The sequence below is a fragment of the Atractosteus spatula genome, chromosome 2, assembly GCF_055471065.1.
Source record: "Atractosteus spatula isolate fAtrSpa1 chromosome 2, fAtrSpa1.hap1, whole genome shotgun sequence".
Classification (NCBI taxonomy): Eukaryota; Metazoa; Chordata; class Actinopteri; order Semionotiformes; family Lepisosteidae; genus Atractosteus; species Atractosteus spatula.
Genome location: NC_142707.1, coordinates 1496461 through 1568383, shown reverse-complemented (window position 1 = coordinate 1568383; position 71923 = coordinate 1496461). Strand labels below are relative to the sequence as shown.

Below are 71923 nucleotides of genomic sequence, written 5' to 3'. Positions count from 1 at the left end.
ACTGAGATCAGAGATGTTCTAGATCAATATCATGGAGATTGATAATGCAGTAAGTGATGAGGACTGGATTTGTTACTAGGATTGTGAGTTCATGGATTGATGCTCCTAAAGTTAACTTTAATACAGCAACAGATTCCTGGGAAACAGTTGCTTTTCCATTCTGCTGTTAAACATGACAATTCTGGTTAGGTTGCCTGAACCTCTTGGGGTTCCTGCTACTGACTGAAACAATTCACTTTTTTAATAAAACAGTACTGAAAGTGCAAGGGTTTAGGTCATAAAAATCTATAGATATAGACCATTTATAACATCTCCTCAGTACGTAAACCTGTGGCACGCGGGCCTTTACAGCAGTAAAAGCTTTTATTAAAGGAGAGGACACTCATTTCGTTGAACACGCTGCGGTTTACTGTATGTCGTGAAGTTCCCCAGCTTCAGGTATGAACTCTGAAGGTAGATGGTACAGGTTTGTCGGCCTGTTTTCCAAACTGAGTTCTGGAAAAGGCCGTTCTGCACGTGTGTCTTCTGTGCCTTCATCAGGCGCGGGTTCCGCTGACTGAAAAGGCAAATCGAACTGAATTCAAAAATAACCGGACGCAGACGGGCCAAGAAACCACTCGAGGTCTTGTGCCTCAACAAGACCGGGCAGTTTATCCCAGCAGCTGCTGTCAGATATCGATTCTGTGGAAGTGCTAAAAATCACGTTGCCACTACAGGAAAATAAAAAAGAAATATACTGTGCTCTCGCGCATTGCACACTGAAATACTTCAAATATGTCTTGAGAAAACTGATTTTTTTCATGGGTTCATTTTAGGCCTTAACGTGCCAGTTTCCATGGATTAATATATTTTATCACCCTTCCAAATATGTAAGGTAATGAGTTATAATCCTATTATCACCTCCCCACACACACACATACACACAAACCAAATGACCGTGCTCTGGATGATGGCCGGATGTTCGGAGGATCCCTGCACATGTTTTACAGCAGCTTGTAAACTTTCTTTTTGAAAGGAAGTGAATTTAAATTACCCCTAGTCCCACGAAGCTCCCCTATAGTGTGAATTACTAAACAAGGTACAGCCTTTTCATCCTGTATCAAATTGTCCCAACGTTACACCCGCAAAGCGATGTTACTCACAGTTTAAGACACATAAGAGCTCACAGGGAGTGACGTAGTGGCGGGTGGCTCAGTGGTCAGCACTGCTGCTTCGCAGGGCTGGACTCCTGGGATCAATTTCAGACCTGGGGTGCTGTCTGTGTGGAGTTTGGATGTTCCCCTCACATGTGTGTGGGTTTCCTCCAGGTGCCTCGGTTTCCTCCCATAGTCCAAAAACAGGCTGGTGGGTAAACTGGGCTTCTGGGAGAACTGGCCCTGGTGTGAGTGTGTGTGTGTGTGTGTGTGCCTGCTGCTTGGTGCGGTAGGCTCTGACTCCCCTGCAGCCCTGAACTGGGTTAAAGGGATAGAAACTGGATGGAATAGCTTACAGGTGTCTGAAGTTGTATTTCAGGATGTTCCAAGGGAAACAAGGGATTATAGCTGATTGTAAGGGTCCTGTCCAGGGGAGGAGAGCTCCTAGGACCCCAGTGTTACTGCAGATAGACTGGTTTTGTTGATATAAAAAATACAGGGATTTTAGTCAAACATCTAACAATATAATAAGATTAAAGGGTTCCTATTAGAACGGTATTCGAATGAATGGAAAAGCATACAGAGGCTGCTTATCACAGTTTGCTTCCTTCATGGATGGAAAAGCAGTTATTGTGGAGACGCTGGCACATGCGGCTCCTGTGCCTCACACCGGGGTATTGTTATATCCACTGCCACTGCGGTGCCTTTCCCCCAAAAAATCAAGCACAGCAATCCGATAACATTATGCATCTTGATGCTGCATTACCTAAGTTTCCCATATTCCGCATCATGAAAGTCAAACCCGATCAGTGCAAAAAAGCCTGGAGGGAGGGGTAAAATAATTTTACCTCGTTATCGCCTCTCTCTCAATGCGCTGTGACTGTTACACTTATTAGATTAACAACAGGCAATCTGTGATCTCGCACTGAAGCGTCCATGTTTTTCAGATCAGAGCCTGGAAAGTGTTCGTAGCCTGCTCTCTCTTTCTGCAATGTGGATTAGTTCAACTCTGCATGCAAACCCCAGGGTGATTACACACTTAATAGCTTCAGATCACTAGGAAATTAGACCACCATGCATCACATAAGACTACAAGTCCTTGGAGCTAGAAGCAAAGATCCTTTTTATGGCACATTCAGCACAATGGTTTTGATTCAAAATCTGCACAGCAGTTACTCTAATTGCCACAGAGTGGCGCTGCACACTTTACATCAAATCTTCAGTATTACACTAAACTGAACCAAATCTGGTCAACATAACGTCAATATTTTTCAACATTCTTTTTTATACTGGGCACTAACCTTGATTCTGTCTCCTTCTCCCAAGTGTTTAAATTGCGGCTGCCTGAATGTCTGCGAGATCCCTGCAAGCTCACAGATCGTGGCAAGTTCTCAGCCTCTCCCCCGCCAGGGGGTGACGTCAGGCCCCAGAACCCCAGCAGCGTGAGTCAATTGTGCGGCTGCGCGCCAGTGAAAATCCTGGTCACGGATGGTAAATGAGGTAGACCAGACTAGATCCACTAACCTCAGTACTGCAGGCCCCCAACTCATCCACCTGAGAGCGTAGGGTTTAGCTGCTCTATAAACAGTTTTAAAGTTGTACCAAAGAGCACTGGGTTTTACAACCCCGTTTATAATAGACTCCGTACCGCTCCCCTCCCCCAAACCGAGCTCTCTTACTCTATTTAGATGTGAATTTCCCTGTTTATCATTAGCTTTGCAGCTTTGCGATGCCTGCGCTTAATACAAGGCTGAATATAACATTAGGCCAAGCAATGAAATCTCGTAAACAGTTTAAAATAATTATGCAAATTAATTGGATTGAAATGTACAGCAGGGTTTTTCAGCCACTATAAACACGAGGAGGTAACGTGTTGGGTTTTGTTGCTGTGTTTTTGAGAATCGTGATGATTCCCAGTGCTGGCTTTCTCAATCAGCCCTTCAGACGGAGGGGTGCGCCGCAACGCGAGTTAAGGAGGGTGATGTTAGGATCCGGCTGGTAGCTGTGCCCCTTCTCAGGAAACAGGCCTGTGTGATCAGTGATGTTTCGGGAAAGCATAGCGGCTGATCACGCCATCAATTGTTTTTCTAAATCAATTCAAAAGTCTATTTTTTTAAAAGTAAATGGGCATTTCTCTTTTACAGGACTCAGGAGCCCAAACATGAACTTACCTTCAAACATCCTGTGACCTACTGTACAAGTCAGAACTGAGAGGAACCGTGTTTCTCCATGACTCCTTGGAAGTCTGGAACCAACTGGTCAGCTTGTCCAGCAAAGAGGATCTCTGGTCCCGTCTGTAAGTGGCTGAAGGAGATCGCAGGGCTGGTAAGCCACCGATATCCAAAATGATAACTGACCTCAATGCACTGTTCCTCAGTGATAGGGAAAGTTACTATTAAAGTAGTAAACTGTTACAGTGACAACTACTTGTGCAAGGGATCATTTGTTTTCAAATGAATAAGAAGTTGGAGCAAATTCCTTTAAAAAGGTAATGTGTTACCTTATACAGTAATTGTGCCACACAGAACTCTGTAACTGCAGAGTTTCTTGACCGCACAGGGCGAAGTTCTGTCTCTGCTGGAGGTTTCAGCAGGACTTTTCTACCCTGAAAACAATAAACTGTTCCCACTCACAAAGAGTCAAACAGGAAGCCAATAAAAACCAGGACACAAGAAATTAGCACAATTATATCTCTTTTATTAGATATCCCATCAAAGTTTTGTTACTTAACCATCCCTCATCTTAGTCTCAAGGATTTCATATCACTTTATGGAATTATTCATCAAATTTCAGATGTCCTTTTTTTCCCCACATTCAATCTACACCTGTTATGGAAGAGCTATCTTGCAAACCCGAGACATGCCTGATCAAAAGGAAGCAAGGTTAGCGAAAAAGAAATAAAAGAAGTACGAGCATTTTCAAAAAATTCCCTCTCCCCTTCAATCATCAAAAGTCACCCCATCACACACCCGCCTCGTGCCTGCCCCTCTCTGACACGGTCAATCTGAATTGCGACACCATGGGGCTCTCACAGCAAAGCAACTGCATGGATAGTTTTCATCTGGAATCTCAGGAAGGTGATTAAAAAAGCACTGGAGCTAATTCTAATTTCTTTCCACAAGGTGTAAGCAAAGCCCTCTGTCCCACCCCACAGCCCACAGTGCCTCCTGTCTCTGTGTTATCGTCTCCCCTCTGCTATGTCATGAGAAAGCCCCACCGCTAGGGGCTGAGGCGCGCCGTGAACTGCAAGAACTTCCATTTAGGAGCCCTAGGCAGTCCTGGATGTTGGAAGTCTGTAACAGTAGGAGTGAGTTTTCCCTTTTGTTTTTAAAAACTAAGCTCAGCGGTTATGAAGGGAGCTTGCACATGTAAATGTGTGCATCTAACCCACCTGCCCACATTCGCCCCAGTCTCTCCAATACTCCTCCACTGCCAATAAAGCCTTTCTACAGCTCTCTAGACACCACGGAAAATCCCCTCACTACTACCGCTGCCCTGTTGCAGTGGGGAAAAAACTCCTCATGCAAACGTTGTGCTTTCAGAAAGATCAATCATGTGTCGACCTGTCCGCCCTGTACGCAGTCAGTCTCTCGGGTACCAACAGGTGCAGCTCATCCCCACGGCCAGTGGCCTCCAGATTTCCAGGACTAGACAGAGTTCAAAACTGTATTTAAAAAATATTTTCTGCTGCTGTATGAAAGACTGATAGAGGCTCATTCCAGAAAAGAGGTAGTAATTGCGTCATGTGTGCTGATGCCTCAGACATACTGGACAAACCTTCCTGTCCCACAGAAGGCCTGGGTTTGGACACACACAGGTGAGGGCTGAAGGATGACCTTTCCCCTACACCTGGGCCGATCAGGGCTGAGCAGAGCGACTTGAAACCCGTTCGATCAAAACGCACAGCACTAGGATTCTGAGATCACACACACACACACACACACACACACACACACACACACAAGCCATGACTGTCACATGGGAGCTGCAGAGAAACAGAAGGTGAAAAGGGGGGTGAAGAGAAGCGATGAGCCAGCGATCTCCACTGAACTGGCGAAGATGAGCCGTTTTCCCTTCATGGTCACCCGACTCTCTCTCAGGGGGTAATGGCTGTGCAGAGCCCCCTAAACAGGCAGGGGTGACCACAGTGAGTGCACAGGATCTTCTCCCATTAAAGACCTGGTCAGGGTGGGAGGAAGGCCCCCGTGTGCTGGCGCTCTGAGCAGAGTGCCGCAGGGACCACACCAAACAGCGAAAGACATGAGAAAGAGGAAATGTCCCACCCCCGAGAGACAAACCTGAGCTACAGTAAGCAGCACTAAGGTGAAGTTCATCTCCTTTCTGGACACCAGTTGAAAGAAACGACTGGATACAGAGCAAATACCACAAGACACCACACAAGAGGAAGCCTCCTTGCATGCAGATGAAGAGAACGTACTTCACTAAAGATTTATGCTACAGTGTTTTTACTGTGCATTTTGCATTGTTTTCAAAGTGCAGCAGGATGGTTTCCCCTGTTCAGTATTGCACCCCAAATACTGTAATTACTGTAGATACAGGGTCTCAGAGCAGTACAGACTCTGCTCCCCTTTACACTCCAGCTGGGAGATGAAGCACCTGTCCTGAGCTCAGATGCCCAATGTGGACAAAAAAACCTTCAGCTAGTGTCCTCTCAGCCCCCAGACAAAAACAGCAAAGACTATTCATCTTTAAACAGTGTCAAAAGCAGGGACTTTTTGCACTTCTGCCTGTAGCATCTTTGAAGAGCTGCACATTGGCAGGAACTCAAGTACATTCTCATTGTTTTTGTGGTAGGACTATGTCAGAAATATGCTACTCATCTCACAATACATTCCTCTAATGCCCCGATAACATCCCTTCATCAAGTTTCAGTACTTCAGAGCCATACTGTCTGCTCTCAGGCTGCTATGCAAAGAAGGTTATTCACTGCAATCTGCTCTCAGGATTTGGCCTGCAATTCAGAAATCATCGAGGACAGGAAACCCCTGTGGTTCGGGGATATTCCACGCCAGAAGGAACTCTGGGAATTATAAGGATGCCTCCGCTGGCCAGTACAACAAACACACAAGGGAAAACCCTGGAAAACTGAGCCGGTGGGAGTGGAAGACAAGCTCACCAGGCTCTGAAACGAGGAGTCGCCCTGTAATCACGAGGCAAAAGAAGACAAACAACATATGAAGGGGACCAACCGTATTTCACATACCGAGACTTGATGTGTTTTCTAAAACTGTTTAGGTTAACCAATGTCTCCAAATTGTTATATATGTACAGTATACTGTTGTGAATGTGCACGTGTGCGAGTATTTGTGTGTGCGTGTATACATGTATGTGATGGGCTGGTATCCCATCCCGGCTGTTTCCTGCCTTGTGTCCATCCTCTGCCAGCTAACCGTGACCCTGTACTGGACTGAACAGTTATTGAAAATGTACAGGACGACGGTTCCCTGTCAGTTTAAGCGATGCCACGGGGTCAGAAGGAAACCCTCCGACACTTCGTGGGTATTAAACGTCAACCTCTTGAGACAGCATCATCAAAACCGATTGAGCCTTAAACGGAGGACGCAGGTCTGCCACAGCCACGCTGTCGTGCGATTCTTCCTCATTAGCTGCCAGGGAGAGCAGGCCTGACATCACCGTGAGGCTGGGGGAGCTCCCCTGCACGGCTGAACGAGTAGGCGTGACAAGGTGCTGGAAGCGCCAAGCATCGCCGTCAGCTGCCTTATTAGCGGGCGAACTTGAAGCTTTTTACTCTTCCCGATTTAGATCTTCAACAGCTGTGCAATTCGGGGGGGGGTTGCTTCTTTGCTCCTTTGCTCTTTCTTCACAGAAGCTCTTCCTGCCAATTACTAACCCTCCTGCGCGACTCCCAGGATGCCTTGGACGAAGGCGTTAAACTGCCAGCGCAGCTCGTGACAGCGACTGGGATCTTGAGTCTCAGGCTGAGAGGAGAAGAAAGGTTGGTTCTCTGATGGCATCCTACCAGCACAACCCACAGGCACATTCCGATATTTATAGAAAGTGTGAAACACAGGAGACATTCTGGCAGTACAGAAGAGTATTTTGCCCTACACAAGGTGAAGTTCTTTAAGATCCAAGAAGCCTACTGGAATATACATATATGGAGGCAATATGCAGTAGTGTTCCCCTTCGAGGGGTTACATCCCAAAGTGTGAAGCAACACTACGTACTCCTATTTCTCGCATCCAGCTGTGTGAAAGGGTACGGTCTGCATTCGCTAGGGGACTATGGGAGAGTTTGGTTTTCTCAGCTTGCTGAACTAACCCATCGCATGCTTTCTCTTTAACTGGGACTACTGAACAGAACTCCCCTGCTGTTTCCCTGTTGCGCCAACAACGCCCATCTAAGCCTATAACCTTCTATGAAAGAGAAGTGCTGTTGCCAAGGGAGTTTTTTCCAGGAACCTGAAATAAAAATACTGATACTGTATGAGGTGTAGAGGATCTACAGCATAATAATTTAGACAGAGAGACAGAGGGGTAGAGAGAGACAGAAGGGCTGCAGCTCAGGAGATCAACGCTCACAACCGCTGTACAGTGGAAGAGCTAGCTGTGAGAAGCCTGTGCTCAGGGGAAAGTAATTTTTCAGCTAATTGGTTTACATGTTGTGTTTATTTGTCCTTGATCATGTGCAATACATCTTTGTAAACTAATCACGTGTACTTTGTGGCCTAGCTGGAGTCGCCCAACGATTAACTCACAAGAAAAACAACCCAGTGCATAATTTCTACCGCATTCAGAAAATATTCAAACGCATGCAGCTCCAATAACTGGCCAGATCCACGAACAGCATGGGTAGTCAAAAGTACACGTCTTCAGTTAGATTTTACCATTTTAAATAAGTGCATAAATTGGAGCCTAAAATTGTGCTGGCGATAAATAACACCATGGCAGGAACCCACTAGTTGTTTGATATGATCAAACGCAATCATTCGACTGACCATCAGTTATGCACGATAGTTGAGAGCTGTGTCAGCAGGCGTAGGCTGCAAAGGAACAAGTAAAGGTTTATTCCATGTCGAAAAGCGAAGAAAAGACACACGTTTCTGTGTCATACCCGAAGAAGGCCCCACAGCCGAAACATTTGTTTTCCCTTCTCTTTTCAGCTTGGAACAAACCTTTACTTCTTCCTTTGCACTTATGCACGATGCTGTATACCACATGTGGATGCATCCCAGAATGCCATATGCGCTTGGTGGCTCAGTCAGTACAGCCAAGCACATTCTTTCACAGGGACACAGGCCCTGCTCTTCATTCCCCACCTCACAGATTACCTTTATCATTAATCAGGGTCCCGCTGAGCAGAGGCAATAGGCGTTACTTAGGCTGAGATTTTGGCTTTGATAGCCAGCAATGAATGTTCATGAATCATTCTACATGTGCGTTTATCTAACAAATGGCCTATCTGGGATGGCTTCTTCTAATTAATGCCAAGCTGCTCTTGCAGTCGGTGCAGAACCATCGCAGGAACTAACAGCAATGCAGAAAAGACGGAGCAGCCAGTGCAGAAAGGACGACCCTCCCCTTTTTGGCATTACAAAGTCAATTAGCCTCTTCACCTTTCAGGCACTGGGGCATACATCACCACTGACACTTCCGTAACACACCGCAGAAGCACATTTAACACTGAAAAGGCACCAATGTCAGCTGCCTCTGTGTTGTTTTCATGGCAACAGGACACTAAGATGTAGGCAATTAGAAACTGGGATTTCAATCCTCAGCAGTGACAAGGGAAAGAGAAGACACAGAAATCAAATATGGACTGTTTTCATTAGACCACGCACTTATCCAGAGGGGCTATAGTACGTGTGGGTGTGGATTTGAGAAGCACAGGCAGGAAAGTCTGCGCTGATGATTACAGTAAAACTGATCTCTCCGATGATACCTTGGTTTTCATCCCTTCCTCTACTGCCTTTGCCATCGAAGGAAACACTGTAAGCGACCCGATACTATAGATGCTGCACACAGTGCAGATCTCCACTGGATCAGTCCTGCCATGCCGAAAAGGTACCTTGAGCTTACAGACATGGGACGAACTATCTTTGTAGCAGAGTTAAATTTCGTTTACCAATAACAGCTCTACGGAGGCACGAAAAGACCACCATTTACAGTGGCGTAACACGGCTTTCAAGTGATTCGAAGAGCCGTTCTTTAGATGCGCCCCTTGGCTTTTATTTCACAGAGCACCTGTTCAGTAAAGCAAGCATCAACTAAGCCACAAAAGGACAACGCTGGGACCTGCCGAGCACATCTTCGATGTCCAGGAGCGGCAGAACTGCATGCCTTCGGCCAGCACGCAACACTTCAGGGCAGTTTATAAACTCCAAACGGGGAGTGACTATGTTCGGATTTTCAGACCCGTCCACCAGCTGCATTGAGGCTGACCGAGTCTGCAGGGGGCTTCCGAGTTCCTCCTGCTTCCAACGCCGGAAAGTTTCTTCCTCCCCCCTCTCCTCTCCAGTGTGTCTGGCTCACCGGCCTACGGAATATGACGCTTCCCTTTGCTCACATCCGGTCGCAACGAATTTCCAATGAGTCCTTCCACCTGAAATTAAAATTCCGCGATCGCCGTAATCACAGCTTCACGGGCCCGCCTCCCTCTCTACATTAATGCCCGCAACTCCTGCAGCCTCACGTACATAAAGTTTAAGCCCTTTATTAGAAAACAGAAATATTTGTTCAGCCTTAATGTATCCCAAGCAGACAGTCAGCCTCAATGCGTACACTTACAACAGGAAGTACAAAATCATTTTCCTCAAAAAGAAAGGCTGGGGAGCCATAATAATTAACTCGGACAATTACGCTTCGAGCTGCTGTCTCGTTGTGGGGCCCGTAGTGAAAATCCAACTCATTTTGAAAGGTGGGGAACTCCATCAGTCTTCCAAGTCTGCTCAATGTCTTTCTGTGCTGCTAGGGGAAGGAGGGGGCATTCTGGCTTGCATTCAAAACAGAAGCTTGTTTTTTCTGTTGTTTTTCCAAAGCAGGGCCTGAAACGGCGCACTCATAAAACGAAACTATTACAAAACATCTAATCTGACAAACCGGGCTCGACAAGGAGGATTAGGTTAGTCGATCTGATCTACCCGGGGTGGGTGGGTGAGTGAGTGAGGGGGGGGGACAGCACTTGCCTCGGCCTTGTGTTCCTGTTGCAGCAGCGCAGGACGGGAGCCGGTCGCTGGGACAGCGTTGCTGGAAGCATCCACAGCGCTAATCCGACCGAGCAGCGCTGCCAGGCAGGACTAATCTAATCAACCAGCTCCGAAACTCCAAGGCCTCTCAAAGGCAGCCGCAGGTGGGAACACACAGACAGTAGTAATCCACTTGGCCATGGAAAGGAGAAGAGGGATTTTCTCCCAGGCTGTTGAACGACAGAGGAATGCAGAAGCAGGAGAGGCTCTGCTTCCAGAGCAGTTAATCCCCTGGCATTCCAACAAGGACCTCATTAGAGTGATTAGTCATTTAGCTGCTCCCACTACTTCCAAAGTCTAACAGGCACTGGCGACCTACTTTGCTAGCTCAGAGACATGGTGGTTAAGACTGCCGCCCCACAGCAGAGGTGTCTGTCTGTGGGGAGTCTGCATGGTCTCCTCAAGTTTGCACAGGTTTTTGCCAAGTGCTCCACTTTTTCATCCCTCCTCCTAAAAACACAGCCTATGACCGATTATTCACAATAGTCTCTTTCTAGAGGGGTTTCAGGGGGATTTCATCCTAGGGGCACAGCAGGGGCTGGCCATGTGACTCCAGTGAAGTAAAGCCAACAGGATCTCCATGTGCCAAAGGCCTTTTTCTCATCTGTGGCCTTTCTGATGTTCAGCAGGACTGGAGGAGCACAATGGACAGCCAGAGGGGCCTCATTTCAGCCTAGAGAGCAGCAGGGTCTTCAAAACACAAGAAAGGTTACCAAAGAAAGGACTTTTGGCCAATCTAGTTTGTAGTTAATTGATACCCAAACCACAGTGGTTTCTTGAAAGAAGCCAGACCATGGGCTTCAACAACATGACTGTGTAGCTTGTTCCACACCCCCACAACCATTTGTATAAAGAACTGCCTCCTGTTTCCAGTTTTAAAATCTCTTCCACTTAGTTTCCACTTATGTCCTCTGGTTTGTGTTTCACTGTTCATTTTTAAGACGTCCACTGGGTAACTTAACTGAGGAATTTGAGTCTGGATGGGCCGGCTACCACCTCTCTCTGTCCTTCTAGCGCCACTGCGAATGACATCCTGGGCACTTCCGTTCTTCGGACCACATTCAACTCATGTCAACCAAAACAAAACTCATATTTTAGTAAAACAGTAAGTCTCTACATACCCATAAACCACAATCCGCAGCCATTAAATTAAAAGTGCCCTTTGTCCTGGTCTCTCGCAGTGATCTATAAGGTCCAGCATGTCCCATAATCCCTTTCTTCAGAACAGCGACTACAGGACGTTGTCCTCAAACTGACCAGAACAGTGATTCTCATGCCCGTTTCAGCCTCCAGCCCAATAAAACCAGCCAGACTTACGCCACCCGTGTGGTCCACAATGCTAAGACGAATTAAGAGACTCTCCGATCTTCATCTTCCTTCCTTTTCACTCTATGAGAAGCATGGATATATCTCCAAGGCAGCCAGTAACAAACCAGAAACACAAAAAAACGTTCCTCGTGAAAGCGAATTAAAATCTCCACAATTACGCAATCATCCAAAAGTATCAAAGCAAGACTTGTGTCACTGAGCTGACCTGTCAGAGCTCGGCTTACAAGAGCCACAAAATTGCTACTCCACAACCATTTGAAAAACTCACTGCTGCTGCAAAACCAATTTAACACACTCACATGAGCACACCACAGGAACGAGCCAAAAGTAATAACACCCATAAATCCAGTGGTAATAAAAGAAGGAATAATTCCACTATGCTTGCTTTTCTGTGGAAAAAAAATGTGTTTAAAGGCAGGAATCCCCAGTGGGTAGCACAAGTTATTGAATTTATTTAGGTATTAGAATAGAAACAGGATCTTGAATCAAAACACACCGAGTTCTGAAGCCCTGTGTCTTTCCACATGTGTGTGACCTGGAAAAAAGCCAAAAACCAGAGACCTGCCAGCAGCCCCTCCACCTGCACCATGTCCTTGCTTGCTGGAGAAGCATCACAGCGTCTGCATCAGGCCCTGTGTGATGAACAAGAACTAGCCTCCGAGCTGTGTCTGCTTTGTTTTCTGCCTGGTACTGCGGCTGACACGCTGTCTTATAGTCAAGGCTTTTAATACAAAATGAGGATGTTAAGTCACTTCATCCCCTGGTTTAAGAGTGATCTTTCCAGGACTGCGTTCGTTTAATTCTTCACGGGATTTTAAAATTCAGTATCACCTAAACCATGTCATAAAAAGTTTCCCAAAAACGAGAGTAAACCCTGCTTCAGAGGGCATTGTGGCTCACTTGGTATTGCTAATACAGTGTCTTAGGTCACTGCGACTTATGCAGGCCAACTGCAGAGAGAGGAAATCTGTGTGTATATGAAGTAATGAACATGAATTAAATGAATCTGGTCATTTTCTCAATGCTCATTAACCATGCCTCATCAATAACATTGTCCAAAGTACTACCCTTCCTGACCGCTGCTGTGCTATTTTCTGGTGTGCATGAGAAACTGGTCTAACCACACATTTGGTGACAAATATTCAATTAATTCCTTGCAGTTTAACGCCACAAATATTCATCAGAATCCCAACTACAACTTAGCAGCAGCTCTAGAAAAGTGGTTTAAAATAGAAGTAGTGCCGCTATCTGCACACAGCTGACTACCGGAGGCCAACATGCTTGAAAGAGGAAGGAGTGAAACACTTGTAGTCAGATACTGGTTCAACACGCGCAGAAACCGAAATCAACTTGTTGAGCTGGTCCATGCAAGACACAGGAACAGACTGCATCAGTGTACTGTATTTTCTGGAACCAAAGATAAGGTAGATAAGATAAGATCACTTTATTGGCCATCTACAATTTCTTGTATTAGGAATTTGTCTTTTCACAGACCCCAGCTTGCTCTCCGTGAGACACACAGACAGGGAGAGAGAGAAGCTTGGGGTCAGAGCTCAGGGTCAGCCATTTATATGGCATCCCTGGAGCAGTTGGGGTTAAGGGCCTTGCTCAGGGGCCCAACGGAGTAGGATTCCTCTGCCGGCCACAGGATTTGAACCGGCAACCGGAGGACACTGCTTTGGTATCCTGCTTGCTGACCCTCTGTGGTACGTGTGAAGTGTCTTCTCATCTGTTCCTTTCAGACCCCAGACCCCAGACCCCTATCTCTTGCAAACTTTATATGGGATCTGTACATCTATATAATTTTATATAGGATGTATAAGATCTCCTTTAATCGGTGCTGATCCATTCTTCCTGTGTCCAGCCCATTGCCATTTCCAATAACGTCACAAATCCCCCATTGTGCTGTTCATTCCTCTTATGTGCCCTTCCTGTTTCTCCCAGCATGCACTGTGGCACTGCCCGTATGCAGCATGCACTGGCTCTGACTCTACAGTATGTTTCTGGTAACCTGGCCAAGAGCAGACTGCAAAGAAAAACAAACTTCCTTTACACTGATGGACCGGCCAGCACAAAGATACATCAGAAGCTCCCTTTTAAATAAGCACAAATTGATTTTTAAGTGGCAGGCCAATGTCTTCAGGCAGTAATCACCGCCAGCAGCACTGTGTGCAGTTTTGCTTCCAAGAGGCTCTTGTAATCCACCCGGCCTGTACAGACTCATCCCCTGCTGCTGGCCTGGTGACCCCCTGAGACCCCCAGGCACGTCTCACCCTAGCCACCTACATCCATCCATCCTACAGCCATCCACTCTGTCCCTCATTAATCTATTACCCAATATCCAATCGCACATACTGGCCATAGAGACAGAGGGAATGGAGGCAAAGTAAGGAAAAAACACACGAGATGCTCCTGAGACAGCGGCTGGGTTTGTGTCAAGCAGAGAAGCACGCAGGAGGTATTTCTAACAATTCCTACATCCTGAAAACAGCCACCCCAATGGGTGACTGTGGACTGAGGCAGTGTGCTGTGTACCTACGTGGGGAAGGAGAGCTACAGTTCTGAGGAAAAATTGGCAATACTTTACAGTAGCATGTCATAAACCAAGATTCACATTCTGTAAATCAAACACCAGAACCTGAGGCGGTATTGCGCATATATTAGTAAAATGCTAACTACTACAAATGTTCTGATCATGTCAGACAGGTGACGCGGTGCCTGATTAAAACCCTCATTTACAATTTTCACAGACCATTACAGACAAGCCCTCCTGCGTAATTATTAGCCGTCGTCCTTCTGTTCCGAGTACGTTTTTCCAATTGATCCGCGATGCCTCATTTACGTGTTTGGTTCCGTTTACTCAAAGCACGCCACGGCGTGCAAGCGCATCAGCCATCATCCGCAGGGCTGCGTCGGCACATCGTCACAGTTACCCCCAGGTGCTGTGTGGAAGCAGATCCTGGCCTGATCTCCCGAGATACGAGCGAGCAGGACAGCAGTTCTGATGCAGGCTCCAGCCGCTGCTCCTGCAGGACTGATCCAGCCAGCTCACCCTACATTAAGCTTCTAATAATTTCTACCCACTACAACACCGCAGGGCTCTGTACTTCCAGCAAACCACGGGTTTTCCCCCTGATGTGCCGACAGCTCCTGGACGTGACAAGGCTCCCCTTGCTAAACCCCATTAAACCCCCCCGCCGGCACCAGGAGAGACTGGAGGAGTTTCCCTGCCCTTCGCCGCCACTTCCAAGTTTGGCAGCAGCATCCGAGTGGCAGGTGGGCTTCCCAGTGTGGGAATGACTCTGCTGTGGGCTGCTGAGCGCTGGAAATGTCACTGAAGCCTGGGGGCACTTCCCTTGCTTTCAGCCTCATTGCCACAGGGGCAGCTCATCTGGCTGGAGCAGGGGTTCCCAATCCTGGCGCTGGGGACCCCCCCACACCTGCTGGAGGATCCCCTAGCAGAGCTCTCTCTTACACAGACTAAGCCCCTAACTGGCTGAATAACAGGATTCACTTGAACTGTTTTGGAGGTTGTTTTTTAAGCTACTGCTTTTCATAGCTAACATAAACAGTACAACTTTTTGGCAGAAAAAAAACTGGCAGATGTTCCACTTAATAATGAATAAAAAACAATTCCTTGCATTTATATAGCACTTTACTGGACGCTCCACTGAAAGAGATTTGCAGGCAATGGGAGCTCCCTTCCACCACCACCCATGCGGCGCCCTGGAATAAAAACCAGCAGGCGTGAGAGCCTCCAGCAGCAGAACTGGGAACACCCAAACGAGGAGTTTCATTTTCCTGAAACCGCAAACAAGACCAGCCCTCAGAACCTTGGAACGACTCCACCGCTTACCAGACCTGGTCAGTCCTGCTCATCTTCCATTCATCCAAAGAGGCTTTCTAACTGGACAGGGTTAGCCAGGGGGAGCTGGAGCCTACCCCAGCAAGCAACAGGCAGAAGGCAGGGTACACCCTGGATGGGACGCCAAACCATTGCAGGGCACACGCATACTCACTCCCAGTGCCAATTTACCCAGAAGCCAATTAACCTCTAGTATGTCTTTGGACTGTAGGAGGAAACCAGAGGAAACCCATGGGAACACTGGGAGAACATGCAGACTACACACAGACAGTACCCCAGTTCTGCACCTGAACCCAGGGCCCCAGCCCTGTGACACAGCAATGCTGACCACCGCACCACTGTGCTGATTCTCTGCTGAGCTTAATGCATCAAATTAGAGCCTCGCAGAAGGGACTCCCACCACAGAAGAGGCTGACTCCTTTTCTAGGTTCTATGAGTTGGAGGCTACTGAACAAAACACACTAATCAAGCATGTAAATAAAGTTAATTTTCTCCCCATCACACCTGTCTGTGGACCATTACAACAAGCTGACAAGGTGAGGATGGCACCAGGTGCTGGATTATTCACATACTGTACGGGATGCAAATTAAACTGTTTTGAAATGGGAGGCTGATCCATTTCCCTGCTGCATAGCTGATTCTTGGACCTTCATTCGTGCTCAAAAACACCATGTGCAAGTGATCCAATAACATATTTGCATCAAGTTAGCAGATTGTTTTGTTACAGCTCTTAATACTGTCAGACACCTTCAAGCAGTAATTGCAGCACTCAGACAAAATCATGTTAAAAAGACACGCAGGTGCAGGATATTTCAAAACCAATTAGGATCAACAAAACACTGAACAGCCAATCAGAGAGAGCATCAGTAGGCTGAGGTGGTCCTACACCAAGCTCCGCTTCAAAAATCAGGCAGAAAGCTCTTCCAAAGTCCAGTTCTGTTGTGCAAAGTGTGAAGATTTGTTTGTAAAAGGGCAAAACAGACTCCTGATATTATAAAGTAAAAAATGTAAACTGCTCAGAGACTCTTACAGTAGCATAGTAAAAAGCTGATTGGACACTCTGCATCAGCACGTTGTTTAATTCAGTTTGTTGTTTGGTTCAGTGCATTATTATAGACACAAAGAGGGGTTTTGTGAAGTAGAAGATGTCAAGTCACATCTCCAGTGGTATTTAATGAAGAACAGCACCTGAGGATGCCTGTGGAGATGGGGTGCAGTGAGATTCGGCTCAGCCCACCCAGCTGAGGAGCAGCCCCCTGGCAGGAGCACCAGTAGGAGGGAGGTGTGAGGGGAAGAGTCAGAAGAGAGAGATTTGCCTGAGATATACAGCTTTTCACAATTTAGATCAGCTGGGGTGAAAGTTGCTTGGTTGTCGTCATCTCTCACATCTTCCAGTTAAGAACTGCCATTAACGTTTCCATTAAAGTTGGTGTCGGAGGCATTCGTGGAGTGACCACGGGTGCTAATTTGTAAAGAGTATTTCAGATGAAAGAAAATTGAGTCTCACGCTGTCTATTTCACACTTATGTCTGAAACTTTCAGAGAGAGAAATGAAGGGCCTGGCCTGTACAGCAGACGTGCGAGTGCTTTCCTACAGAATCCCACACAGCTGCAGAACAGCTCTCAGGTCCTGAATGTCATTGGAGGCTAAAGCAGATTGCTGCTGCAGACAGTGCATGGGCACTTCAGAAACCCATTGCCTGTTTCACCTCAACTGTGGACCATAATGGCTGTCTGTAGCTTCTTGTTTACTGTATTCACCCACCACCAGTCAACTGAGAGAAGGAGGCACTTTTTTTGCACAAAGGGCTGCAGGAGTATGGAACAAGCTACCACGTCCTGTTGTTAATGCCTGTACCCTGGCTTCCTTCAAGAAACAGCTGGATGAGGGTCTGGGACCACTTAGTTACTAACTGCCAAACAGGCCACGTGGACTGATTGGCCTCCTCTCTCCTGTACCCTTTCTTATGTTCTCTATGATGTACAGAGACATAATGTGAAGGTGCTTGACTCAGGCTTTTCCAGGAAAGGGTGAGGATGCCGGCACCGGCAGCTCACAGACAGGCTGCAGCTCCATCAGGAGCAGGCCCAGGGTACTGCTGCAGAGCTGCCATTGCCTTTCTTCAGCACAGCACGCCTCCTCGGGGATGGATAACTCATTCCACTGACGTGGGCGTCTACTTAGCAACACAAAACTCCACAAAAATAGTTCCAAGCGATTCTGTGTGGGTTTCAGCCAAAATGCTTTCTGTAGCTCTGTTTCAGAGTTACGTAGTTTGTTCTTGATCCTAGCAACCAGGTAAGACAGAACACCTCCTGCCTCAGCACACACACACAGGAGAAAGGCGCTGCACTGCTTCAGAACACATGATGCTACAATCCTTTACAGGTTCCTGCAAGCATCCCTTAACCTTCTGTAGGATCAGGAGTTCTGCAGGATCTTCTCCTGTGGGATAGGTACTGGGATCTGGAAATACTCTCAACCTCGAAGTACCACCAGGTTAGCTACCTCCTTTTGTAACAGCAACAACTTTGCTGCTGATCTAAAGGAGGAACGAACACCAGCAGTAACCGACATCAGTGCAACCCCGCAGGCACCCAGCCAGGCTCTGGGATCGCCGCTCTGCAAGCAGGAGTGCAACTCTGTCCATTTCACACCTGGATGGCCCATTTTCAATAAAGAACTATCTGGGACCAGCATCAACGGAACCGTCTCACTCTCAGGCAAGAGACTACTCTCGAGCAATACTGGTCATGATGCTACTCCTCCACTCCAGTCTTCCTACTGGCTCCCTGTTGTTTCTGCACTGCCTGTGTAGGATCCAAAAGCCCAGTTAATACCCAGTGCTGCTCCTCCCTGCCTCCAGTCCCCTCTCTCTCCCAGCGCCACTCTCTCCATTCCCCCCCTCCGTCCTCACCCCTCAGCGGCAGAACGCACCAGTCTGCCCAGGCCCCGCCCACTGTCCCCGCCCTGCCCTGCAGCTGAAGCCGATACCCTGGTTTCCTTCAGGAAGCAGCGGGATGAGATTCTCAGATCAATTCACTGCAAACTAGCAGACTGGCCAGGTCCGGCCGAACGGCTCCCCTCTTGTCCACGCTCCTGCTCTAGATTCGCCTCTGGAGATCACCTGTGGGTGCCTGGCTCTCAGCTGGGCTGACCTTTTGAACTCTCACCCTGGTAGCGTGACCTGTCCAAGCCTGCAGGGTGGCCACACTCACACTCCCCCGTTCCGACTAGTTCAGTGGCTTGTGTGGCCACCCGTTTGGGCCTCACTGTCATCGTATTCATTTACCTTACTGCACTATTATTCCTTGCACGTACGCTTAATGCAAATTTTCTACCGCCCAACAGAACAAGGGTAGCAGCTGATCCAACAGACGAAAACAACAAGACGGCTTCCGGCGTGGTGCAGCCATCACAAAATCGGCTGCTGTCCTCGTCTGAATAAAAAGAAAATGACGTCATACAAGCGGGGTCGTTTTTTAGGACACCATGAGGAACAAGAGAGAAACAAACGCACTCAAGCAGGTATTTCACAGTGTTTCGTGACCCGAACACGAGGCGCGTCTCCCCACAGGCCAAGGGCCCAAGATGTCTCTCGCGTACAGAGTTGACACATCCCACTGCCTGATCCCTTCATCCTTTCCGTTTTATTTAACAAGGAGAAAACATTTAAAATACCTACAACGGTATCCATGCATATGGGTGACGAGGCAACACGAGCTCTCGCGGCTCCCCCCCCTCCACGCACGCGCTCTCACACTCCCCCCCCCCCCCCACGGCCACGAGGATCATGCCTGAATGTCTTTTTCATTTTTTTTCTTAAAAGGTACAATTCCTGCACAGCATTTGAAATTGTCTCTTTTTTTTTTTAGTTTTAGTTTTTTTTTTGTCGTTGTGATCAGAAAGAAAAAAATAAGAATTGAAAGAAAGAAGAACTCGTTTAACATGCAACAGGCGGCGGGGCGCCCTCCTGCCCCCGGCCAACAACAGCATGCAATGTCAGCGAGCGAGTCAGCACGCCGCCGGGACTCTGTCCGCAAGGGCTGGGGGATGCGTGTGAGTCTCGGAAGTGCGACACAAAATCCGGCAGAACACTTCAAACTAGATTTCTCCTTCGGGTTGATTTTCTGGTCCTCCTGTGACTACATCTAATGCGGAATACAGTATCTTTCTCTGTAAATGTGCATTTATATATATATATTTCAATTTGTATTTTCGTTTCTATGCGCTGCCCTGGAAGCTTTTATTTAAATCTAGCATTTCAGTTATGAACCTGCCTTACTCCACTGGCTGGTTTCTTGTGTTTGTGTTTAGTTTGCATATCGTAAAAGTGATTTTCCTCGGCGGAAGCAAGCATTTCTACCTCCGAATAAACCGCTCCAGTTCTCACTACCGCTGTCCTCTTCCTGCCCTGAGAAGGCGTCTGCGGAGTCCTCTCTCCGCGTACAGACAGTCCAGACTCCCGCCTGGCTCCGTCACATCCGCCATTTCTACAAGAATCCCCGCCTCTTCCGGCTTCCTCGCGGTGCTTCTTCCCGCCGTGTGTCAGTACCTTTTAGCGTTTTTTCCATTCACTTTATCGTTTTCCCTTGTCAACCCTTGTGATTAAAAGTTTCTTCTAAATGCCTTTCTCCCGTGATTGAGGAAGCAACATTGTATTTTTCCACCGCATATTCAATCCTGTAGAAAAGTTGTTTTGTGTTTTTTTTGTTGTTGTTGTTGCTGGAACACAGCTGCGCGCTCCTGCCTTCCCTCTTGAAGTTTTCTACATATTCAATCCTGTAGAAAAGTTGTTTTGTGGGGGTTTTTTTTGTTGTTGTTGCTGGAACACGGCTGCGCGTTCCTGCCTTCCCTCTCGAAGTTTGTCCGCCGCGGTGATTTGCTTTAAGATCTCCGTCGCCCGGACTCCCTCCCTCTGCCCCTCTCCCCGTGGAGAGAGAGTGCCAGGCAGGGGTTACAACGACGAGATCTTGACGGTTTCATGGGTGTAGGAGCTGGAGGAGCTGCCCGGCTGCCGCGAGTTGCGCAGGATGCCCGCGATGGCGGGCGAGGGCGGCAGGCTCTCATCGGGAGTGTTGGCCGGCGGCGTGGGGATGCTGATAATGGCGGCGGTGAAGTCCGTATCGTCGCAGTTCAGCTTCATGTCCTGGGTCCTGGCATTCAGACTGGAGCGGCTGGGGAGAGGACACAGGAGGGCAAATGTCAAGCTCAGTCAGAACAGTGAAAAGGTTAAGAAAGTCAGAGTTCATGCTTCTGCAGTCCTGGTCTGATGAAAGTTACGGTGGACCACGGCAACAGACCTCTTGAAAGAAGCAACATTTTGAAAGAAATCCTCATTTAGAATTTCACATTGCTGTAAAAACAACCAACACTTCCAGCCAGAGCAACTTAAAGGTGTGCTAATTTACACAACTGGGCATTTCACTAGCACAATCATCAGCGCCCTATCAAGGGCCTCCAGCACAGGGGTCAAACCCACAACCTTCCAGTTACAAATCCTGGTGTCGGGGCTCTGATTAGGGCTGGGTTTCGTGTCAGGGTGGTGCTGAGGGGTAACGTGGGCTTTAGGTTGGGGGTTGGGGGTGGGGTTCAGGTTAAAGTTTGGGAAATGGGGTCCAGGACCTTTTAAGGGCCGTGAGTAGAAAGGCTGAGGTGTGCTGGACACATCTGTTTGTAGTAGCCAGATTAACTTGTCTTCCTTTCTTTTGCTGCAAGAGGGCAACATGAGCAAGGTTCTTACAGACTGGGAGGAAACACAAGCTGTCAGTTCGTTGGCTTTTGTAATGAGAGCTGCATCATTAATCATGCAGGCGCTGAAAGGCAGAGAGGGAATACGTATAGGTGCCTAACCACCAAACGTCAAGAGTGCTTTCTTGAAATGGAAAAGGAGTTAAGGCAGGAATCCAACATTTGTTGAAACAGCTCAAAATACACCTGCTGAGTTTTACTGATGGTTCTTATTGGCGTCCTTAAGGCTTGATTTTGGCACATTGACAAGACACCTGTCTGCCAATCAGGTGGTGTGAGTTTTTCTTGGAAGAAAGAGTTACAGGGACTCCAGCAAACAATTTCAGCTTCAATCACCTGTCCAGCATCTTGAACAAGAACACCCACTGGAGAATCATGAACTGAGCTGATTCTACCTGGTCTTGCACTGAGTAAACCCACCAAATTGCACTTTTTCAAATGAGCACATTGACTAACATTTTGGGACAATGTATACAGTTTGACTTATGCGAACATGTATAATGTATAGCCTGACAAAGAAGCATCATCTTAATGATTAATTATTAAATTCAGCTGGTTCTCCAGCGCTCGCTCTGAAGTGTAGGATCGGATGCCTGTTCAAAAGCAGAGCGGACTGGAGGTAGCTGGGGGGGGCGAGGGATCCGAAGGGTTTCAGGAAACACTAGCTTGGCCCTTCCAGCAGCAGCAGCTGGAAAAACACTCGTCCCAACCCCTCCCTCCCGCACACTCCCGGCTGAGCTGGAGTGAGGCTCACCTCTGCGGCACCCCGCTGGTCTTGTGTCCGTGCAGCGTGTCCAGCTCCTGCACGCTGCCCCGGCTGACTGACACCGTGGAGTTGGCCAGGCGGATGGCCCTCCTCTTGGCGCGGCGCGGGCAGCAGGAGGTGGACAGGCCCTGCTGGCTGGACAGGGAGGTGCTGCGGCTGGTCCTGTAGCCCATCGACTCCGCCATGCACACCTCGCTGTACGTGTGCTCGTCCGTGAACTCGTGATTCTGCAAGCAGAGATGCAGGCAGGCAGGTCAGAGCGGGCTGCCACCGCCTTGTGCACTCCCCCCTTCTGCTTCAGCTCAGGCCTGAGATGGCTGGACAGCACCTGGCAGCCTTGAAAACCGAAATGGATCGAACTGCTTTGCAAGAGGAACCTTCTCTGTGGCACTTGGTCACAGTGATGTTCAGGAAGCCAGCTGGACTTTGATCTGATCTGAGATCTAAGCTCAAGTTTTTTCCACAGGCTGTCCTGCCTGCCGATCTCAGCTCAAGTAGAGCACATTAGAGATTAGAGACTCGGCATGAGAAAGTCATTGTATTATTATTGTTATTCAACTTTCAAATTTCTGTTTCTAATTAAAATACAAAACACTAGTTTCCAGACTGACAACAGGGGATGAAGCCGATTAGATTGTCTTTGTGTCTTTGTGTAACGGGAAGATATTATGTGTGAGTACAATTCGACATCTCATCTGAAAACTGGTATGTCCTAGTACCTAGTACCATTGGATTTTGTTGGAATTTCTGAGTCAATGTGAAGAGCGCCACCTACTGGTCACCCCTTATGGCAGCAACCCATTATTTCTTGGAAGTCTCCTATTCTAGTTCTGACTAGGTCTGAGTGCAGTGAAGCATGTTACACTCTGCCCCTCTGAATTCCTTCTTCTCCTGTTCTCTCTGAGCAACCTCAGAGACATCAGCCTGAGAAATCTGTGTCCCAGCACCAGTGTGATGAAAGTAGGCATTAATCCCTGGGATTCAATTCAAGCATCCTAGGCATTGGATAACCCTGTCATGGCAAAAGACCGGGTCCTCTTCTGCAGAGTTCCACACTGTCTTGATTTCACAGGGGAGTGATGTCATGTGTCTAAGTGGCTCAGTGCAGGAAGCCCTGATACACATGCAAGGTTTCTGAGATCTGGTGAGATCGGGCAAGAGGACAGTAACATTACTAGCCTGTAACGACCGGACAGAATTGAGAATTAGTGACTAAACAGAAGCCGGGCAGTGTCAGCGGGAGGTACTCACAGTGGTCTTCTCCAGGCAGTGCAGCAGGTGGTGATGCTGCTGTTCAAAGGAAGATGTGTTCTTCACACACAGGGCCTGAGTACCTCTGTCCCTGTTCTGCTGAGAAACAGAGAAGCACAGGGAGCAAGAGGGCGGGGTGGGTGGGTGGAAAAGAGAGGACAGAGGGTGGGGTACAGGGGGAGGAGGGACAAGAGGGAGGTGCAAGACAGGTGGGAGGGGTTAGAGGGAGGGGTAGATGGGGGGAGGGACAATGGGAGGGGCCAGGTGGGTATGGTCAGACGGAAGGAGGGTCATGATAGTGGGAGGAATCAGGGAGAGAGTTGGTGGGAGGGGCAGGGAGGAAAGGAAGGAGGGGATGGGGGCCCAGAATGAGACAGGGTGAGGATGGGAGAGCAGGAGGAAGAAAAAAGAAGAGAGGAGAAACGGAAAGAGAGAGGAGTAAGGGAGACAGATGCAGAGAGGGAGAAGATGGAAAGAAAAGCAAGAGAAAGAGAGATTTTGAATGTCAATTTTGTAGAAAACCATTAAGAACATAAGAAAATTCACAAACGAGAGGAGACTCATCTAGTAGATCCAAGAACATTATCAAGCCATTTCTTGAAAGAAGAGTACCAACATCAACAACCTGGCTGAGCAGGTTGTTTCAGACTCCCACAAATCTTTGGGTCAAGAAGAAGCTTCTCCTGGTCTCAGTTTTAAATGCACTTGAACATAGTTTGCATTTGTGCCCTTCAGAAATTCACTGGGTTGAATAAAATCTCTCTGCGCATCTGGGCAAATACGTCCTTCATGATCTAGTGAGGTGTTTTAGAGTACAGGGCATTCTCTCGTATCAGCAATCCACTGGTCACCTGATGCAGGGCTGCTACCTGCCAAGAATTCTGTGACTGCTTTGTTTCTGCTCATCGTGGGCTGTAAGTATCTGCAGCAGCAATGGGCTCTGCCATTTCCTGCTATATTAGGCTTAGACAGTATCACACCATCCTAGTTCAGTGTGGCTGCATTGCTGATACAGTGATGGGATCAGCTTGGTTTGCTCAGGGCTTCTGTCACAGTGCTGACCAGCATATCCGTGTTCTTTTGGTATCATATTACCTTTTCAAAATGTTCACTGGTGCTCCCTTCTATGTCAGAGTTAACATACGTTGAATTATCCTCCTGTATGCTCAAGTGTGAGCAATCACACATCACAGTAGAAGCAAAAGAACAGACAGTTGCTCCAGCAGGTCAACCCACAGAGCAGAAAAGACACTGAGGAGCAAGGAGATAGGAAAGGTTACAGACAAGAGGCCCTTCAGCCTGTCTAGCCCATTTGGTAATTAGCAGCTAGTTGATTTGAGGATCATATTCATCCATTTCCTGAAACAAAAAGCAAGAAATGGATACAGGGTACTGGCTTCAACGGTGTGGTTGAGTAGCATGTTCCACACTCCCACTGCCCTTTGTGTAAAGGAGACCCTCCTGTTCTTGGTTTTAAGTGTGGTTCTCCACTTTTCTTGGTTTAAAATGCACTAGGTTCCTCTTGTGTCCTCTGGTTGGCATTTCACTTTTGATATTATCGATGTCCTTGGATCAGAGCCCCTTGTAGTCATCTCTGTACAGGAGACATGTGGAGACTTGAGGCTCTGGGGACAGCAGGCCGTGTCTCTGACACTGCTCTCTGAGAGCAGGGGAATCAGAGGAGAACGGAGGTGAAAAGGAGAGAGAGAGAGAGAAACCCAGCCTGAAAGAGCTGAAAGAAGCCATTCTGGTTTATAAATAGCACTGCAGCACTGTTAGTAATGGGTTTATAGATCCGAGCGAAAATATCCGCTCGCGAGGGGATTGTAAATATTGGATTATCGCGGCTTTCAGCAGAGAGGAGCGGAATAAAGATCACTCAGTCAGAACGGGGCAGCGTGCATTAGAGGGGACAACAAAGTCCGGCTCCGCTGCAAAGGGCAGGACACCGGTCAGCCTACTGGCCGGACAGCACTGTATTCCTCTCTCTTTGTTCTCTCTTCCCCTCTGTTTCTCTCTCTCCTCTTTCTCTCTTCCTCTCCCCTTGTGTCTCCCCCCCTCTCTCTCTCTGTCTCCGCTCTCTGCCGTGAGGAGGATTAGCCTTCTTGGGGTAGGTGTGCATGCGTGTGTCAGGGACTCATCTCTGCAGCAGGTGTGACAGAGGAGGACACAATAGAATGAGAAACAGCAGAAGCTGAAAAGCATTACAGCCTTAGGCTCAGGGCATTCAGAAATATCCGAGAGGAGGGGGTGGAGGGCAGATTAATTCAGACAGGTACCATGATTTTTTTGTCTGGTCTGTTGCACTGACTGCTCTTATCAAGGGCTTTTTTCCCCAGGCTTAGCTGGATTTATGGTGGAAATGAAGGAGCGATATTAGAGACCAAACATGTTGGCGCGGTGGTTCAAAACGCGGGGGCCCTGAGCTTTGCTAGGCACTTCTCCGTCGTTAGTTCAACTCTGGTCTTCACTCTTAAAGCCAAAGATGGCAGACCTCCAACAACAACGCCATCCAGCCCTGGTTGTGCCCTCACCTCTCTGTGTGACACCCGGAGCCTGTTGCTGACTTGCTCTGTGTCCATTGGATGAGGCAGAAAGCTGAGGTCTGTGCAGCAGCTGGTATTATCATTGTACACCCTCCTATAGTAGCTCTTTACATAAGCAGCAGATAAAAGACTAGTGGATTATAATGTGTGCTGCATAAGTAATGTAAAGTAGAATTGTCCTTTATTTATATAGTGCTTTTCCTGGTAGCCTCACAGCACTGTCCAGTAAACAACACGGATGCACACAAATTAAAATGGTAAAATAAACAGAATTAAAAGCTGGATTTCAAAAATGAAGATTTAAGATTTGAAAGTGTGCGCTGGCTTGCAAGATCTGGTATGGGCTGGAAGATCCTTTCACAGCCTTGGAGCAAGAGAGCACAGACCCTGGGGATCTCCCGGTCCCCTCCAATTTCTCCTTGCCTCCCCAGGTTTGGAGCCTCCTATTGGGACTGATGAAAGGCCAGAGTCCGTAGACTGTAAACAAGGTGTATAAGAGCTCATTGATGTCGTCAGACTGTACAGGCCCTTGAAGGTGAGCAGCACGAATTGTATTCTGAGATCCACAGGAAGCCAGTGCAGGGAGGCTGAAAGAGACAATGTATTCTCATGCATTTTAGTTTGGGTTGAGATCCGAGCAGCAGCAATCAGACACTGTCAACAAGCTGCACGTTGTGAAGAACACTGGAGTGCATCTCCCTGTTCTGTCTGCCACAGCTCACATTACGTTACTTCTGTGTGCGCAGCACAGACTTGCTAATTGTGCTTTTTGGGGGATAATTTTCTGCAGACTAACAGGATAAATTGCAATTCGTTTTCTCTTCAGCTCTAGATCACAATAAGGTCCTTGTGTTCTGCAAAGCAATTATATATCATTACATTAATTATATCATCTTAAACATTTGTCCTCTGAATGCTGAGTGTGGGATTATTTTTATTTAATTTCTCTTGTGTCGGTGGTTTGACACTGCTGACTTCAGTGCGCCTAGTTGTTTTTCCTTAATTATTCCAGGTTTATCGGACATCTTTTCTATCGATCTGAGCACACTTTCTTCTCCGCTGAGCAGCCCTCATAATGCTTTTGGGCTCCATCCCAGCAGTGTAGAACAGTGCTCTTCACTTTATCCTTGACTGTCTGCTTTGCTGGCATCTCGGTGCAATGTCCCAGAGATAGGATCAGCTGATTCTAAATGCCTTTGACAGTCTCTTCCTTGTCTACAGCAGAGCCCGTGATAAACTGTCCTGCCTGCTGTGCCCTTAAAACCCCAGCCCGAATTTGCGACGTTATCTCCTTCCCACACAGGAGTCCGCACTTCGGTTACGATCAGTTAACCTTGTCTCCCGGGGTGCGGAGCTCATCGCAGGAACAAGAGCTGCTGAAGTGGAAGGAGGCCTGTCACGGGCCTGAGAACTTCAGGAAGGTTACAGAGCAGAGGGAAGCCATTCAGCTGGCCGCGCTTGCTTGGCTGTCAGTAGCTCATCAATCCCACAATCCCAGACAGCGGTTTGTTCCAGACGTCAGTGGCTGTCTGATTCTTGTTCCCAATTATTTTCAGACCTGAGTGCAATTCCTTTTAATTCCCCCCCCTACCCCTGGGGTCCCCGTTTCGCTGGTGATTGCTGAAGTAGTCAACCCCCTTCCTTGATCAGGAACACTGGTGCCGTCAATCAAACAAATCTGCTCTTATTCTCCGCTGCTCGAGAACGGAGAGGAGAGAGAGAGTGCCTTGCACTAGTGCACCTGACCTGCTTGTGTCCCTCTACTCTTGTTGTCCTTGTGGAAGTATAACTTAGCACAACTGAACGGTTTGCTTTTCTCGGTTCGATACTTTGTGGATGTAATTTTACCACCCTGCTGGGTTTTGTGGAGCAGCTAGCAGTTGTTCAGTCTGACTTTGTCGGTCCCCTTCACGATTTTTGAATACTTGAATTGAAGAAATTCTGCCTGTGCTGTGTTTGCCATGGCGATCGGTCCTGTCTTCCTGTGCGAGTTTATAAGAACCCCATGTGTTGCTCAGATGACTGGTAGAAACAATGAACTAGTGTTTGCATGTCTCTCCCCGGATACAGTAAAATTAATTTCTTACTGAAATAAAGAAGAAATAAATTAATATAACAAGATATCAGTTTTCTTATTGAAATAAATGTATTTCTTATTGAAATTTAGTTTGGTCAATTGCAGCATATGCAGAGTATAACTATTCAGGCTATGATCTAGACAAACAAAAAAAGTCATATATTTTTTCTCACTCTGGGACATAACCAGCTAGAAATTACTGTATATCATGACAGAACATTCCCTTTTACTCCCTGAAAAATGAGGGAGTCGAAAGTGCAGTAAATCCAACAAGATTAGAAAATAAATGACAGTATTTGTGGTACCCAGGACTGTAACTCAAGATATTTTTATCCCACTTGTTCAGATACTCCAGCTGTAGTTTAATGTAGATTTTCCCAATAACTTAGAACGTATTAGGAGATAGATCCTCTTTCTGATGGCAGGTTACAATATAGTACATTAACTCTCAGATTTACCAGTCAATTTCATTCATGGAACAATGTCCAGACTGTTACACTGTTTAGGTGTATTCCCAATAACAAATGAGGCATCTTAATGTCCGGTAAAAAAAGAGAGCCTTAAACTATGACATTATAATGTTAGGACATTTACAAGAATAAATGCGCCTCAGTCTAAAATGACTGTTCAAACTAAAGCCTTTAAGACCTTTTTTCGGATGAGCAAGCCAGCTTGTGGTTAACAGACACTGAGAGCTGTCTGTTCGGAAGATGCTGATTGGCTGATTGATCGGCCAATAGAAATACGCACATGTGAAATTCTTACCAACACCATTCAACCAGAAAGGACACGTCTCCTTGCCTGATATCCTGTTAAGCCAGGATGCTTCTGCACTAGAATTGATTTTAAACTCTTCAGATGGAATCCTGTTATAATTTTGCAAAAAAATTGCAATGCTGGGCTGCACAAAAATGACAGCACCTTTTTAACAGGTTCCACATCCTCACTATACCTCACTATACAGCCAGCTGAAGTTGCAGGAAATATTCTCTATGTACTGCTGGTCAACCAAAAATATTTGTCTCCCCCCCCCCCGATTAATTAGCAGAAGGCACTAGAAACCGAGGCAGTTTCACAAACACACTGCTGGACACTCAGAGAACAGCAGCACTGAGGTCTCAGTGTTTCTCTCCCCACTAGGAGGGACTGACCACAGTCAGAGGTCTCTGGTCAGTAAGCCGGTCAGTCTGTCTCATGCACTAAGCTCTCAGCCCCTGGCTCAAGGTTGCAGGCCGTGCCTCTGTCACTGGCCCAGTCTGAACTACACCTGCTCACTGGGTGAAACAATAATCTCTGAGCTGTACTTTATTATCTGATGTCTAAATTAAAAAGAATATAGAAAAGGTTTCTTAGGTCCTGAATATTTCACCATTTTTTTTTTTTAATTTTGTGTTTTAAAAAAGTGAACATTTTGGATGGGCATCCGTTTTTAACAATTGGTGGCCTATATGCATTGACTAAATAATTTCCAGAAAAAATAAATAAATAGAATTAAGCTTGATTTTTAGGGCTTTCCAATCACATTCCTGCAAATTTCGTAACGGGGCTGTCAATGCAGAGCTGGGAACTGGTCTGAGAATAAAGACCAGACGCCAAAGACAAGACTGTAGAAAGGGGAAAGGTCACAATAAAAGCAGTGTGACAGAGCACGTCAGCACTGCGAAAGAGCTCAGTCATGGGTCCACATGCACCACCATCAGCCAGCGCTGTTTCTAAGCACTGAGATCAGTCTATAAAGTTCCCAAAACATCCCCAGAATGTTACTCCATGATTCCTCCAACCCATGACATAGTACAGGTCTGCTGTCACCCCCACAGTGCCCACGGATCTTCCCAGCCAGCTCTGTCTCTCTTCAGTGACCCACGCTGTACTGCTGCATTAGCTCACTCTGAAACCGGCATCAGCAGGACACTGCCTGCTGTAGAAACCAACCTTCGCTTTGCAGTGCAGCTCCGTGACTCTGCATGTAAAAGCAGGAATTTTCCGGGTTGTTTTTTTCGCCCAGACCTTATACTGGGAAATCGCTTTATGACTTTGCAGACTTTCTGGGAGGCTTGAGTACCCTGACGCACCACAAAAGATATTTTTTTTTAAAACGTGGAAGTAAGTGCTGACTTGGGGAGAGTGGCAAGGGGGTCGTGGTGCGTCTCCTGATCTCTTTCTTTCAGTCTCCTGTTGCTGAAGTCATTGCTCTGCTGGTCCAGCCCCCTGTCGCTGCACCCCAGCTGAGCTCTGTCCAGCTTCACAGCCCCTGAGCTCGGCGCCTCCCCTGCAGTCAAACACCCCCACGCAGGCTAAGAGGGAGGGAGCCCGTCCTGTGCTGTCATCTGTCACCCCACCCGCCTTACTGATCTCTGACTCCCATCAAGACCTGGACTGCAGGCTGCAGCATGACAGCTCAGGACACAAGAAAGCTTGCAGTTAGCAAGGGATGTGTGATCCACCTATCCCCTTGGGTTGCTTGGAGCAAATTGACCCGAGCATTTCATCCAGTTATTACTTGACAGAAGCCAGAATATTGACTTCAGCAACGTGGCTAGGCAGCTTGTTCCACACTCCCACAACCCCGTGTGTAAAGAAGCGCCTCCTGTTCTGTTGTATAGGCACCTCCATGTAGCTTCCAACAGTGTCCACTGGGTGATGATTCACGTCAGCTCTGTGAGGAGCTCGGCGGAATTTGGATACTTGAACGAGATCCCTAGATCTCCTCTCCCCCAACACCTGTAACCCAAGCAAAAGCCTAAAAAATTCACTAACGCTCAGTCCAGGCCTGCGACAAATACTGCCAAATACGGCTAGAATTGTTTTTCCGCCTTTTCGGGTGCTCGTGACAGAAACAGCACTGAAGCCTGCCGTACTCAACCTTCGCTGCACTGATCCGGCTGGAGCATGACAACAGTTCCGAACGAGGAGGTCGTTTGGCCCACCTTGCTCGGTCAGTAGTTAGCAGTTAATTGATCCAGCCATTTGTTTAAAGAAGCCAGGGTGCGTGTTTCTCTGCTGACTCCTGGGAGGACCTGGATTGCCCTTGTCAGTGCCCTCTGATGTCCCTGCGCCCTTGACACAAGCTGTCCTGCAGCTGCTGTCTCTGTTCACCTCGCCTCAAAGGCAGGAATATTTTTAAAGCAAAAATGTGTTTTAAAGTCCTTACACCAAACCAGATCTACAGCTTGGTAACGGGTGATATCATCAGCTGTTCAATCTGTTCGTTTATTTATTGACGAAAAGAGCCAGCTCTGTGTGGGTGCATTTTCACGGACTGTTGCTGCTGTAAACCGAGAGCTTTTATCAGCAAACTCTGATCTCCAGGCAGTGCAGTTCTAGTTGCGCAAACACAAGAGAAGATGAGCCTTGTCTGGATCCCTGAGGTCTGTCTAACGTCTGCTACTTGGTTGGCTTTGGTGCTGTGACTTGCCTGTGGTAAGAGTTATTCAGAGACTATAGAGCAAAGACACACCCAAGGTGTTCAACATGTGCACACAACTGTAATCTTTTTGTGTGGAATAAAATTCATTTGAACATCGACAAACATGTCAGGGTTTTTTTTTCTTCATTAAAGCAGTTCATGCCATTCACAATTACAAAGTACAAGGTGTTCTGATGCATAGGTAAGTCGGATTATTACAGTATGTGCTGTTCCCGGTTAGGGCTGCCATAGGACAGCTTGTTTTGTGCGGTTTTTTAGGATAGCATTTTGATCTTACTTTAAACCACAACAACACATTTATTTTACAGCTCCAGCTTGACAAGGAGACCTTGTCACAAAGGCCCACATTACAGCATCACAGACTGCCAGATCACTCACAAAAACAGGACGGATTTTACTGCATGTACAGTAATCGTTCCTACAGTAGTATATACGTATATACTGTACTGACTATTTCAGTTGCTGTTATTGCTCCTGATCTTCCACTGAGTCTGGGTGAGACTCATGCAGTGGACAGGAGCGATAACCTCTAGACAGGAGGGCTGGGTTGCTCGTAGAATGAGCCTCCTCCCAGCGCTGCAAATTCTTCAACAAGAAAGACTTCGAGACGCCCTGTCGGAGCTCTTCTTCTAATGTGAGACCGGCAGCTTTCCTTTGCGAATACTGTACGCGCTCTCTCGCCACAGAGTGAGGTCCGGCTGTTAAAAGCAGGTCCAGGAGTTGGGAAGGAAAAACCTCCGCCGAGCCGAACCGAGCCGGGCCGTGCCGGGCGCATTCCCTGCGGCACCGCCGCTCTCTAAGTGAGAGAGATGCTCCGCGCCCGCCCGGTTCAAGAAGAGAAATCAGGTGTCACAGCCCGCGGACGCACCGGGAAACACTACCGGGCTGTTGTCAAGACGAGGAGAGCTGAATAGGATACTTTTAAGATTTGCATCAGAAACAGTTTGACCTCGTGCCCCAGCGGAGGGAGCACATTCTGTGCAGCGGCTGGGTCCCGTAAGGCGCCTCTTTCGATTAAAAACGATCCATTTGCTGTTGCTACAGAGACCAGCGGTTCAGTCCGTCTGTCCACCCGCATACAGCATACCCAATTAAAGCACAGCAGATCTGCGACTGTCGGAGTTTGAAATAAAACGATACAGTTTGTATCGGTTTTTAATAGTAGCTTGTTTTGCTTATTCTTTGATAACATTAGGGAGTTGCGTACAGTATATGGTCATTGATCGTTTTTGAATGTGTTTTCTGTATACAGTGTGATAAATCAAGCAGCAGAGTTCATAAAACACAAACTGACTACCCACACGTTCAAAGCACAGTATTGCAGAAACCGTGCTGTATAGCACACCGTATTTCGGCTTAATGCAAAGTAAAACACATATAGCACAAAGCCTGTTTAATGAGAATAAAATATTGTTTGTAAATACCGTACGATGAATTTTTAAAGCCGAGTGTACTGTACAAGTCTGTTGCTAAACGTCCTCCAGACAGGTGGAAACGTGTAATGTCACCGTCCAGGTGTCTATACGTTGCTCGCTGGGGCGTCAAAGACAGCGTGACTAAGGGCAAGCACAGCTGTGACAGATGTGCGGAAGCGGGCATGTCACTGGCCAAGTAATCGCTGGTCCACACCTGTATGCCATCTTGCCCAGTGCAGGCCGCATTCGTTACCTCAAAACTGAAACATATTAACTTATAAACTAAAGCAGAGGGACACCATGAGCTTAATTTTCTAATTGGCAGCAGAAGATTCCACTAATCAGATGGTCAGAACAGCTGATCCTCACTACCGGCTGGTTGCAAGGAGTCCAGGCGAATTCGGAAGACGTATTAATTTTCAGAGGGCAGCCAGCAGATTTTCCACATGGGTAGCTGCAAGATGAGGCCGATCGAGTTAAGAAATCCTGTATATAAAACAGTCAAGACAATGTGTTTATTTTAATAGCACTCATTGATAATCAAGCAACATCTTCCATGTGCAAAGAATGATTGGTCAACCAGCATGTTTCCGTTTAGAGGCCAGGTGACGAACCTGCCCCATCTGAAGATGTCCTGTCAGTGTAGGGCCAGCTGGCACCACTACGTGTTTAACGGGTCCCAACCCATTTCCTCCACAAGCAGAAGGTCAGTGTGTCCAGGATGCTGTACTGATCTCTGCGTTTCACGTTTAGGACACAGAGCCCGTCTGTAGTCTCTGTGCCCGTTTAGGACACAGAGACTACAGAGACTTTGAACAGACTACGAAGTGGAGAACATCTCCAGGAAATTCTGCAGTGCTTCAGTTCTGAGGAATGAATAGGATGCTTTGAGAAAATGTGAAACTGTAGAGTACAAGACTCTCCTGCTGAATCTCACAAACCCTTTCACATTTCTCCTAAACTGTATCCCTCAGTACACAGCCGCAGCTGATCGCAACTGAGATCTTATCTGCTGTGAATCGCAGGAAAACTCTGATTCTGTACTGCATGGCACAGACAGGCCATTTGTAAAAGGAAGGGCTCAGGCATCTCATTCACAACCTAGTTAAACTCCAGTTGTCTACAGGGACACCATTTATTAAAAGTGTGCCGTGACACTCCCTTTGCGCCTGCAAAGATAAGCCTTCTTCATGGTGAAACAGGGCAACAGACAAGAAAATATTCGGTTCAGCACAAGGCAACATTATTCAGCCTTTACAGACACTAAAACAAACTACAAGGGATGTTTTTCCATATACTTCTTTCTCGGATATAAAGTGTTGAATGTTTTTTTTTAACAAACCTCTGCTGCAATCTAGCATGAGAGCCAAATTACCTCTATTTTGTAACCCCTCTATCTATGCAGGGTTGCAAGGGAACCGGAGCCTCTACCAGCAAGCCATGGGTGCAAGGCAGGGTACACCCTGGATGGGACGCCAGTCCGTCACAGGACACACACAGACACACACTCACACCAGGGCCAGTTTTCCTAGAAGACCATTAACCCACCAGCGTTCTTATGAGGAGAAAGTAGGAGCACCTGCTGAAAGCCCACGCAAACGTGGGAGACCATGCAAACTCCACACAGGCAGTACCCATAGGTCCGGAATTGAACCCAGGGCCCTTGCACTACAAGGGAATGTAATGCTAACCACCGTGCCACCGTTCTGCCCACCGAATTGCATAAGGAAGGAAAATCTTTAAGCAGAAGGCAGCTCACACTCTTGTTTGCAATATTTCCGCTCACTCAGTAAAGTGACATATCCAAAAAACACAGGCGAAAACCACTTCAGCCCAGTGGGACAGAACTGGCAAAGTCCTGCACACCTCTGGCTGCCTGTCCATCTGCAGAGGAGCAGTGACACAGCTGACCTGAGGTGATCGAGCACTCAGCCCAGGCCAGCCCAGCCCAGCGGCCGCCCTCCTGCTCCTTAATCAACCGGAAAACAGGTCGAAGACACAGCGAGGATGAAATCTTAGCCATTCGCGCATAACCCTGTCACATCCTCTACAGCCTGGGAGCGCCTACTGTGCTCTAGTGAGTCCAGATCTGGGGTCCCCTCATGGGCCCCAGGACAGTTGAACCCCATCTTCCCATTTACACCAACCCTGTCGATCTAAATAAACTCAGTGTGGCGTTTAATCCTGATCTGATGCTCGGGAACAGATGGAGCATCTGCTTGGTGGCACGCCTTGTGTCCAGGCAGCCCCGGCTGTCCTCTCCAGCACAGAATACAGAAGGCGAGTGCTTGGTGAAGTGCCACCCGTCCCTCCAGGGGTAGCCTGAGAGCTTCTGCACCTCTTGCAGGGAAACCACAGGGCCCATTGCAGCCGGCAGCTCCTGGCAGCCCGTGTGCCTTGTGATCCCACCGACCTGTCACAGAGCACCGGACCAGGACAGTTCCAGAGGGGCGGGAAGTCTTCTCCCACAGCGACAATGGGAGGAAAAAATACTTCCGGCACCGTGTGTGAGTGAACCGCCTAGCAGTAAGTCCAGGGGTCTCTGGAGTCCTACAAGCTATAGGCCAGACAAAAGGAATAGTGCAGAATTGCCAGTTTACAAAAAGTGCTCTTGTGCAAGATAAACATGTGCAAAAGAAAAGCACGAACACTGTTCAGAAATAATCATCAGCAGTTGTCCCGAGGAACTCAGGACAGTTCGACATTCACCCAAGCTGGGTGTCAGCCCACCAACAGAGACACTCCCCAAAGACTAAGACAGGACTAACTTGCAAAAGCAGAAGTGCCAGGTTAAGCACCCCAAGCCCTGCCCCCGCTCCGCCCCCCAGCGCCTCCTGACGGACAGGGGAGCCTCTGTTTAAACCACAGCCGAGCTGGGCTCTGCAACCCGACACACAGACAGAGACCGGCAGCAGTGTGGATCGTCAGCCAGCCAGATAGCAATACAAACAACCGATACACAGACCGCCGCTGTCCAGTAGAAATACAATACAAAATGCAGACATTGACGTGCTTGGGTCTTTCTTCTGGAATGTATCTGAAGGTGTATGAGGCACCTCATCAGAGGGAGCACCTCATCACACAGCCCCTCCATGCCCACTGTGAGCATGTCAATAATTTAGTCTCTTATGACGCAGCTGGACTGTAAGCAGTAACTTCTACAAGACACGGCACCTGCACTGAGCCTCACTGCACAGGGACACAGGGCTGTGCTGTGGATCGACCTTACCTCCAGACCTCCGTGCTCCTTGTACTGCAGGAAGGCATTGGTGGTCCCTGTCTTGGCCAAGCGGATCCTTGCGAGTCTCACTTTCTGAAAGATCAAACAGACCACGCATGAGTGCGCGTCTCCTGGGGGGATCTCGTCTTCTGGGGGGGATCTCATCTCCACGCACAGCACCTGCCTCGGAGCAAAGAAGAACCAGGACAGGACCGTGGGCTCATCCAGAGGCTCCTGCAGGGCTCTTCTGCAAGATCTGTTCAGCTTTGCAATGCTGTGGTAAATGGACTGCCATACTGCAGATATAGTGCTGCACGGCACACATTATTCCAGCTCGTTGAATGCAAAATACAGTGCATTACATGAAGTACAGTATCTGCTTAATGAGGAATAAGATATCGTTTGTAAATGCTGTCTGATGGACTGTAATTCCAGGCAATTGTACTGTATACATCTGGAAACATATTTCAACAAAAATAAAATCACTAACATTTGGCTGAAAATGTGATTCGTTAAAGTACTGTAAGCATTCCTTCACAGACTGAGTCAGCAGAAAGCATTTATTTTCACCGCTCAGGTTGTTACGCGTGTCTACACGGTACACTGCGTGTCCAACCCAGTGTGCATGTGTGCGACAAACGCCAGATTTCACACTACTGTCACCGGATTGGCCAGGGCTGCTGCAAGATTTTGGAAGAGATTGTTGATTGCCGAGTAATCAGTGGTTATTGTCTATACGCATTAATCAATAGACTTTACGTGCATATTCTTGGGAGCTTGAGATATATCTAAAAAGATAGATTACAACTGATAACACAGCATAAACAATATAAAAAGTCTGTGAAAACAGTGTAATCAAGCAAAGCTTAAGGAAATCAGATACCACAGCAACATAGAAAAGCTTGAATTATAAAGGGAGAGGAATTCGGGTATTTGTGTGCATATTGATCCAGGAATCAAGCTGTTTACTAAGGGATTCCTGCTAACTGCAATCCACCATACAGTTTGTCAGTTTCATATTCTAGCAATGCTTCAAGTACAGTACATTCTAAAGACTATATTTCTGCTCAATATGTGTGCAGAGCAACACTGGTCTAAACCCAGTTCAATGTGTTCAGGCCCGTGTACTGATCCCAGTCTTCTGGGACTCACCCCAGCTTTGCAGAGAGGCTGCAGAGACTTTGAACAGACTCACTTTGAGCTGAGGGGTCAAGACCAGACTATGAAGTGGAGAACATTTCCAGGAAATTCTGCAGTGCTTCAGGTCTGAGGAATGAACAGGATAAGAAAATGTACATGTGTACGAGATTGTTCTATTGGATCTCACAAATCCTTTCACATTTCTCTTCAACTGTATCCCTCAGTATATAACTACAATTGATCACAACTGAGATCTTATCTGCTGTGAATCGCACAAAGCCTCTGATTCTGTACTGCATGGCACAGACAGGCCATTTTTAAAACGAAGGGCTCAGGCATCTCATTTATTCACAAACTAGAAAACCAGAAAAACTAGACAAAGCAAATTAGAAAAGCTCCAAACCTTCTGATGATTTAAGAGGTCTGTGCGGTTCTTGTTCTGCTGATGTTTTTGCAGTATTTTTAGAAACCATACTGACTAGTTCTCACCTGCTACACAACTGCTAAACTGGCAGGCTGATGTGTGAGTGTGGGTAGTGAACAGTTGGAAACGACAGACAGAGCCTGCAGGCTGTGCCTCAGAGACACTGGAGTAGCTGTGTTCTCCTGGCTCCTTCTGCCTTTCAGCAGGTGTAATCAACACTCATTAAGACATTGTCACCTTATGTCAATGTAAAGGACTCTGTTAAGACTGAAATGAGGAAGTGCTACATTAGACCCAAGTACACATTAGCTATATTCTTTATGTACAGGACTGACTGCTACAACATCACAATTCTTTGATGAAATGTTTTTGTTTAAAAGATTTTCAACAACACCTTTGGCTCAGGCCTTGACATCTCCTTTAACCTTTAACTGGAACGATTCCTGTTTTGTTGTGTAACATTCACTTCACACGCTGAGGCCAAAGCAGAGCAACAGATAAGTCCAGATAACAGCCTCCTCTCAGGTCTAATTAAGAAACCCCATCTGTTCCTACAGCGCTAAAAGGCAGGTAGATGGTCTGATCCCTACAGGTACAATCTGTCAATGTGATAAAAATCACTCCCTAGGACTTAGTGATCTGGACTCTCCAAGCTGGAGGGTCGGGGCTGAGTGTGTGATCTGGACTCTCCAAGCTGGAGGGTCGGGGCTGAGTGTGTGATCTGGACTCTCCAAGCTGGAGGGTCGGGGCTGAGTGTGTGATCTGGACTCTCCAAACTGCACTGCAGGGTCAGGGTTGAGTGTGTGATCTGGACACACCAGGGGTATCTGCACAGAGTGTGTGTTCCAGCAGAGATCTGGGAGACGCTGAACTGAACACACCTGTTGTAGACCCAGATCTCACCACACAGAGCCTGCTCTCTTACCTGCTGCGCCCGTCTCTTGTCTGCCCGCTGGTTCTGGTGGTAGATGCGGCTGAAGTTGGACACGATGACGGGCACGGGCAGAGCGATGACCAGCACGCCGCTCAGCGAACAGATCGACCCAAAGATCTTCCCCGCGATGGTATTGGGCACCATGTCCCCATAGCTGCAGGGGAAAAAACATCCCATGGAACCTTTCCAGCACAAAAACAGAGAGGGACACCAAGGACAGGACGTCTGGGCACTGCACAGCTCTCCTGGAGATCCGGTCAGCAATGTACAAGCAGAGCGCTGCGTCAGCGTGCGTTGGGTACAAAGGAACATGTCAAGGTTAAAGGAGAACTGCAACACAATTTTTATATTTGGGGTTAGAAAGAATCAGCATTGATGAGGGCATTTCAAACCACAATTTAAAGTAAAATGTACACAGTAACTTGTAAAACCTCCAATTCCAATACATCACAGAATTGATTAAATTTCCAGGTATGTGCAGCGCCTAATTCTGAGATTCCGAACGAGGCAACAAAACGTCTGGTGACATGATATAGCCGTATGACATTGTAAACAAGCAGGCTTGTGAGTACATTTCTTTCAATCCAATAAAAACTTTGAGCCGGTTTTCCCAACAAATACTACTTATTCTTTAACTCTGCACGCAGATCACGTTGGAACATTTCTGCGGTGAAATGTCTTTTGCACAACCTGTACTTATTCACTCGTACATCACTTGTCATCACAGGGACTAGTGAGCAGGAAGGGCCGCATCATGTCACAGTTCGTGGGAGCTCGAGTGGGAGTTTGTGACAACATGGCGACTTACAGTACACTTCTTTCACAAAGTTCATGATTTTGTGTTTCATTTGCAATGTGTAAAATTGTTACCATCCATGAACTTATTTTGTTACCGAGATGTAATAACCAGTGTGAAAAACTGGGACTGCAGCTCCACTTTAATTCCACACTGGGAGTTAGAAAGAAGGAACACAACACTGAAGAAGGAGGAGGCTGGAGACCAGTACCTGAAGAAGCCTCTGCAGCTGAAACATTGTTTCCTTTCTCTGCATACATGTAATGTAGTCAGGAATTCCTAAACCATTTTTAGTCATCAGTTCCTTAAGAATTCACAATTGGCAAAGGATGGTAAAGGATCACTTTGCATCCTCTTCATGTGTAAATGAAGCTCATGTTACTACATCAACCTGTGAAAAACAGGCCAGAGACACTGTTCCTGAACTTATCTTTATCATTGAACAGTATTCTTCATACTTCATCACTGAGTCCAGTTCTACTTCATTATCTAATTATCTAAATAGACGATTTAGATGATTCTAAAACTAGACTTTTTCTGAGGTAGTTGATAGGTCTCAACTAGACCCTTGAAAATCCACATCTGTCAGAGGAGCAGGTAGAGACATAAATCAAACTCTACAAACTGAAATGAAAGATTCACTCAGAATGAAATCGGGGAACCTAGCACTCACCTTGCAACCACTGGCTCACCTGTTAGTAATAGGGACTCTGGCAGTAATCGTAATCAATCAGTATGATTAGTGTGGCACTAGAGAAGGACCCACTCTCACTCCCTGTTCGCTCCAGGTTAGCAGTTCTGCTGGTAATTAGATCGCAGGTCCCCTCGGTGTCTCGCAGACTTCATACCCCCATTAATAACAAGAGGGGAAGGACAGCATGACTGCAAACAGAGCAATTATCCTCTCACAGTCCTCTGACACACCCAGCCTGCCTCCTCCTGACCCCTGACCAGCAGAAAGAGCCGAGGACCACCAGAAGCCAGCAGACTTCGCAGTGGGCTGAAGGCCAGCAATGCCCTGACCCCGAGCCTTCTCGTCAGCAGCACCTCCTCTCCTAATGTTTCACTCCTCTCCCTGTTTACACATTCCAGGGATTTTGAAAAAGGGGCAGAAGAGAACGAGGCCATGCTTTTCCTGCTGCCTATAGTCTGGGATCTGCAACACCCAGAAAAGGGCCGAGTTAATATCATTGGGGCTGCTGTGCTGTGACAGACACCTGTTGTGTTTGTCCTGCCCTGTTCGGTGCTTGCTGATGTCACATTCGCAGCATGATTCCTTTGCACAAAGTGTTCATTTTAATATGGCAGGGTTCTTTCTGCCTGGAAGCCCGTATGGGCCACAGTTTGAGAAAGAGATGGGACGTACCACTGCCGGGTTGAAGCTAGAATACTGCTCACCTCTCAAACGGCTGTCAGTGCTTGTGTGTGTAGTATTGTGGCGTCTGACATTTTTCACATATTTCAGAGCGCAAGGTCCCCTTGGCCCTCCCATTGTTCTCTCCTGCCTGGAGAAAGCTCGATCCGCACTCAGGCAAGGGGAAGTTAACAATGGCAGAACAGTCAAGGGCGCAGGAGGAAGCAACCGCAGTGTGTTTAGAATGGAAAACAGTTATCAAGAATGGAAGTAAAAGCACATGTCCATCTTCTCTCCACTGCTGAAGATTATTAAACATTAGTACCATAATAATAATAATAATAATAATAATAATAATAATAATAATAATAATAATAATTTAATAATAATAATACAAGGAGTTGGACACATGGAAAATTGAATACACTCCAGAATGTGAAACTACCTAGGATCAAAGAAGATAGGACAGAATATGATAATATTCATAAGATTTACAAACTAACAGTGTTAGGAAACAACCTGGAGATCAGAGATCCAGACATGTCGGAGTGAAACGTCCTGACCCACTGTGCCCGGAGCGCTCAGCTCTGCGGAGCGATCGAGAGACTGCTCATTCACTCTGCAGGCAGGGCTCGTGCTTGGAGGGATCACACCAGGGTCCTGTTAGAAACGTGCTTTTGTTCTTTTGCTGATCAGAGCAGTCTGGTTTTCAGTGTCCTAAGAAAAGAGGCAAACTGACTCACAGCGGGCTCCACTGCAGAACATGCGGTCTTTTCCATTAGACTGTTACTGTACATCTGCCTCTCGGATGCCTGACCAGGGGGTGATCAGAGAGCAGTAAGCGTGTCTGAATGGTGTTAAGTGGCTTGGTTCTGCAGTGCAGAACACGCCGAACAGTATCGCCAAAGTCAGCAGAGTGCCTGAGGAGCTATTTCTCATTACTCTCGTCCTGTGCTGGCAGGTTTTTGCTTTGTGCACCACTGCAAAAAAAGTTTTTCTTTTTTAACGTGGTTTAAAAGCATCGGTGCTGGGGCTGCCCGTCCAGTTAAAGTTGCTCACTGCAGTGCAGGCAGTGTCCCAGACCTTGCTGTCCAAGCCTGGGTTATGTCAGGGGTGACAGTGCACAATGAGCCACCAGGGTGGGGTTGCTGTTTGGCCAGGGTCCTCTCAGGTTTTGACAAGCCCCGTGACTCGCGTCACACCTCCAATCCCACTCACATCGCAGAGATCAGAGCATTTCAAAAGACGATTGGCTCTGACAGGTGGGCGTGGCCATAGGTTCACCCTGTGTAGTGCAGGGGTTATAGCTGCAAAACTGAATCATGAACAACTGGTGATTCCCAGTTGGATGGGTTTATGCTGAAAATAGTGGCTATTCCACATTTGAAAAATCTGTCTACTGTCAACATAAACCGATGCAGGCTTGTATTTTCTAAACTAGATATGGTGAATGTGTCAAAGAATGTGGAAGTGGCTGACTGTGCTGTAAACAGGATTACATTAGAGGTGGTGTTCAGTTTCCCTTCTCTGAAGACACTGTGGCCTGCTGACTTTCCTTCTTTTGTCAGAGGATTAGTAAACGGTGTAGAAAATGGGTCTTCATCCCTGGCACTGGACACTCCAAAATCCCACAGGATTTACAGTGAGCTCACCAGTTTGTGAAGACTTGAAACATTTTTAATGTGACCAATAAAGCAGGTGACTTGACTAATTAAAGTCATTTAAAAATGATTTGGGACCATATTCAGAGTACCTTCCAGCCCTCGAAGGTCAGAGTTCTCTTAATTGAGCAGATTACTTGCTTAATCCATCAATAATTGTCAAGAGTTACCAGTCCTCAGGAACAGGAGATCTGTAAGACCAACCAGAAAATCGCACAATGCACCACACTGTACAATGTAATATCAGTTAGAATAGTGTGTACAATTTTGGTCTCCATATTACAAAAAAGATATTGCACTTCTAGACACATATGGTATCTGGACTTAATATGACCCAGTGGCTATTCCTGATGATGTTATCCTCACCTTTCAGCGATTCCTGAGGTGCCACATACAGCAGCAGGTGTCTGTGTAAAATGCTCTCAGGCTAGGCTGGGAGCAATGACTCCAGGCCAGAGCCAGATTTCTACAAACGGAACAGTTTTGCTCTTGGACGGAGCAGGTTGTTGTAGGACCTGAACCAAGTCTGGAAAATCCTCCAAGGTACTGACAAAGCCCACCCGGTGAAACTCTTCCGAATCATGGGTGAAACACATACCAGAGGACACAAGACTAGGTGGAGGGGCATTTTAAACTGAGAACACAAGGTATTTCTTTACACAAAGGGTATCAGGTGCATGGAACAAACTACTCAGCCATACAGAAGCCTCGTTTCAAGAAACAGCTGGAGAAGATCCTTGGATCAATTAGCTGCTAACGACCAAAAGGGCCAGATGGGCTGCATGACTCCTCTCGTCTGTAACTGTTTTTATGTTCAGTAAAATGCTGTTTCTGCAAACTCTCCCCTGTTTCGCAAGCTGTGATGTAGACTGACGTATAGAAATAGCTTCAGGATTAAAGATACACAGTTAATTCTTCATATCCCTTGTCAATCTGGGCAGGTACAGCTCCTCTGTTTTAAACGGTAATAATAAAAACAAAATGACCAAAATGCCCTCTGTTTTCTACAGGGCAATGATCATTGCTGCCATTAAGTGCCCTGCAGTTTTAGAACCTAGAATTGGAAACATTTGTTTTTCTGCTCCTGTGAGTGTGAGTTTAAAGGTTAAGGGGTGGCACCCGTTAGTCTTCCAGTCCCTCATGGTCATTTCTTTGAATTCGAACACAGGAGATTATCTGTACAAACAGCAACAGCCCGGCCTAAAGAGTTCCTCATATTCAGACTCTACGTGCAAGAAAAAAAGAAAAAAAAATACTAGAAATCTCTCGCTTTGTCACGCAAACGGCTGCTCTCCCATTGGCCTGTCCTGGAACATAAATCATTTGTACAGAACAGGAGATGAAATGGAATAAAACGAGAGGCATGCCTGTAGTCAGGTAGGTACAGCAGAACTGAAATTACCCCCATTCATCATTCCGAAAGCAGTACTAGAGGGGAACACGTTTCCAGCTCCGATGATCGCCACTCAGCTCGGCTTCGAGCTCGGAGATAAAGAGTGGGGATTCAGGAGGCACGAGGGGGGTGAACAGTTCCAGCTAAGAAGGAACCTGTTTGGAGCTAAAATATTCCAGTTCTGGGCCTCCACTTGCCCAGAGGGCAGAGGGGGGGCAGAGAAGCTCCCCTCTGTAAGCACAACGACCCCAATGGACTCATCTGCTGCGAAAGGTTTTCCTACATCTGTTGCTGGTGTGCCGTGAGTTCGACCCTATTAGTACTGCTTCAGAATCCCCTGGCCGGCTGTAAGCACGGACACGAGAGTAAAGCACTGCTCCCACAGTGACTCTGCGCTTTCCGTGGTGCTGAAACACACGGGGTGCAGTGAAGCAGTTCCCCGATTCTGAATCCCCTTGAGCTCGACGACAACTGACAGCTGACTTCACTTTCCACAACTCTCTTCTTGTGCCACACGGCAGCTGCTTTAGTTACCTCATGACCAAGACGACTGGGGACCTGATCCTCAAGGGCACTGGCAGAGACAGGCCAGGAGAGCCTTCAGGAGCGACAGTGTAGTGTGCAAGGCCTAGGACCATAAGAGCAGTACAACCTGCTGGAGACACTGCATCTGTCAGGAGGCACACAGATTTGCTCTGCTAGCAGCAGAAGGGGCTTGTCCTGCCAGGACAGGGACAGACAGAGGAGGAACCGCTGGCCTGTGAGTAACCTAGAGAACTGCACGAGCAGCCTCAAGCCTCAAGAGAGGACTTCCGCAGAATCAACAGCAAACCTGAAAGTGCATTTAAAACCAGGGGCAGAGCAGGAGGTGCTTCTTTACACAGAGAGGCAGCAGGGTCGAACAGGAGACCCTTCTTTATGGGAAGGGCCGAGTGAGTCTGGAACAAACTAAGCAACCATACTGTGGCTTCCGTCAAGCGATGGCTGGATCAGTTCCTTGGATCAATTAGCTACTAACAATCAAACAGGCCAGATGGGCGGAGTGGCCTGCTCTTGTCTGTAACACTCCTCATGTGCATGTGCTTGTAGAAGTCCGTCTCACTGCCCCGGAGGACAGGGGCCCAGGATGTCTGCAGACCGCAGCCCCTGACCCTTGGCTGTCACAGTAATGGTAACGTCACTGTTCCCTGCTGGGGGGTAGAAGACCCCTCCACATCTGGGTAAGTGCTCTCCTGAGAAACGGTTCATTGCCTCAGTTCAGGAGAACCCATCAAGCCACCACAAACATAAGCTCTGGAGGTTTTTCCAAAGTCCTCCAGGACGAAAGGCCATGGAGTTCTTGCCCCCTGATCCCGGGTCTCCTTTCTCTGTAATGGCCTGGTGATGAGTGCCACAGCCAGCGCGCAGGAGTGTCTAACTGGCTGCCCAGCGACACAGGCAGGCCGTGTCACTGCTTGTGGGTTGCCGCCATGGTTGCCATGGAGACAGTGCCCACGGTGATGACGGCCCTGCTGGGAGGAATTCTCTCCTTCCCTCTCGTCACCAGCAAGGCTTCCCTTATGCCTTCCAGGATCCCCCGAGCTCTGGGAGAGGGGCAGCCCCGTGGAAACCCCTCCTCCACACTGGGGCGACACACTGCAGAAGAGGACGGGACTCCTCTGCCTTCTGCCCGTAGTCTTTCTGTACAAGATAATTACTGCTCGTAATTAAGTAATTAAGTGACATCCTTTTCATGGAGGTCAGTTCCTTGCCTTCAGCGTCCGTTCATTTAATTTCAGATGTGAACTTAAAGAAAAGGTCCAAACTCTGGGCTCCATCGAGGACCAGCTGGATGAAATTTAAGACTCGCTAACCTAATAAACTGCAAAACAACCGAAATGGACTGAATGGACCCTGCAATATTTCTTATTTCCATAGCTGCAGACAGGTCACAGGCGACACAGGGGCGTGGGCTCCCCAGCTCAGTGATCCCACAGCCTCACAAACCCAGTGGAATAACTCCCCTGTGCCTCAGCACCCTCAGCCTGACTGGGCACTTCACTCCTCTCTGTGTAAAGAAGAGCTTCCTACTCTAACCCACTGCTAACTCTAAGGGAATGCACTGATCCTCGGAAGCAAACTGTGAGCAAAGTGCCCATCTGATTTCCTTGCTATGGAGCAGGCAGTTTGCCCACAATTGATTATAACGAGCAAAATCCATTTATAGAGCGTGCTGCACTGCTGTGGTTAATTATTACATCCGTAGTGCATGTCAGAGAGTTAGTGTAGATAAAATCCCGCTCGTGGAGCAATCCAGAGCCTGCTCCGGGTGAGTCACGCTCCATTCCCTGTGTGTCATGAGGCTGGGTGCTGGAGCTCGCGGGCTGGGCAGATCTTTCAGGAGAGGCGGCCATACTCAAGCCCAGGCTTCTGCCTTTTGGAAGAAGCAGGCCCTGCCTGCGCACACGCAGACAGCTCTGACCTCAGGCCCCCAGCCCCCGCAGCAGGAGGTCCTCTTGATTTAGGGACAGCAGGGCCTGATTTCGTGGGCGCTTAGCGCTACCGTGCAGTGGCCTGTGTTTTCTGCAAAGGGGAATGGGAGTGCAGGCATACAAGCTCCCAGCTGGGTCAGAGGGGTGTCCAGGGAAATGACAACATCCCCTCAGCTCGGGAGGCAGGAGGTTTGAAGCCTCCTCAGAATCCCTGCAGTGGCCCGGCTGGAGCTCCGAGCGTCAGTAACTTCCTGCAGCACCGTCTGCGGTTTCTGCGCAATCTCTCCCCGATTTGGGAGGACGGCTAATTGCCGGCTTATTGGAAATATCTCTCTAATGAAATTATTCTACAATGATGTTGTTAATTCGAGGAACAGTTGCCTTTGTAGGCCCTGATGTGGATTTCAATGGCTCTCCCCTGGGGGTTAATTAAACTGCTAGCGCACGGGCGTGAACCGCACTCCCTCTTTCATTCCCTGAGCCCGGTCTCCGTTGCTGCCAGCCTTGCGGAACTCTATGGGAATGGGAGCTCTCCTGAGAGGAGAGGTTCAGTGGGATCCTGAAGTCAGGACAGGCACGGGCGGAGCAGCTGTCTAAGGAGAGTGTCTGGAGGGAGAGAAGCAGGAGATACAAGCTGTAGCACTAAGCATGCCCTGACATGCAGGGCAGGATGCGATATGCACCGCAATCCATGCGCGTGAGCTCACGGTCTGCCCCCTGCAACCTGCAATCAGTTTAGAGTCATTAGTGATGCGCCTGCTTGTTAAAATGATATAGAGAGAGAACATCTCTAGGTTTGTACCTGCAGTGAAATAACATCTATTCATCATTTATGATCTGTTCAGTGCCTTACAGGCTGCAGAGCCCTGGGTCACTCTTCGCAGTGTATATTTTAAAGACAGAACCTGCTTTTTACGAGCCTAGTTTAAGGAGCGAAACCTGGCAACTTGCATCAGCAAAGCTGCCACACATTGGAACGTGTCAGTGGTGAATCGCTAAAGATGACGAAGGAAATAAGGCCTCAGAAAATCTGAAAGGTCCGCTGCCGATGTGTTTGCAGTGTGGCTCAGCAAGACTCGCAATTCTGCGCTAATTCAGAATGTTGTGACTTGCCGATGAATCGATAGTTATTGATCCCCGTGCCTTCTGTGTGTGATTGAACGACCAGCAGCATCAGAAGACTAGTCTCTAATGAGACCCTTAGCCCTGGGAGAGATATTTGGATTCTTTAATGTTCCAGCAAATCGTTTTGAAAACAGGGGCTAATATTTCCTGGGCAATATCAGGGGCTGATATATTGACCAGCTGAGCAGTAGGAGTAGGTACCATCTGGAACCCTGTAATGTCCAGCAATTCTGATCACCCATTATTGTTTTAAGTGACATAGCAATCTGTCTTTCACAGTGTTAAAGACCCTTAGACACCCTCTTTAAACTGACCAGCCACCTGGAGAGCTGTCATCCATCCAGATCGCTGCACCTATTCAGTTGTTATTCACAGAATCAAACACACCAATTTCTACAATAAACAATACCAGAGGCAGGAAATATAAAGATTTGTATCCCACTAGTTATCTGATTGAAAGGGTTTTTCATGTTGCTGTTACTAAAGAGCCACTGCAGGTTGGAGCACCACCAGAGGGGTATTCATAATATTTTAAAAATAATATTAATCATCTCTTGTTGAGCCACGAAAGGACGGAAAACTGCCTTATAGCTTCTAATCAAGTCAGATCAATGTGACACAGCCACCTTTGCCAGGTAAAATGAACACATATGTGTTACTGAAATGGACATTTTTCCACGGTTATGGTGATGTGTGTAGCAGTCACTATGGATTATTTCTGGATTATTTAACCTGCATATTAATAATAATGGCAAGGAATGTCCACCTGTCTGAAACACCTTCCCCAGTTACGAATCCGCAGTCAGGCAGCCCCTCTCTCAGCTGTACCTGCCCTGGCTAGACACAGACACTGGCAATCTCTGTGCCCTGCCTGGGCATGGGACTGGGCACAGAAAGTGCATGTGTGTGCGCACTTCTGGAGCTTCAAAACCAGAAGGAAATTCACAAATGCAGGCTGTCAGGGCCTAAATTGTCAGTCTCTTAATTGGCCCAACATCTGACCAATTAGTGCTGATGCTTCCTGAAAGCAAGTCCGAACTAATCATCTTTCAGATAATTGATTGCTCTTCCTTCACCGGCAGACAGAGCAAGCCAGTTCTTGCTGGGAGCCTTCTGGTTAACGCAATCTAACAACAAGCCCCACTGGGAGAAAAGACGTTCAATGCTTTTCAAAACTATTCATCTTCTGAACAACACAAACAAACGCTTTTAATGTGAACCAACTGTCCCCCCCACCAACACCCTTCTTGTGCTGCTACATTTCTCATGTCAATGTCTTATATACGAGGCCCACAGACGCAGAAAGGTAACAAGACAATACATGTCACTTGGTAAAAAACTGAAAGAGAACAGGTGTCATAACTGGTGTGATAGTAAAATGATTTGTTTCTGTTTTAAACTGATTTGGAAGTGCCAACAGACACATTTGCACACAACAGGCTCAGTGCGGATGGAGGTTCACTGACCTCCCTGTTTCCAGCACACTGCGCTCGTTCCCATTAACATTATCAGAGGGGGAAGAGAACTCGAAGCCCATTATGCCCTGCACTTCCAGGCAGGAGACGGGCTGTTACTAATGACGGCCCCTTCTGAGGCGCTGACTGGGTGGCGCGCTGCTTCAGCAGTGCTGGACGTGCTCTGAAGACAGTGGCTTGGTTTTCTTTTCTGGGAGATTTCCAGTCAGGAATTCTGAATATTAAAACAGCTTTAAAAAGTATTAAGAATAATAAGAAACAAAAAGGCTTGCCAAGATGCCTGTTCAGCTGCCTGTTTTCGTGGGCCGCTCCCTCTCATCTGTTTTAATCTCGGGTATTTTGGATGAATTCTCGTCCCAGAATGTTCTTTCCCTTCGTGCAGCCCGACTCTGGGATCCCAGCTCCAGACCACTGGGTCCCGTCTGCGTCTTCCGCCGGAGGAAGACGGGCTAAACTGACCCAGTGAAGGTTAAATGGAATGATTCAGTCCTTCTTTCCAGAAATCCTACAGAGCACCCCAGGCCTGCACCGCCCCACAGTCCTGGCGGCTAATATTCCTGTCCTTAGTTTGGAAAGTTTTAAGGGAACTCTGCATCAGTTCTGCAGCAGAGTTATGGAAGGAGGAGGGAGTTTCCTTATTAACATTACTGTGTCTTTCTTGTCAGCGTAACGCTTCTCTGGGGCTCCTGAGGTTTCTGAGTCACTGCCTTATAGTGCGACCCGGGGGGGAGAGGGTCAAGGTGAAGGAAGGGGGGCCAGCTCTCGCACCCCCCGAGATGTCAGGAGAACGGCAGGGACCTGAGGGTCCAGCCGAGGGGGGTGGGCAAGGGAGGGGGTGCAGGAGACAGCAAGGAAGCAGCCGGGCCGGAGGACAGTGTCGGAGTGTGCACGCAGGAGGGATGGGGAGAGAATAATGTAGCGACTCCAGGTGAAGGATGAGGAGAGAGGAAACGAGCGGACTTAAAGCTCTCCAGGCTACCCTAAAGGAAATAAAAAATTGAAACATTATTTCTCATGTGTCAGTTTCTACTTTTTGCAGTAAGGGTTTGTGCTGCTTTAGCTAAATTATAGGTGGCTGGGGTGCAATTTTGAACGATTCATAAACTTGCAAAAGCATCTGTCTCGAGAGCTACGGGAAACCAGCATCTCTGCTGAGAGCTGCCAGGCTGCTGCCTCGGTCAGCCAGTGTAGAACAGACTGTTCTGGGGAGAGATCCTGGCTTCCTGGATATCTCCCTGCATATCAACCCGGGGCACCTGCTCGAGTCCGCACTAGGGTCTCCACTGTACCCACAGCACATGTGCTATGCACCGGACTTACTTCTGTCAGCCCAGGAATGGCGAATCCTCAGGCATTTCTGATCGGCTCAGGTGTTTCAGGTAGACAGATATCGTGTCACAGTGCCGAAGAGAAGGGCTGGTATTTGTGTGGATGTTGTTTCATTATCTAATGCAGCAACCCGCTTTCTGAGTTCCTGGCAATCCTGACTTAGAAAGAAGAACCACAGCAGCCTAGTGTTCTACCTGAATCTTCCAAACGAACATACAGTATTATTAGTCCCTCACCACAGAAGAGCGGGATGAGCCTTTAGATCAATAGGTTACTGATCAGCCTAACAACAGATGCTGAACAAGGGCTGAACGTCTATGTTTTTAAAAAAATTGACATGCAGCTAATGGTTTTAGCCAGGCATATACATGCTGAAAAATGATTTCAAATCTTATCTTCCTTTCATTAACTTTTTGTTTAACTAAAAAAAAAGACATTTTAGTCTCAGCTGTAAACATAATGACAAGGCTGCTTCCCAGAGCAAACTCAGAAAAACAGAAAAGCTTGTTAGACTTTGGAAATTTCAACCTAAGCCCTGTTTATGACCGGCAGAAAATGGTTTTCACAGTGCACATTGCAGTATGACATAATGAAGACCACAAGCTCTATAAATCTATTCCACTGCCATCACTGCTAACACAAGTAAGGCTGTGTGTGTGAGGTTTGCTTTGCACACAATTTGATAAAGAACACAACAGTAATTTTGAAAACTTTTGCTCTGGGTTTTTGTTGTAACATGCAGGGAGATCCTCAGCAAGATGAGGTCCGAACTACTGAATCTGACAGGAGATTAAATACTTGTTTTTCAGACGCTGGGGTGTGTGGTGAGCAGACATATTTAACTTGTGCGGTATTTTTAAAAACGACTGAGAAATGGCCACTCGGCTGGGAAATTTCTCTCTGAGCCGCTAGATGCTTTTCTTACAGACCACGGCAGAGCGCTTTTAAAATCGGGAGCTCAGGTTAAAGAGTTAAACAGGTGACCCCAGCCTCCTCACAGACACCTCGGAGCGCCAGGGGAGAGTACCCTGCAGAAACTGCGTATGGATTTCTCCAGGTCTGCTGTCTTCGTGCGACTGGAGACCGCAGAGAATCATGCTCACCATTAATCACAGGTTTTTTTTAACCTTCATCCATCACTTCCGTACACCTCTCACTCTCCCACTGTTCCACTGACCCAAAGCTCTGTGCTCCAAAATAGCACAGCTCTTCTGCCTTCAGCTCTTCCAGGACTGCCTCAGGCAAAGAACAAGACTGAACATTGAAGATACGCTGGTGGAGAGCACTACTCCTGTCCCTGTGTCTGATCAGCACTACTCCTGTCCCTGTGTCTGATCAGCACTACTCCTGTCCCTGTGTCTGATCAGCACTACTTCCTGTCCCTGTGTCTGATCAGCACTACTCCTGTTCCTGTGTCTGATCAGCACTACTCCTGTCCCTGTGTCTGAACAGCACTACTCCTGTCCCTGTGTCTGAACAGCACTACTCCTGTTCCTGTGTCTGAACAGCACTACTCCTGTCCCTGTGTCTGATCAGCACTACTCCTGTCCCTGTGTCTGATCAGCACTACTCCTGTTCCTGTGTCTGAACATCACTACACCTGTCCCTGTGTCTTAACAGCACTACTCCTGTCCCTGTGTCTGAACAGCACTACTCCTGTCCCTGTGTCTGATCAGCACTACTCCTGTCCCTGTGTCTGAACAGCACTACTCCTGTCCCTGTGTCTGAACATTACACCTGTCCCTGTGTCTGAACATCACTACACCTGTCCCTGTGTCTTAACAGCACTACTCCTGTCCCTGTGTCTGATCAGCACTACTCCTGTCCCTGTGTCTTAACAGCACTACTCCTGTCCCTGTGTCTGATCAGCACTACTCCTGTCGCTGTGTCTGAACAGCACTACTCCTGTCCCTGTGTCTGAACAGCACTACTCCTGTCCCTGTGTCTGAACAGCACTACTCCTGTCGCTGTGTCTGATCAGCACTACTCCTGTCCCTGTGTCTGAACAGCACTACTCCTGTCCCTGTGTCTGAACAGCACTACTCCTGTCCCTGTGTCTGAACAGCACTACTCCTGTTCCTGTGTCTGAACATCACTACACCTGTCCCTGTGTCTGAACAGCACTACTCCTGTCCCTGTGTCTGAACAGCACTACACCTGTCCCTGTGTCTGATCAGCACTACTCCTGTCCCTGTATCTGAACAGCACTACTCCTGTTCCTGTGTCTGAACAGCACTACTCCTGTCCCTGTGTCTGAACAGCACTACTCCTGTTCCTGTGTCTGAACAGCACTACTCCTGTCCCTGTGTCTGATCAGCACTACTTCCTGTCCCTGTGTCTGATCAGCACTACTCCTGTTCCTGTGTCTGAACAGCACTACTCCTGTCCCTGTGTCTGATCAGCACTACTCCTGTTCCTGTGTCTGAACAGCACTACTCCTGTCCCTGTGTCTGATCAGCACTACTCCTGTTCCTGTGTCTGAACAGCACTACACCTGTCCCTGTGTCTGAACAGCACTACTCCTGTTCCTGTGTCTGAACAGCACTACTCCTGTCCCTGTGTCTGAACAGCACTACTCCTGTCTCACTGAGTCTGAACATTAATAAAATCATTGTGGGTCCATTTCTAAATCTAATGATCTAATGATCTTTTAAGCCAGCACCTTCTCAAGACCATGAACCAATCTGAAATGCTGTTTTCAGCTGAGTTTTTCACTTCACCTTGAGGCATAAGTTAAAAACAGAGGGCAGGGAGCCCTCTGCCCCACAGCAGGGGGCGTGGCAATCCTGTTCTGAACTTAGCCCCACCCTGCACCTCCTGAGAAACCCGCCAGATTAAAACCAGGAGAGCAAGGATTGGTTAGCTGCTGCGCTGTCCTTTTCCCTCTGATGTCTGGGCAGGCCTGAGCAAGACAGCTCTGCCTGTGGCGTGATTTCCATGCTCCAGTTTGTCTTTGAGAACCAATGATCAACGTTGCTTGTATTTAAAATACGTGAATAACGAAATGCTTTGTAACCGGGGAGCTTGTAAAGTTTGACCTGACAATGAATTGAGGTTTCTCTGACTTTCCATCACGATCCACTTTGGTGCGCTCTCTGGGGGTGATCTGTGGTGTGGGCTGTGTGTGTCTGCGTGCGATAACCCTGTGATTTACTGCCTTCTGTCAGGGGCTGCTATTGGCCTTTGTCACTCTGATCATGAAAGACCTGCTGAACAGCCAGAGGGAGCAGCGAAGTGGGGGAGGCCGACGCTAAATCCCTCTGATTCTCTCTAGTGGTCTCCCCTGTGGCTGTGTCCCATGAGGAAGGTGCTGTAGTGTGCGGGTCACACTCACGGGGGAGGGAGACTGGGGGAATATGTGGTGCATTATACTCCCGTAAGAGTCAAGGCTGATGAGCGTCTGTATTACAGCCGCGTGGAGGCTGCTGGGGTATCCGTGCTCTACTGTAGGTCGTGCAATCAGGATGGGTGAGAGATCTAAGGTGCTGTGTTCAGGCTGCAGTCTCCCCAGGAGCAAGGGTTCAGAGCTCACCAATATTTAGATAAGATAAGATCGGATCAGATCATTTTACTGGCCATATACAATTTCATGTACTACGCATTTGTACTTTTCCCAGACCCCAACTTGCTCTCCACGAGACACACAGACAGGGAGAGAAGCTTGGGGTCAGAGCGCAGGGTCAGGCATTTATACAGCGCCCCTGGAGCAGTTGGGGTTAAGGGCCTTGCTCGGGGGCCCTGCGGAGTAGGATTCCTCTGCTGGCTGTGGGATACGAACCGGAAACCTTCCAGCCACAGGCGCAGATCCTGAGCCCCAGAGCCACTGCTCCGCCCCCGAAAGAATTTAGTGCCATGGCAGCATTGAACAAGCTACCCAGTCATGTGATCGAAGCTGATTCTTTCAAGAATCTGCTGGAGGAGGCTCTTGGATCAGGTATCCACCAACTACCAAATGAACCAGGTGTACAGAATGGCCTCCTGTTTGCCCCCTTGGTGCAGTAGCATTCCAGCGTCTCTGAATCACCCCCAGTTCCTACTACTACCTCCACCTGGCTCCATAGGCCTGGGCTCCACAACTTTGACCTTGAGCACCTGTACGTGTGGAGTCTGCACATTCCTAACAATGCTGGTTTAAGCCAGCAGCTCTGGTGTCCCACCCTTCCCTTTACAGACTTGTTAGGTTTCATGGGTAATTTCCCTGCGCCCTGTTCCACAGGGAATGGGACTGCAAAGACAAGCACTATTTACCCATGAAATTCAATAAATCAGGTATGGACAAGACCCACGGCACATCAGCACAAGACAAAATCAATGCCATCTAAGACATCCATGCCACAGGATCAGGACTGGAGGAGCTCTGGGATTTCCTTTAAATCTCAGAAATGCCATCACCCACAGGCCCCTGTCAAGGAGGATGCTGTGCTTGTGCAGAGCTGCACATCACTGTCTGCCCCCCTGGAGCCTGACTGTGTGTCCTTCACACAGAGGGACCAGGAGAACTTCTCTCCAGCTGAGAAGAGGTGGGCGTGTGAGCTCTGCTGGAGAGCAGCATTGTAAGAAAATGCAAACCCCCTGTCTCAAGCCTTTTTAATTACTGAGGATGTTGACTCACAGTTACAGTAAAGCCTCAATTACAGCCCTGTTCTTTCACAGTGAAGACATGAGGGTTGCTCTGTACAGCCCTGAGCTAGCTTCCCACAAACATCAGGATCTTGTGGCACTTTCATTGCTCACTCCTCTCCTCACTCCTCTGTTCACTCCTCTCCTCACTCCTCTGCTCACTCCCCTCCTCACTCCCCTGCTCACTCCTCTCCTCACTCTCTTGCTCACTCCTCTCCTCACTCCCCTGCTCACTCCCCTCCTCACTCTCTTGCTCACTCCTCTCCTCATTCCTCTGCTCACTCCCCTGCTCACTCCTCTCCTGCTCTCTCCTCTCTTCACTCCCCTGCTCACTCCTTTGCTCACTTCTCTGCTCACTCCTCTCCTCACTCCCCTGCTCACTCCTCTCCTCACTCTCCTGCTCACTCTCCAGCTCACTCCCCTCCTCTCTCTTGCTCACTCCTCTCCTCACTCCCCTCCTCACTCTCCTGCTCACTCCTCTCCTCACTCCCCTCCTCACTCTCCTGCTTTCTCCTCTGTTCACTCCTCTCCTCACTCCTTGCTCACTCCTCTCCTGACTCCCTGCTCACTCGCCTTCATGCCCCTCTGCTTGGACAGCTCCTGTGCACCCTCCTGCTCGTTCTGACCACAGGGCACTGCTGTCCCTCCGCACTGGACACCTCACACCTCACTGACCACACCTCTGCCCTGCTGGCCCGAGAGTGCTCCCCCTACCTGTGACTCACAGCCCTTCTCCCGTCTCGCACACCGATAACCAGAACGACTGCGGCTGCAGCCAGCTACTGCACATAATGAACCAATAAAAAACCTGATGTAGGGATATGAAGAAAGCTAATTCCAGAGGCATAACCCATTATAAGAGACCCTACTGTATAATAGGGTCAATGTGTGTTATTAGTTTCATCAACTGAACTTATCTAGACGGGAAAAGGGTCGTGAAATGGGGTCATGCTGCAGAGACAGAACGCTCCCGACATCAGACAGCGAAACAGGGCTCTCAACAGCTGCAGCTGTCATCACATTCATGTGGCGTCTTCAGATCCTTGCGAAGATCTCTGAGTGGCTCCTTAAGGGCTCTCCTAGGTACACTGGGATGGTTTTAGTTGACACATCGTTTCCATCTTCCATACAGAGAGGGAAAGCAATAGAAAGACAAACAGGATATGAGAATATGTAATTAAAAGCGCAGACTCCTGAGGTGTCACGTACAACAGCAGGTGTCTGTTGAAAATTCATTCGAGTCAGATCAGGAGGAAGGAAAGCCCCAGAGCAGGGTCTGATTTCTATAAAGGGATATTATCCTAAAATGGTGTGATGCAGTGGCAAGAATATTGTGCACAGTTTAAGTTCTCAAGATGCATGAGACATATTTATGTTCCAAAATCAGTCCAGAGGAGAGTTACCAGAGATGTGTCCTACACTGACTGGCCTGAAAGAAATGAACCTTTTTAGTCTGGAACAGAAAACCGTGCCAACTATGAGTGGACCCGATGCGAATGTTCAAACACCTCAAAGGTATTAACAGAGTCACCCCAGGGGATACCCGCAGAATCGACAGTGAAACAAGAACCAGAGCTGGAAACCACAGGTCGCCGAGAGACACTTCTTTACACAAAGTGTTGCGGGGGTCTGGAACAATCTGTCAGCCGTGTGATTGAAGCCAATACCCTGCGTTCTTTCAAGACACAGCTCAATGAGATGCTCTGATGTTTGTCATTGTTCTTATGTTCTTGTGCTCTTCAGACCACAGGCTATGAACAACATGGACTTGGGCCTGTGCCGAGATGAGGACGTACTGTTGGCTAAATACTGTCCAGCTGGAGTCTGTTCTCCTTGGCTGATCTGCAGTACTGACCCCTGGGACTACAGCTGCTGGATAACACTGAAGAGCAGTATTAGGTTGAAGTCCTTCACCAGCCCAAGGGAACTGCCAAGAAGACTGCATGGCATCACAGGCCAAACCTCTGAGCACAACTGGAGCCCACCTGCGTGAAGCACCTTGCTTTAAAAGTCCAACAGCAGTGCCTGCGTTCGAAAACTGGAGCTCCTGCCTCTCTGTTAATGGGTTTAGACAGGAGTGTCCGGAAACTAGATTAGCAAACCACTGAACAATGCGATCTGCAGGCAGGAGGCAATTCTGTATTTTTAGCATTTTTTTTAGCATCTGAGTCTTTTAGCATGCAGCTCTGCCCGTCTTCTTCCACCCTGTAGTGTTATTTCGCTCCCGGTCAACGGCTCTTGCGTCTCTGACTCTGACTTCGACTTCGCCCGCCCGCAGTAAAGCGACCAGACCAACACCGCCTCCCGTCTCTCTCCGCCGCGGAGCCAAACGCGGCACTACAGACTCCGCTCTCCTTCCCCGCTGCCAGGGCCAGTGGCCGCGAAGACGAAACAAAAGACAATTTGCCGGCGATGGAAAAAAAAAACCGCCAGTGAGGGAGGGCGGGAAGCACGACGCGGCAGAGGAAAGAAAAACGGATGAAGAAACACACGCGTCAGTAAATGAAGTCTTTCTCGGCGGCTGCGTGCGGACTCGCACCTCAGCTCTCCCAGCGCAGCGCCCTGAAAGCTTTAGTCCTGTAAACGAATGAGCCGGGGGCGAGCGTACAGAAAAAAACACAACTTTCCTGCACAGAAGCGGGGAGGTTAATTTTACGAGGCAGCGTTCCCTCCGAGCGGCCGATTACTTGCCATCTAATTTTCAGCACTCGCTCTTTGGGGGACAGAATGCGTGCCCCCGTCTGCGCCGATCGGGTGTGACGGAAATAAACAGCCCGCAGGAGCAATCCACTTCCACGTCTCCCCGGCTGTGCCCGGGACGCTGCACTGCGCGGCCCCTCGGCGCTCACAGACGGCTTACTCGCAGCTGTCCGGCAGCGAGCAGTGCGGTACCCGCAGGGCGCAGCCTGGAGCAGTGGGGGGCCCCTCGCCCTCCGCAACACGTGTGCCCAAACGCAGGGGGATTCTCTCCCCCCCTCTCTGCCTGTTGGACTTACTCATGTGACCCCCTCCCTCCCTCCCCAGAACCATCACTTCGCGATCAGCTCTCAGGATTTCAGTTTTTCTGTTCCTGCTTCTCCACACCCACCAAGATCCAGGCGCCCAGGCCAGTAAAGCCAGTGGCCAAAAGACCGGGAGATTCCCAATTAGACGAGTACGGAATGGAAAACACTGGTGACACTCAATTCCTGAAATCATTTAAATATATTAAAGAAAATAGTGTCAAGTTAAAAAAAAACTGCTAGGTGACTTCACCAGTAGGGTTCGAAGCAGTTAGAAACTACTGTAGCTACAACATCCTCGATTTTAGAGCAGAAGAACAGTCACAAACCAGAGGAGCCATGTGGCCCATCCAGCCCATTTAACAGCTAATTGATCCCAGGATCTCATTCGGCCTGAAAGAAACCAGAGTATAAACTTCAACAACACGGTTATCTTGTTCCAGACTCCCACAACTCTTTGCGTAAAGAAGTGCCTCCTGTTCTTGGCGACAGCGGCCCCTGGCTCCCGGCGGTGCATGTGTTTCCCAAGGAACTCCCCACCGGGAGCACAGAAGGAGAGGAAACCGGGGTTTCCAAAGGCGGGACACGAAATCCGGTCTGTCAGCAGATAAGAGCAGAGAGGGTTCGAGTATCCGACAGGCGCTGGAGTGAGCGAAGTCCCACAGGAGGTACATGGCTGAGCGTCAGATTAATAAAAATTGAAATACTAATATCGCTTCGTGAGAGAATCTGCGTATCGAAAGAGGCAACGCGGGGCAAATCCTTGACAACCGGGACAGAGAACGCAGGGATTGAGCTCTACATATTCATGAGAGACAGAGGCAGCGAAACAGATTCGTCAAGGAGTCAGAGCTTTCAGTGAGACCCTGGAAAAGGAAAGCAGCTTTGACAGCTGTGCTCTCACGTCGCCTCTTCAGCGTTTGGGTGGAAGACATGTCAAAGGCTCTCTGTTGAAGACAGAGCCCCTCCAGGGCAAAAGGGACAAAACAGCGGAGGGGTACTGAGCACACTCCTCACTAAAAGAGCTCTGCAGCTCTCACTGCGTCCGGACACCAGAACACTCAGCTGCTCCAGTCCGCACAAGAACCCCACTCTCAGCTGCTTGAGGAAACATTTTTCACCAACATTATTAATAGTATAAACTAGTTTTGTTTTACAACAGTTTTTTTTTTATTTTTAGCCATGTAACAGAAATGAGCATCACCAAAAATAGTGTGCTTTCCATTTCTAAGTGTCTGCTCCCACTTCAGAAGCTTCATTTTGTGTTTGTGCCTTCTCCGTTTTTTAAATCTCCATCTCCAACTCTCTAATCTCTACCTCTTTACATCTCCAGCTCTCTGCATCTCCATCATTAGCTCTCTACATCTTCATCTCCAGCTCTCTACATCTCCATCTCCAGCTCTCTCCATCATTAGCTCTCTACATCTCCAGCTCTCTACAGCTCCATCTCCAGCTCTCTACATCTTCATCTCCAGCTCTCTACATCTCCATCTCCAGCTCTCTACAGCTCCATCTCCAGCTCTCTACATCTCCATCTCCAGCTCTCTACATCTCCAGCTCTCTACAGCTCCATCTCCAGCTCTCTACATCTCCATCTCCAGCTCTCTCCATCATTAGCTCTCTACATCTTCATCTCCAGCTCTCTACATCTCCATCTCCAGCTCTCTACAGTTCCATCTCCAGCTCTCTACATCTTCATCTCCAGCTCTCTACATCTCCATCTCCAGCTCTCTACAGCTCCATCTCCAGCTCTCTACATCTCCATCTCCAGCTCTCTACAGCTCCATCTCCAGCTCTCTACAGCTCCATCTCCAGCTCTCTACATCTCCATCTCCAGCCCTCTCCATCATTAGCTATCTACATCTCCATCTCCAGCTCTCTCCATCATTAGCTCTCTACATCTCCAGCTCCAGCTCTCTACATCTCCATCTCCAGCTCTCTCCATCATTAGCTATCTACATCTCCAGCTCCAGCTCTCTACAGCTCCATCTCCAGCTCTCTACATCTCCAGCTCTCTACATCTCCATCTCCAGCTCTCTCCATCTCCAGCTCTCTACATCTTCATCTCCAGCTCTCTCCATCATTAGCTCTCTACAGCTCCATCTCCAGCTCTCTACATCTCCATCTCCAGCTCTCTACATTTCCAGCTCTCTATATCTCCATCTCCAGCTCTCTCCATCATTAGCTATCTACATCTCAATCTCCAGCTCTCTCCATCATTAGCTCTCTACATCTCCAGCTCCAGCTCTCTACATCTCCATCTCCAGCTCTCTCCATCATTAGCTATCTACATCTCCAGCTCCAGCTCTCTACAGCTCCATCTCCAGCTCTCTACATCTCCAGCTCTCTACATCTCCATCTCCGGCTCTCTCCATCTCCAGCTCTCTACATCTTCATCTCCAGCTCTCTCCATCATTAGCTCTCTACAGCTCCATCTCCAGCTCTCTACATCTCCATCTCCAGCTCTCTACATCTCCAGCTCTCTACATTTCCAGCTCTCTATATCTCCATCTCCAGCTCTCTACATCTCCAGCTCTCTACATCTCAAAAATCTGAAAACATAAACTGAATTAGTTTTAACTGCAGGATATCTTTAACCTTGTGCCACTCTTGCTAAACTGCGCCCCCTGGCAGGTTGCAGAGTGTCAGTGCTTTGAGCTGTTGGATTTTACCATGTGATGAAACTATGATCATAGATAGTCAGCTCAATTTGAGAACATATGGAATGTTGCACTTCTATATGAGCTACTTTGAAAACTGTCATTTAACCATCATTGAACTGTGATAACTTTGTGGTCACAGGGACCTGAAAATGAAATTTCATTTCAGGGCAGATAGGAAATATGATTACCAACACAGTGAATATAGCTGGTAAAGCATTTTTTTCATACATAAACATATACTTCTCCCTGTAATTACTGCAATCAATATTACTGTGGAAAAGCACTGATTACTCTCTCACTCATTGCATTAAACTGTTGCACAAGACCAATAACAGAGGTTCCTGCTCCGAAGCATCTTTCAGGACCCGCTGCGGACAGCACGATCGGGAAGGGAGTGGACAGACACGGGGAGGAGACGAGGAACTGGGCTGGCAGTCGAACAGGGGGGCGTGGGGTCCACGCAAACAGTCCAAAGGGAATCCAGGGGGAAAACTGGGGCGAAGTCCAAAAGAACAAAAGCCAGGAAATGCAGGAGGAGACGAAACAAAACAGTTAAAAGTGGGAACGGGATCCGGTGCAAGGACGGGGAATAAAAAGTGGGAAAGGGACCAGGCGCTCCATGTCCTGGACTCGGCTGGTTCGCGACGACCAGAGGAGGCAAATGCCCCCCGAGCCGCGGGCGAAGGGCGACTCGGTGGTAGACGGGCCTCCGGGCGTCCGTGTTCCAGTACAGAGCCCGGAACAGAGTGAGCGTTCCTTAAGAGGGAGGGATTACAATTGTGACAGGACCGCACACGTGGTGCCCAGGGTTTTCTTTTTCTTAAAGAATAAGAGCCCTGTCCACTGACTGGCAGGTCAAGATGTTTCCTGAACATGAGGAAGTTTGTGGAGGACAGCAGGGGACATTGCCTGCAGCCTAATTCACCCCCCCGGCTCCTCCAAAAGGTTCCACTGTGGAGAGGCTCAGCGCCTACGTCTGGCGAGTTTGTTCTACACCCCCACAGCCCCTCTGGGAAAATAATTCTTATTTCTTCATTTACTGCTCTTCAATCCTGTTGATGCCACTCTGTTCCTGGTTTCTCTGCTGAGTGTGCAGTAGTGGCCTGAGCTGAATGTATTGATCGCTTTTAAGATTTTTTTTAAAACAGTCAGATTTTGCCCTCTGGACGCCCAACCCTGCCCTGAAAAGTTTTAATCTAACAGCACCAGAAGTGCCTTTCAGAACCGGGGTGATTCTGAGGAGGCCTAATGGACATTAGCTCTCTGAGCACACTACCTTGATCTGCACAGTTTTGGAGTGAAGAGCTGCTGCCTGCTGTGAATGAGGATGGGAGAGTGAGTGCGTTCGAGTGAGGGAGTTACCTGGCTGCTCAGAGAGGCCAGGCTGTGCTGGGAGAAGCGTCTGACATCAGAATCACACACAGCTCCTTCCCCTGTATCTAACAGCTCTACAAGACCCATGCACCACTGAGGATCAAAATTCAAAGCTAGGTGTATCCCATTTACTACTCAAAAAACCTCTGTAGAGTCCTGCAGTCATTAAATAATTTTCTTCCACCATAAGTGGAAGTAAGTCCATTTACAGAATCAACAACTAATGTAATTACACAGCGTGTTGCTAAAAGGCTCCATCAGTCTTGCACTGCAGCTGAATAATTGAGGCCAACCAAGACCTCTGTCTCAGGCTCAGTAAACAAGAGCTTGGTGTCGCTGGGACCACAACGCACTTCCTGAAAGGTCATCAGGCCTGTCTGCAGCAGGACACCAGCACGTCCCCATCTCCTCACTAGACAGTCCCCGCGTCTCCAGCTTCGGAGTTGCTAGGCAGGACCGTGCATTTTGACGATCATCCATTCCACGGACAGCCACGACCTCCCGATGTAGGAGTGCTTGCTGGAAATCAGGATCTGGTTCAGTACAGAACCTGTTTCTGCTCAACGTTGGGAGCTTGTATAGATGATGTAGAGAAAGCATCAAACCTCTCTAGTGCACCAGAGTGGTATCTGTTGTCTAATCAGAGTACAAGGAAAGGTGACAAACGAGAGGAAGCCATTGGGCCCATGTAGTCTCATGTCCCACCTGGTGTCAAACTGTACATCTTTCACCTGTGTGGCAAATGTGATAACTACTACACCATGGAAACAATTTCTTGTTGCACCAATGTCTCACTTCTCCAACCTGGACAATTTTTTGGTGAAATACAAATGTGCACCGCAGCCTATCCTGACCCCTGACCCCACAGCTGGATGTGACCCAGACTTCCTCACTCGGTTGGCAGGAGTTGGCAATTTGAACTGACCGCTCCCACATTCAATAGAAGGAGCTAAAACCAAGGCCAATTGCAGGACAGACTGCTTGAGTCTTAGTTGTCAGGTGTGTTTGAATTCTACGGTTTTTGCATTTTATTTGGAACCAAACAATAATGCTTTCTAAAAAATGGGCCTGGATTAAATCAAAGCTTTGACTTCCCCAACAAGTGCAAACTGCAAGCCCATTAACAGATGGCAGCTGTCCATTGGGCGGAAGCAGGAATCTTCCATCAGGATTCGGCTTTTTAACTTGTCTTTGCCTTCTGCAGCTATCCAGGCTGGGTGTGCTGATGCAGCCCTGGTTAGCTGGAGAACTGCAGGCTGCTTCCTTTTGTTGAGTTAAACACGGATTTCTGCTCAGTCGGGGTTGTTCTGAATGCACCATCTTCCCAAGCTCCAGCAGTCACTTCACTTAACAGCGCATCGCAGTTCTGGCCCATGTCAGCCCTACTCCCTCTAGGAACAGAACCAGACATGTCCTGGAGGTGTCTCACATGCTGTGCTGCCGTTACTATGCACAGAAGTAAGATTCTGGGCTGCACTGCAGCACAAATCCTAGAGCCATCATTCCGCAATAAAAGGAAACGCAATTTCATTAGAATTCGCCATTACTCCCCTAGTGCCAGTAGTCATCGGATCAACGCCTTCTGTAAAAGCTTGAAGCACTGGAGGAGAAAATATCCAGAGTCAATGCTTTTCGAATGCTGTGTGTTTCTAGCAGAGGGCTGTACAGAGCTGATTCCAGAGTGTGTTGTAGACCAACATACTAAGTGATGAAAACCAATATACTCAAGTTGTCACCATTCTCCACTGCACAAACCGGAGATCGATTTCTTGCCAGATGACATCCTCAAAATATTAGTCTCCCCTGTTCAAGACGAGCATTTGATTGCAGTGGAACAGAGTGAATATCTCAACCAGAGCCTTCGTCAACTACTCAGGCACCCACTCTTTAATTATAAAAGCTTAATTTAATTACTGTCCACATGAAAGCTACTTGGTCCTACTGGCCTACTCAACTGTGCCCTCTGAACTTTGACCTTTGGAGCATGTAAAGCGTTATCCTCACATCCCTCCTAGCCGAGGGGTAAGCACTGAGAGACAGAGGAGGAGGAGGAGAGGGACAAGAGGAAGACTCGGAAAGAGAGGGAGGAATCAGGTGGACGCAGCAGAGAGGAGAGGAGAGAGAATTGAAGGACAGGAGGCCGAGACTAGCCATTCACCACAACTGAAGCCTCAATGCTACAACACGCATTTTATATTCCAGTCCAGTATATTCCAGCTACCTGTTCTTCTCCTAATTATCATTAAGCTCTGTCTGAAGTTTCTGGTCCTCATTTGCCTCCTACTTTCTTTGAGACACAGTAACCTGGTAGAATTGAAAAAATATCCCTCTCTTACTTCCATACCCCAATACACTATAATCTTGATGCCAAGCGGCTCATCAAATTTGCACTCAGATTGGCTGATGGGCCTCAGTAAAATCAAAATGCCAAAATGCAATGTACTGTAGATTTGCTTTTACTGTGGAAGTAAATTCCCTACTACCTACTACCAAACAATCTAGATTTGAGTAATGGCCTCGTCTCTGTTGTAGCTTTTATGATGTTCTCCTGCTGTAGCTCAGTAACCATTGTCTAAACCTGCTGCAATGGAAAGCTCTTCTGGAAATGTATAAAACAAAACTTGCATTATTAGAAGGGGGTTTCCATCTGTGACACCCACAGGCTGCTGAGTCTCTTGCCTAAAACACTGTTGGGACAAAATGTAGCTCAAAATAAGAAGCTTATAACACAACACACTCTTTTCACTTGATGATGATGATGACTTGGTAAAGTACAAAATGGGCATACCTGCTACACATAGCATGATAAAACAGAACAATGTCAATTTCTTATTTAAAGCTGGTTTCCTCTCAGAGCACAAAGCCAGGAGATTGTGGAGATCCTTTCCTCTAGTGAATAATGGGTACTGTAGTTCATCAGACCGCAAATGGACACCGTATATGCATTGAAGAGCAGTGACCCTCTCCCTCAGCACGTTACTGCCTGGAGCGCAGTCTAGAATCCCAGTCAAGCGATTTGCAGGTCTGAGCAGGTCAGGATAGCCTGCACTGGAGAGAGGAAGCTGAACATGGCCTTTCAGCATACTGAGCGGAAAGGAATCCGAAGAGCTTAGGTCCGAACCCATCCGTCTCTCCTGGGGTCTGACATCCCCAGGAAAACCAGCTTCCCTGCTTTCACCCAGCGGCACTCACAAGCACTAGAGAGCGGCCACTGTGCGGTCACGCTGGCACTGTGCAAGCTCTTAGAACTATTTCCCCTGGTAAAGAAACCATTTCACCCTGGTTATTCTCTCCACCTGCAGTCAATTCACCTTCCTCTTGCTGAGCTTTCCTGTGACTCGACCACGCTGTTACGTTATCAGACCCTGACAACGCTGCAGCAGCAGTCATTTAGAAGGCATGCTTGCAATGGCCTCTGGATCCCTGGATCTCTGGAAAATCACAGGGAGGCCAAGTGGCCGGAATGGAACGAGTTTTAAATGTCCAGGAAGCCCAAGAATGACCACAATTAAGAGCACAGACCTTCCAACTGATTCCTAAAACCAGCCATGCACCCGGGATCATAAAGCACTCAAGCCAAAGATTTAAGACATTCAAGAGCCATTTGAATGTGTTCATTCCCGCCCAAGCCTGGCTTCTCTGCAAATTTGTCTGTGAGATTTTTTTAAAGCTGAACTTGGTAAAACTCCTGATGACATGAGGGTCTCATGGGTCTAAACTGACTATTCATGAGGTGCTGATGTGCCGATTTTTTACATCGTTTGAATACGAGCATAGAGATAAAAATGTTTTCCTCTGTATTTTATCGCACACCTGGTACCTTACAGCATCTTCGGAGAGTGTGTGTTCCACTTTGCAATGGCATTTAGAGCTAACTGGTATCCTGACTCCTGGCGAGCTGAAAAGTGCCATTCTGTAGGCAGTGAGTGTAACAGCCTCTAGTGCTCTCCTGTACTTGAAATGTCACTGACAGCACACTGCACAGGGGAAAATGAAATAATGATGATGATGATGATGATGATTGCTAAAACAATTGGAAATCACACAGCAGTACAGATGGACCAATTTCCTACACATTACCCTCCCTGTTCCATCAAATGCACCGGAGCCACAGCTGTTGTATTTAAGAGCGGTCCGAAAAAAAAGAGAACTCTTTGAAAGCAGAGAGGGTGAAACAGCTGCCCTCTCCTCCACGTGGCAGGCTGCTCTTCCTCGGCACGGACGCGGACTTAATCAAGAGCACAGGAAGGGGGAGACCGATGAGCTGGGTTACACTGCAAGAGCAGCCGGATTCAGGCAAAGAAACATCAGGGTACTGAGCTTCGAAAACTGCCAGCCATCAGTATTACCCAGACTAAAGTAATTTGGTCATCCAAATATGTTGTTTGTTCGCAGTGCCTTCAGACAGTTCTAATAATAATGTACAGGCTTAGATAAATTAACATATAAAGCATGCAACACTAGCATATAAAAACGGTCAAGCGTGCATATTTTGCTCGGAGACGCGGGATGGCAGGTGCGCTGTTTTTGAAATGAACTCTTTCAGTGCGTGATTCAGGCACCTGCATGGCTTCTGCTCTTATTACCTGGTGCGATCTGTGCTACTGTCTCCTGCAGCTCAAACGCAATAACAGCTGCTCTTGTGCGACACTACCTCACACCTGCCAGATGTCCAGTTGTCCACAGTGACGCGGTTGGGGCTGTCCAAGTTAGGGTCGGGACATGCACGGCTGCACACTGCTTACGGATTTCAGTTTGCAACAAAAGAAAAATTGAATTTTATTACATTTGCAGTTCGCTTGGCCAGCAGCTCACCCGTGGCCAGTCTACACTGGATCAACGCCTTCTTTAAATCTGAAATTTGGCAGTGGCTTGACCACGCATGGGCTGCAGGATCTGTGTTTATGTCTATGCTGGCCGCCTGCCTTTAAAGCTATAATCAAAAGCACTAAAACCTCTTTGGCAATTAAATCTCGTCGGTGTGGTGATGATCAAACAGTTCAGTTTTATTTCTTGCCATGTGGCAAGGAGCTGGTCGTGTCTCCTTTCAAAACCTCAGGATGTCCTGCTTGAAGACGCGCCAGCTGCACAAACACCACTTGTACTAACAATTAAGAAAAGGCAGGTAACTGTCACAGGTAAGAGTGAGGAGTAACTCACTGTCCACTCAGAAGGACGTCCAATACAGTCCAGGTGCTCCACAGTACAGCAATAAACCTTTTGGAGCCATAAACCCGAGACTCAGCGAGCTGCTGTTCCGCCTGTGCAGAGTGGAAAAGAGGTTATTTGAAGTCAATTTGGCCTCTAATCGATCTGTTTTGTTGGCGCAAGAGGAGGGTAATTTTGGGGAGGAATAAACTTCGGAAGCTGGCACACTGACAGCCGGAGAACTCTGAAGTTTCCTTCGAGCAGCGCGTCAAACGGACCGAGAGACGCCTCTGCAGACAACCCTGAGCCTGAGGAAAAGACCGTTTCTCCATGCCTCAGCTCCCCTCCCCCACCAGGCAGTTTCTGCTCAGCCTGTGTCTTGCCTAAAAGCCAGTGTACCTTAACAAGAGTCACGTGTGCTGAATGTGGAGGAGAAGTGACAGGTTTTCAATGAGCTGCTGCTTCGAAACGCATCACTGTGCTGCAAAGAATTCGCGTGGCTCTGAAATGGCTTTTTTATTTCATTTCACCCGCGGCAATTTTATTTAACTAAAAATAGCCTTCTTCCGCCACAGAAGAGTTAATACCGTTAATACGCTCACAATCGATTGGGGGGTGTACTCCGAGCCTCTGCTCTAACCGCAGTGAGCGGTTGTAAAAACGTCTTGCTTCATGTCGAGTTTTTAACTGAGCCCCTGGAGTTCACAGCCCTTCGGCTGGTGCAGGTCTGTCTCTCTGGGGAAGATTCCTTGGGGCATTTGCAAGTACCGTGAACTAACTTCTTGTTTTTCTTTTTTGAAGCAGGAAAAACATGGAGCGGGTTAAATTATTTTCGAGTGGGACTTTCACTGGCCTACAGTATAAAGTATTTATGTACCATAAAGAATTTAAAACTAATCTGCACTTACAGTAGCTAAAATGAAGCTTTCGTGCCGAGAATGAGAAGTGTTTTTATCATGTTTGGCAGCATTCAGGGTTGGTGAATTTCTGTCGATTTGTACCAGATGCATCTACATCGGATGCTCAGTCACTAATTGCTGTGCATGTCCTGTTCCAGCCTTTCAGCACAAACCCGATCAGGTCGGAGGCCCTCACAGCTCTCCTCCCAGTAAATCCCAGCGTGGCCCGGAGTAGGTATTCCCACCTCCTCTTCCTCCTACTGCCTGCCTTCCAACAGGCCTTGGACAAATAGGGAATGTTCTGCCAGATAGCCCCCAAGAACAATGCAATCAATTCACACAGCAAATTTGTTTTAGCCCTGAAATTGTATTTGTACAACGGGGAGCTGCCAAGGACGGCTCTCAGCTCTCATTCAGCAGGAGATAAGTGAGTAACGTGATGGTGATCGCAGGGAGAGGTGCAGCAGGAGAGCCCAGCTCCGCTGCAGAGGGGATGTTAAAGAGAGGCCGAGGGAAGAGGCACGCCGAGCCCATGTGGATGCTGGTGTGCTGCGGAGCAGGGGGTGAGTGTCGCCCCCTGTGCTGGTGGCTGGGGGGGGGGAGTGGGGAGACTGGGCAGGAGGCAGAGAGCCCACAGCTGCCCCAGGTGTTGTGAGATGTGTGGCAAAAGAGGGCCGTTGCCCTTAACACTGGCTGCAGAGGAGCTGCCTGGGGTCCAGCCTCTGCCATGCAGAGCAGGAAGCCCGAAAGACTCAACAAGCTGAAAAAGGAAGCGTGGACATTCGCTGCAAAACTTTCTGTAGAAGTCTAAGGTCCTCCAGCCAGGGTCATCGTCAGCCTCCACCACCAGCAACGGAGCGCAGACACCCCGAGAGATGAGCGCGCTTCTGGAACGCTGGCCGGGACCCTTACGGGGCGACGCCCACTCCTCTGCAGCACGCTGGCACAGCTACTGAGCGCAGCACTGAAGTCATTCTCTCCGGAGTCTGTCTGTTTGTTCCATATCACTTCTTCCGGCCTCACAGCTCCCCCCCCCACTCCTCCGTCCTCAACAGCCCAGCCCTTCTGCAATTATTCATGGATAGAAGCTTTATAAAACTTGCAGTAGAATGGACTGGGATTCCACCCCCTTCGCTGGCTTTCCTGCATTGACATGTTTACTCGTCTCCATTGGGACAGCCCCTCCGCCTACGCTCTCAGAAAACACATGTTGGGGGGGGGGAAGCAAAGAATTCGAGCTCCCCAGGACCTGGGAAGGAGCCCCAGACCGGGACAGAGCTCCCGCTGGCTGTGCCTCCTGCCTCCTGCTCCCTCCTTCTGCTGCAACAGGCTGCTCCTACGCTGCTCGATAAACACGAGCAAAACTCCCCGTCTCGAGCTCAAAATAATCTCGCAGCACCTCAGGCGCCAGGCAAAACACACAGAGATGACTTCCGAGCGCCGTGTCCCACGCCTGTGAGATCTGGGCTAGACCCTCTCAGCTGCAGCCACACTCGCCCTGCTGCTCACTCTGATGCTGCCCTGTGCTTGCCACTGTCCCACCCGGCCGGGCACCCTCCCATACTTCCAGCCATCTCTCCCCCTTCTCCTGCACTGTGTGAATGCCTGTCAGAGTTTCTCATTGCAGGGTGGACCCCACGGCCTTATGAACAGAGTGGAATATTTCACACCCGCTGAGAGATCCTCCTGTTCTCCGGGACAGCAGTCCGGGAGCACAAAAGGGCTTCCTGCAGAGCGAGGGAGCAGAGCTTGACCTCGGGCGGCGCTGGGTTCTGGGGTCCCAGACAGGGGACTTGGGGCGCCCTTGCCTCTGAGGGGGACTTTCGTTTTGGCTACCCTCGGCGGGAAGCTGCTCGCGCACGGAGCAGGCAGCACGCAAGACGCTCGCGACAGCACCGCACAGGAACCGCCACCGCCGACCCAGGACCGGAGCTCTCTGGTCAGCAATCATGGGACCTTCAAGTCCACAGAGCCTCTTGCAATATTAATGCCTTCCCTCTTCCTCGGCCTCAACGGTTTATGACTTTTGCCGGCCATTTTAGCTGGGATACATATCCGTGCAGCAAATCGCTTTTCAGCAACTACTGTGTCGCTGACTGCATTGCATTGCAGGCACGGAGCTGTTGAAGCACCAGGCTCACTTCTTGGAAGAGTACTGCCTAGGCTTGATACCCATGAGACCTTTGTGAATGTTTTGAGTATTTTAGGTGGGATAGTTTTGACTTAGCCTGCTTGGATAAGGGGCAGCCCCCTGGCCAGGGGACCAGGAGGCTCGAACCCCATTCAGAGAGAGGAGTTGGCCAAGGGGCCAAGGTGGAGATGGGGTGTAGGAGGGAGATTTTGAGACAAAAGCAAAAGGAGGCGTCTGTGTTGGATACACAGCACAGCTAGTTTCAGTAATGATTATGATTAGGAACAGCTGGGTGAGATTGGCTTGTTATCCTTCAGTTAATAACGTCCATTATTGATGTTCATCATTCATATCAATGTCCTCTCAACCAAACTGCCAAATCATTCAACAAGCTGTTCCTGTGTTCTTCTCCATACAGCAGAAGAACAAAAAATGATTTAATCTGTCCGCTGAAGGCATGACCATTGTGACTAGGAAGCACATGCAGGCATCACACTAAACTCTGTGAAATGGTACAATAGTGTAATTTTGGAACAGGTGTAAAAGTGCATCATGGTGGAATCTAGGATCTTTAGATCAACAGAAGGACAAGTACAGTTGGTCAGAAGGTGACCAGACAGGTGAACAGGTGAACACATAGACTGAGGCCGTATTTTCAATCTCTTTACATGGTGTTCAATGAGATATGGTGTCAAATGGCACCCAAATATTTCAGGAATCTAATGCACGAATTATTAATACATTTTTTCTATATTGTAGAATTATGGCTTTGTTTCATCTTTTTAAAACAACAAAAAGGAGCACTTACACACGGTCTTAATATCAGCTCCTACAGTATTAACAAGGCTAAGTTACCACATACAGATGTGTTTGTGCCTGCTCTGTGTCATGCTAGGTGTTTTGTCTTGGTTGCACTCTCCCTATTGCTCCCTAAGGCTCCCTAAGGCTGCTTGATGTTTGTGTCCTTTCAAATTGCAACCCAGAGGAAGACAGAGAGAGAGAGAGAATAGCATGATAGCACGACAACACAATGCCCTGGGAGGTCAGATGATGGGACTTGTCATCTCTTCAGGAGGTATGATTGCTTACTGTTTTTCCCCATTGCAAAATAAGCAAAAATAATTACCTGAAGGAGTAAAAAAGTGCTGTGCCCTGTCTGCTGTGGTCGGCAAGCAATGAATTGTGTGGATAGGAGCAACATCTGATACACTGCCTATACTGATTGCTGCTGTCCTGATACAAGCATCCTTTAAGCGAGAACTGTGTCTCTCCTTCAGAAGTCCTCTGCAGTCCTTCCTCACTGCACTGTGACAAGGCCAGTATTCTCTCTTGTAAGGTCATGACAAGCTTGGCTGATTATTACAATGATTTCTCTGACTGTCGTGCTGCTGCAGTGCCTGTATCCGAGACTGAAGTCTTGGGTGTATAACCAGAGCCAGAGCAGTAATAGATTACAGGTAATGAGACTATCATTGATCTTCGCCTTGAAAACCTTTCTCAGTCACATGCAGGTTGGCTCAAATTTGACTGCACTGTAGCCTGATCCAGGAAAAAAGAACTAATACTGACCTTCAAGCCCTGAATTATTTTTTAATCATTGTGCAACATTTAGTGTTTCCTTAAAAATGATGCAATCTGTTAAAGATCTAAAAATGAGTGTTGGATGCAAAACAGAGAAGTCCTGGAATATACTCCAGTGTACCCAGCAGTGTGGTTCAAACTGACCATCCTGAAGCCTGAACTTGCACTGCAGCTACAAAGAGCTGTAGGCACTTGTGTATCAGTCAGCATCAGGTCCTGGATACTTCATCACAGTTACTTTATTTTGAGGGTCTAGATGGACAGTTGACACATTTACAGTGCAATGGGTTAGAGCATTCTCCATTCCACTGTGCAAATTCATGGCTTAACAGCTCTAGCTCCTGTAGTGCTTTGTACAAACTTTGGTTCTCGCCTTTCCAAGTCATTTCATCTTAT

At 48.1% G+C, this 71923-nt stretch overlaps 1 protein-coding gene across 1 annotated transcript; it reads right to left on the bottom strand.

Annotated features, from left to right (window-relative positions):
- Nucleotides 1–20511: 20511 nt before the first annotated feature.
- On the bottom strand, nt 20512–39303 carry LOC148838949 (A-type voltage-gated potassium channel KCND1-like). Its single transcript, XM_088928954.1, has 6 exons — nt 39221–39303; nt 38497–38659; nt 36017–36187; nt 23323–23421; nt 22060–22298; nt 20512–20731 (listed from the first exon to the last, which is right to left on the bottom strand). Exons 1-6 carry the CDS (start codon nt 39301–39303, stop codon nt 20512–20514), a joined length of 975 nt encoding a protein of 324 aa, XP_088785080.1.
- Nucleotides 39304–71923: the final 32620 nt, after the last annotated feature.

Excerpts from the sequence above, each read along its gene's own strand:
- LOC148838949 (XM_088928954.1), bottom strand. The coding sequence starts at position 39,303 with ATGTTGTCACAAACTCCCACTCGAGCTCCCACGAACTGTGACATGATG. Across the intron at positions 38,660-39,220 it reads ACTAGTCCCTGTGATGACAA|CTATGGGGACATGGTGCCCA; the intron begins GTGATGTACGAG and ends TTTCCCCTGCAG. Across the intron at positions 23,422-36,016 it reads AGGAGCACGGAGGTCTGGAG|CAGAACAGGGACAGAGGTAC; the intron begins GTAAGGTCGATC and ends TCTGTTTCTCAG.